Genomic DNA, 72089 nt, shown 5'->3' on the forward strand with positions numbered 1-72089 from the left:
ACTATATCCCTCCATTATCTGACTTGCAGATTTTAAAGAACTGCATTAATAAAGGGTCCCTCTGCCTTTCAGTGTGTGCGCACATTCCGAAGGCCCTGAGTTCTTTCTACCTGTGTATAACAATTATGGCGTTCGGCTGAGCATTGCTCATCATTCAGCTCTAAACGTCATACCAGTTGCAGTATCGGATAGGTTTTTCCCAGAAAGCTTCTTTCGACTTTATTCTAGTGCCTCGCTCTCCCAATTGATTGAATATACCTTGGCTTCCAAGCAATGGCCAGTTATTTATACTACCTGATACTGCGAGAGAGATTTGCTGGTCTCTCTCCACTTCCTACCTTAATTTCTTTTATACCGTGCTTGGACGTGACTGCCCACTATTTCACAGAACTTATTGAGGTTTCGCTACTTCACCCTCCCTGTGTAACGTCTCCATAACAAACGGATGAGTTGTCGATAACAAATCGATAACACCCCGATAACATATTGATAATACTCCGAGAAGAAATCGATAACTTTGCCATATCGAATCGAAATTTATTCTTATTTTCGATATTTGACATTTTGATAATAAATCGATAAAATATTGTTAAATTTTTGAAAACAAATCGATGAATGTATAAAAACAAAAAATTAACTATTAAATAACACATCGATGGCAAATCTATAAAACTTCGATAACAAATCGATAACTCGTTCATACAATACACCATGGCTGCTACTATTGATTACGAGGAAGAAAAACTCTTCGCTTCACCTACACTCCTTGGTGTGGTAAAGCCCGCACTACTTTCCAATGATTTCGCCCTAAGCGGATCGGCGGGAATGCAAGCTCCTTAACCGCCAAAGATTTGGTGTATAGTTCATCCTAGTGAGGGACTCCATAATCAACCTAATTTATTTTGAATTAGTTTCATACTGGTATGATTTTGCACGAAGTCTTAGATTACCATCTCCATGTTAAAAGTGCTTGTATGAAGAAGCGACAGTTGACTGAGTTGGCGCGAGATTTATACTAGTTGAGTTGTGCTATCCACAAGCGTTGGCTCCTTTTCAAATAAGCTGCCTCTAGCTCAGGAATAACAAGTAATGGTATTTCTTATTTAAATGGTTTTAAACACATCATCACACATTTGTGCGTATATTACTTGAAATGTTTTAATTAAATATTAAAATAATTTTAAGTGTAAACTGTTGAATGCATGTGGTTGTGATAATAAATTATATGAGCATGTGTTTGTGTGTATATACCGGAGGTGTTATTTGCTCATACTCACCTGTGTATTCCCATAATAAGTTTTTGAGCACAAGCCTTCAAATTTACTATGTACAAGTATGTACATTAGGCCGGGTCGATTTGTGGGGAGGCAAAAAATTCGCCCATTGCTCTGTGAAAATTATATTCTAGGGATCAAAATAAGAAACTTTGCCGAAGGAACCATACCTCTAAAACGAATTCTGATGTCCCCCCTTTGGGTCGTAGGGGAAAATTTTGAAAAATCCCACTTTGTAATGCCTATGTTTTTTTCTTTTTGGAGTTTATTTTTCTCTTTAGAAATTTATTTAGTCAGAACATATGTAAATGAAAAAAAATAAATTTAACTTAGTAATAGAAAAGAAATTAAAAAAAATTATTAGAAATTAGCGTTTTTACAACCGCCTTTTAAAACCAAGGCATCACTGTGATGCATTTGCATGTCGTAAACATAGCTGTGTGGGTTTTTTATTCAACCGTTTTAAAAAATGAAGGTATCACTGTGACACAATTGCAGATCGTGAAATTGCTTGTGTTGTTTTTTTTAAGCCACCACAAGACACAGCAGGTAGAATTGAAATTGCCCCTACCCAAAAGTTCGACCCAAAGGGGAGGACATCAGAATTCGTTTTAGAGGTTCCTTCGGCAAAGTTTCTTATTTTGATCTCTAGAATACGATTTTCACAGAGGAATGAGCGATTTTTAATTCGACCCGCCCTAATGTACATGTGGATGTATGTATATGCGAGTAACTGTATATGTAGACACATGAATATAAGTAGCTTAGGGGCGATACCAGTACGCGATGAGAATGAACACACGCACATACATACATATATGTATATAGAATCGTTTACGAGAAAGCGTGAGTATATTCAAAAAACGTTGTGCGTTAAGTGTTGCCACAAGGCTCCAATTTTCAATCAACTCAAACACTTTCAATGTTACTTCTACACAAATAGCGCAACAGTGGCAAGAAGGAATTGAGTTCGTAGGGCAGACGTGATGAAACGAGAAAATAGAGTGAATAAGTTAGCTAATTAGCTGCTCCTGCCGGAAAAAATTAAGTTCTAAAATGCATTCGATTAAAAGTTTTAATATAAACAGTGGTTTGGAGATTAAATGGGATAATTTATTAGAAATACAAAAATTTACATAACTTCATAGGACAAAAATTTTATAAATAAGTCAAACGGATCGATTTAACTTAACTGTCATATATTTCAAATAATTGATGCCCTTATTAAAGTATCACAAAAAAAGAAAAAAATTCATAGAATACTTATCCCACATTACAACTGCGTGACGTAATGCCCGCTAAGCTCAGAATTTCACGGAACTGTGAAGTATCCATAGTGGACAGGACCCTCTGGGAAACAGGGAATGCCTATAATGACCCTGACTCAGAGGTCTGATTCACGGATGAATCCAAATTCGATGACGAAAGAACGGGAGCTGGCATCTGTGGGTCGAACTTAAAAAAATTGATACCAATGAGATGCTACACCACCTTATTTCAGGCAGAAATCCATGCAATAGATGTCTGTGTTAGGGAATGTCTGCGGAGAGGCTCAACATCGAAGAGCATCTACACTATGTCGGACAGCCAGGTGGCCCTGCGTGCCTTGCAATCCTAACATCTTAGCTAGTGGATGACTGTACTGAAATCCTTAATAACCTGGGAGCAAAAAAAAAAGGTTTTCTTAGGATGGCTTCCCGCATATCAGGGACATGAAAGTAATGAATATGCAGATTACCTAGCAAAGCAGGGTGCTATAGCAGCATTCTATGGTCAAGAGCCCTATTGTTTATTTACAAAAGCACACATGAGGGAAACTATAAGTAAGTGGGAAACTAAATAATTCAGATGTTACTGGATTAACTGTCCAGGGCAAAGACAGGCCAATCGATTTATACTTTCGGCAACGTAATTATCAGCCATTCTCATTAATCTAGGCAGGGAGGACCTAAGATCTCTCACTGGGTACTATACGGGGCACTGTGGTCTACGAAATCACCTAAGTAAGTTAAATCTATCCGATACCTAAATTTGTCGTTTCTGTGAGCTGTAGGATAAAACACCGGTTCACATTCTCTGCGAATGCGTCGCTCTGGCAAGGGATATACTCTCTAGTCTAGGTGGCGTGACTCTTAATCCCCATGTGCTGTAGAGTAAAAAGCCCGAATAGGTATTTAGAACATCAAAAGCATCCACATACAAAATTAAGCTGGAAGGTTATGCACAATAGGTCTGCACAAAGGTCGCGGTGCTTCCAGGCCTAGCAATAACAATAATAAAGCATCACAAGCACACCCCACTATGCAACACACTAAATAGGCTGCCAGCGAATTAGCGAGTAATGCGACGTTGTGCTCATACTTACGAAAATGGGTCATCAACTGCATTTCACTTCAATATTTATATACACACACGTCTTGTTCATAAGCTTCTAAAAGCTGTTAGTGATTTAAATGTCAAATTTACGTTATTTGCTTATTTAAATTTGAGATGATTGCCACTTTCACTTGAAATCGCTCATGCGAGAATATTAAATCAAATTACACAAAATAAGATTTGTATGTATATATATATATATTTTCATATGAGTAAGTAGTGTTTCCCAGAAATAGATTTTATTTCAAAATAAGTACACCGTCATGTACTTACCCGACCGCCACAATGAATGATTCAATCGAGGTGGTGCAGAGAAGGTAACATGCATTTTGCTATGCAGATAATTACAACACTACGAAACTTTGGCACACCTGCTTATCTGCTCAGAATAATTGCTATTTTAGCGACAGAGTACTCCTCTTTGATACGGATAAGAGACCAAGAAAACACAACATCACCGGCCGAGTCCCTTAGGGATGTGTTCTAGGATTAACGTTATGGAATGTAATGTATGACGGTGTGCTACAAATCGATATTCCCGGAGGCACGAAAATTGTTGGTTATGCAGATAATATTGTCGTAGTAGCAGTGATCTTGGTGATCTTGATTCTGCTTCAACCATTATATTATGACGCCGTGGGAAGAATAAATGAATGGCTGACGCACATGAAGCTGGAGTTGGCTAGAAATAAGACAAATGTGGTTTTGATGAGCGCAAAAGGGACTGTAGATGATTTAGTCACAACTAAAAGAGATTGTCAAATAAATTCAAAGGCTTTCTTAAAATATTTAGGAGTAAACACTGACTCAAAACCAACTTTTCAGGAGCACTTGAGGGCGGTAGGAGAGAAAGTTTCTGGAGTAAGTGGAAACCTAACGCGATTAATGCCCAACATCAGCGGTTCAGGCGGAGCTACCCGTGAGCTATATAAGCGCTGCATAGAGGAGATTCCTTTCTGTCCGCACTATCCCACCAAATTTGAAAACGCAGAACCCGTCATATTTCATTGCCCTCGTTTTCACTGCACTACACAGAGTTTTTGTATAGGAGCCTTCCGTTAGAAATTTATATCCACGAATGTGCTGAGAAAGAGAATGTGGAACTGCTGTGAGCAATACGGTTTTCCTAGTTATGACGCAATTGATGCACACTAAAAGGGAGCGCAGAGAAATGCGCATGCGAAGTAGTGGCGACTAAATCGACTTCCCCCCGTGAAGTTATGCTTAGCGGCGGCCTCACGGGGTCGATAAGTGCCCACCCACGGTGTTAAACACAGATCAATGTCCGCTGATCTTCGGCCCAACAAGTTGGTACCAATCGGTGAGCTGGGGTGTTCAAGTTCACCAGCCTTGGTTTGGCCGAGGAGGACTATCCATCCTCCCCTTCCATTTTCGGTTAAAGGCACCCGGTTGCACGGCAACTCCACCGCGAGTTCCGTGCTTGTCTCAGTGTCCCTCTTTCATTGATTTGGATATCTCGATATTTGATTAACAAGTTAATCAGATTGAGATATTGTGTTTTGTCGCAATTTAGGAATGTGACCAACCTTTCCTGTCCTGCAGTGTTACAACAATGTAAAACATTGTTGACGACGGAGCTGGTTTTGCTTAGATATTGCTTAAAGGCCGCACTACGTTGACAAACAGAGCGAGCTTGGCACCAATTATGCTCCGTCTTAAACTCCATCACAATTGTAATCAAGGGATGTGACCAACCTTTTCCGCGCACAGACCTGTGAGTGCCGAGTGCCCGTCTCAGCAATGTCTTACGACATCGCTTAAGACCACACTACGTTGACTTGCCATTGCACGCCATATTGTGCTACATTTAGGCTTCCATTTTTGCTACTATTATTTCACTCCAATTGTCACTCTATTACGCAACAATTATGGTCCATTTTCACTCCAAATTACACTCCTACCACAATTAAAGGGATGTGTTCAACCTTTTCCGCTCACAGACCTGTAAGTACCGAGTACCTGCCCCAGCAACATCTTCGCATAGCAGTCGGCCACACTGCAGTGATTTGACAGCATCAAATCTTGCCACATTTTTGGATGTGGCCATCCATTCCGCGAACGCCTCCTATTCGCTACGCAGTCTAAAGCAGCCTCAAACATCTCAAAAGACGAGATGAGCACCGGCCTAATCGTACAATTATCGATTGTTTTTCGTCTGGCGATAGACATACGTTTCATCTTTCACCATCTTTCACCATATTTCTCCGGTATCTCCGGTTGCCACAATTATCGGTTGTGACCAACCTTTCATCTGTCCCTCAGGGTCAGCTTCTCAATGAAATTGGGTGTATTGTGACAAGCAAGAGACCGAATTCCCTTGGGGTTGCACGCCCCAAGAGAAAACAAGTCGACTCAGAGCGTGTCATAAAGTGAGCTCTTATTTGAAACAACAGCCACAGCGATGCTCCCACAAGGGGGCCATCCCAGGACAGGAGGTGAGACCTGAATACAAAGCATCGTTCGATGCAGTGCATCAGGTCACAGTTGCTTCTCCTGCTCCCGCGGTAGCAGTATTTATAAAGACCTTGCCTAGGGTCCCACAGGGTGATATCCGCGACCAACCTTCTACCTTTCGAGTAAAACACCTTACTCATGGATTGGGTACCTATGGTATTATGGTCGCCTTTTACGACCGGTATAACTGCCGTGGGCATATTCTAACCCCTAACCCACAGGGGGAGTCCCCACGGGGTGTGGACACATGAACAGAATTAGCCTGCTTTCATTGGGTCGGTTGAGGGCAGTGCGATATACCACCTTCCAATAAAAAAAAGTTACGCCTCTTCAGAAACTACAACTTACAGCAGTTATCGAATCTTCTTAGAAAGTTGTTTAACGAATAGAAGGTAATGTTCGCTATATCTTATGCCTCCCTCGCACAAATTTTAAAATCACTTAATAGCCAATGTATTATATTTAACTCCACTTAAACACCGAACGATGAATAATTTCTCATGTTTTTGACTTAAATATAATCTAGGTTTGATCTCATATTTGACCAATTAAACCTTTACTACCAACAATAAATTTGCAGTGATTTAAGCAAACAACTTATGTGTTCCATTAAAGCTCATTAAAGTGTCTATCATAATAGCAGCCAAGCACACACACACACACACAAATTCACATAAGTTCACCTGAGCTATCAAATATTTGCTGTGAAAATGTTGTGTATGTCATTAGCCAATATACAATATGTACACATTCTAAATAGGACAGATGTTGCAGGTGAAAAGGTAGATATGCACATTAGAGTGGGTCGATTTATATGGACGAAATTTAACTGATATGGCGCCATCGATTTTTGATATGATTTGGGCTCAGAAAAAAAGTTCCACTACGCATACCCAAAAAAAATAATTTTCGAGCCTGCGAAATTTAATTTTTTTGACTTTTTTCGACTCTGATTTTTAAGGTTTTTTTCATGACCTACTAAAAAAATTTTCATATGTATACCCTGTCCTAGCCAAAAATGTCCGCTAAAAACGTTGTCGAGTTTTGAAAAAAAAAAAAAAAATATTTATCGACAACGATTTTAGTGGACATTTTTGGGTCGGACAAGGTATACATGAAAATTTTACAATCAAAATTTTTTTAGTAGCTCATGCAAAAAGCCTTAAAAATCAAAGTCGAAAAAAAGTAAAAAAAATGAAATTTCGCAAGCTCGAAAATTATTTTTTTGGGTATGCCTAGTGGAATTTTTTTTTCCTGAGCCCAAATCCTATCGAAAAAATGATGGCGCTATATCGGTTAATAAATCGACCCAGTCTAATGCACATAAGTACCAATGTGTGTGTGAAGAGAAAAAGCCAATATCCTTAAAATCGTTCAAATTTTCCAAAATGACAACATCAGCAGATTTTCCACACCGTTACACTGAAATGCAACAAAAGTAGCAGAACATTGTCGAATCATAGCTGCAATAACAACAAGATAACTCGATTTAGTACAAGTAGTATGCGAACTAAGCAAGAAGAATGCTAAGTTAGAGAGAGTGAGTGAATGATATAGAATGAGCAAGCACATATTTGCAGGTAAGGAAGTGAGAAAGAAAAAAAGGAGAATAAAAAAAGCACCAAAAAATGCAACAACGATAACCCTTAAGTACACAACACATGACAACTTGTGTTAGGTATTTAGGTACTTCACATAAAATTTCACACACAATTTTAACCAAATGGCGTATTATCAGCTTGACTGGCGTTGTCCACCCCATGTTCTTAAGGTAAGCAGCCTAAGGAGAGTTTTGAATGACATTTTTGTGTTCGTTAGGGCAACTTAATATTGTGTGTGTATGTATGTATGTGCAAAAAAGCAAGGAGTCTCGTTAGAGAAGTAGAAATTTCAAGCAATATCATGTATGTTTTTATGTGTGAAAACTGTTGCTGACGAGAACTAACCAGCCATTCAAGTCTCAACTTAAAATCGGATTTGTATTTCGAATATGCTGAAGTCTACAAGAAACTGAAAGGCATTCACATAATATGTATGACATGTTCGTATTTTAAAAGTGAATAAAAATGAAAAACGTATGGTATTTAAGTTCCAGTATATACCCTAGTGTGAATTTAAAAAAATTATTTTCATTTAAAAAAGTCCCATTTGCAAATTAAATAAGCTTAATATCCGTTAAACGTTTACTACAATCTTAAATTTATTATTTTATTTCTTGTGCTAGCGTTTTTTAACTCATTAAGAACAAAGTTAATAGACATGATTTAGACCAATTTCTATGCGCTTCTCCACACACCAATGAGCTTTGTAATAAAATTACCAGCTATTTCCCTGATCTCTCCAGTTTTTCGCCTCGCGAAACCTGGCATTGCCGTCGACCAAATCATCGGCGACCTTATTTACAACATGGACGCGCCAAATGTCGACCATCTTGAACGTCCATGTCGATGGCATTACGCTATAGACTGTCTTACACCCAAAACTCGTGGATGTGACGTTCGATCAGGATCTATATTTTTGAGAGCATGCACACACAATTGTTTCTAAAATCCAGAGCCGTAATAAAATCCTTAAATCTCTTGCCAGCAGCACTAGGATTGAAGACAAAGAAACGCTCATTACCACCTACAAAGCAATTTGCCGGCCGGCTGGTCGCCAAGTCTAAAGGTTACTCACTGGAAGAAAATACAGGCCCGCGAAAATACTGCCCTCAGAACCGCTACGCGCTGTCTTCTTATATCCTCAGAACACCACCTATACAATGAGGCGGGGGGGGAGGAGAGAAATAAAATGCTTAACCAACAGTTTCTGTTGAATATCCAGAAATCTGGGCATCTCAACAGACATCTGGTTGATGAGGTTACACCTCCCATGGGCTTAAGGGGTCATTTCCGTAAGCATTATGTGGAAATACGGCAATTAAGAACACAACCGTATGAAGCAAAAAAGCACAAGCAAGCTCAGCTTCGATCTGGATACTGTAACAGGTTAGACTCTTACCTATCCATAATCAACCCCGACATAGAAAATGAATGTTCTGCTTGCCTCTTCAGTTGTAATGTGGAGCCAGCGCCTCTAAAACCCCTATCACTACGGTCCACCGCTGTTGAAACTGCAAGTTTCCTTGGACTCCTGTTAGAGGACATTGATGACAATTTGTGATCGGTCGCACTTATTGAATGGAGCGTAGCACCGCTACAACAAGAACCAATTTCAAAACTTCAATGGTTAGACCTGGCTTCTCTGTGATTAATTATATAAACGATTGCATTGGGGCGCGTCGTTCAGATACCTAATATATACTTTTGATTCGCTGCTGAGGGGACAGTCTTAGCCAGATAGCGTGCTCAAGGAGAAAATTATGTACAACACAACGAATTTTTGTGTCGTGTGAACCAAATTTCGTATAATATAGGAGATTTAACTCACTTCACTGAGTATAACTAAGCTTGAGTGCTTTTGTGAAATTTTTGGTATAAAGGAGCGGTGACGCTGAACGTGTGTAGCTGCCACGCATAGTGTCATGACGCCATTTATAATTTGGCCCTAAGTACGCTAACATGAAGCTGCAGGCTGTCAAATTAATAATCTCATACCGAAAACCGCAAAGGATGCAGAGCGTAAATCAAATAGTAATGCCGCAGTAGCCCCGTCCGTGACAAGGCTTTTCCAACTGTTGAAATAACGTTGTCAGAATGGAGATGTGATAATAAGCAATGATTGTACAGCCACGGATTAAAGACAAAGCTTCTTTGACTGATGTAACTGAAAAGGGTAACTCACTCGAAAATTATTGAAGGAAAAACAAAGTTTTGTTAGAGGGAGATGGTACCTCTTAGAGGGTAATAGTTTAAGTGCAGGTTAACGACACTGACTTTGCGGCTTTCGGTGCTTTCCCCTTTGAACTGAAAAAAAAAAAATACAGGAAGAATATGTCAACTGGTAAACAACAAAAGCAGAATATGTAAACAAGAAGCATTTACAAGCTGTGGTAGCACTCAGCCAATCCAGAGTCGAATGGGTGGTCCACTTTCTTTCCTGATAAACCTGAGATGTTTTGTGTGGCTTGAGTCAAATAAAAATCGATGATTGAAGTTGTAAAAAGTCGGGTGAGATACCAGGTGACGAGAGGTAGATAAGCCAGCAACAGCAGCTGGTAAGAGGGGAACGGTAGGATAAAGGTGGAAAATATTCGGGGTGCCAAAGCTACGGTTGACGAGTGATTAGTGAGCATTGAATGAGAGGCTTATGCCAAATCGACGAATAACCAAAATTACCAGTTGAGTTTGTGCCCAGTGAGTCTGTGGTTGGTTGGCTGGTGTCAAAATTACCGCAAACGTGTGATCGGATGCTAATAAGTCTAGAATTGCGGCATAGGTGGATAGTTACTGATGAACGATAAATGGTCAGGGTTTTTAACGGTAAAGATGTTTATGGTTGATGGGTGCCAAATTGGTCAATAGGTCAAGAGCGACATCAGTGGTGATAGCTAAACCAGAAACTGTTGTGTAGCGCAACCTACCTGTGGGCAAATCCTGTTTATATAGCACGCGAGGTTCTGTCAAACCAAAATTTCTCAGGAAGCAGTCGGTTGGATGACCCAGAGCGTTCAACGTAGTCATATAAAATCAATCCGGAGGGGTAGGGATGGTGCACTTATGGTGCCATATTACTGAATGTACCGGATAAATATCCCGAAACCAAAAATTTTGATAAAACTTCCCAAAATATTCGAGGAGTCTGCTCACCGCTAGAAAAAAAAAAAAAAAAAAAACAAGAAGAGGCAAATGGAATGCAGATGATTAGCCATTGAATGTGAAAAAACACATGAAGATTATTTTCACTGTGATGAGGCTTATCAACTTTAATCTTTAACTGACCTTGTCCCTGCTGATCACAAATCTAATTGGGAAAGCCGAAAAAACTATCATTATGCAGTGAACAGCTCATTAAGTACAAGGATTTGCGAAAATTAGTAATACTACAACGGCGGAAGAGGCGAGATCAAAAATAGGCTTACTCATGTTCTTTGCACCTAAAAATTATCCACTTTTCACTTGACTTGCTGTACGTATTTTGCTTCTTAAGACGATAGGATGTCAAAACTGCTAAGACGGTATTAACTACTTCTTTTTGCGAGTGGTTCTGGGCTCCACGCTTTTAAGACTGCCAAAATTGGTGGAGTACTGCCCTCAAATACTAACTAGTATGGAGAGTAGGGCTAGGAAAGCAGCAGTTGGCTTGTACTGTACTAAATATATTCTGCTCCCATGGAGGCTGATTTGATGAAGCGCACTATACATGCTGAGAATTAGCAAAATAGTTAATTCTAATACGATCGGCAGCGTAGTTTGTTATCAGCACTGCTCTTAGAAGAAAATTTGTATTATCACACTTATAACTAATATGATCTCTGTTAAGAGCCAAATTGTATGCAGTATGGTATAAAAAACTAGATTAATATAACCACAACAACAAAGATTACGAAAAAATCACGAAAATTTCATTTTAAGCAGTATTGACTCTTACCGTTTGGGTTCAACGGTACAAACGCCATCTCTTGCTTAACGAAGAAGGCAGAAACGCTAAAGAGGATGCTGACGAAAGTTTGAAAGGACTGTCAAGAAATGACGAAAAAAAACCAGTATTTTGAACACTACCGAAGAGGAAGTAGACTATAACACCGAAGTCGCCTTTACACTCACATTGACAACAACAGTGCGCATGTGTGTATATGTGTACCACTGTGGATGTTAACAGTACCAGAGTGGCTGTATAAGAAATCCAATACAATTTGCGCTATTACGACCAAAGTCGATTGACGTTGTTGCTGTTGTTGTTTTTTGTTGCTTTTGTTGCTATTGCCGTTGAGTTATGGCAGGTGCTAAAATATTTATGTTGTTGTTGCTGTTTGCTGCTTGCTCTTACTAACGTTAACATGAAGTGTTCATACAGACGAAGTCGAGCTACAATAATATCAACTAAAGAAAATCACATCATCTAAACTGCAACAGCAACATCAATGCCAATAACAATAGCAAACACGTAATAACATTACGGAGTAAGTGGTGAAAGTGTAAAAGAAAATTGATATGTCAATAGAGCAAAAGTTCTGGTCAATTTGATGGCAAACAAATTTGTTGCTCTAGAAGGGTCTCTTGGCCCCTGAATTATGTACAAATAACAAGCTCTAATACACGTTGCAGATTTCATTGTGTTGTGTATTGTGTGGTCTTTTATGTATGTAAGCTCTAGGATATATTGTCGATAATGTGATTGCGGCTGTTTTGTCGTTTGAAAAATGTTTGCACATTAAAGTAAAAATGTTATCTCGCCGAAAGTGTATGACTGTGCAAAGTTGGAAATTTTTTTTAAATTAGATGTGTGCAACTGCATGTGAATTGTATAACAGACCCAACCAAATGAAGTTGAGCAAGCAAAATGTGAGCATTGATTTTGATATTTTAGGGCGTAAGAGGTTTAAAATTTGAAGGTTTAGTTTTAAACCATTCAAGCACTTTCCCAAGTCAAACGAAAGCAAGGTAAGGAAGGGAAAGGTAAGGTATGGAAAGGAAAGGAAAGCAAAGGAAAGAAAAGGAAATTAGAGGAAAGGAAACGAAAGAAAAAGGAAAAGTAGGTAAAGCAAAGCAAAAAAAGGAAAGGAAAAGAAGGGAAATTAAAGGAAAGAAAAGAGAAGAAAAGAAAAGATAAGAAAAGAACAGAAAAGAAAAGAAAAGAAAAGAAAAGAAACGAAAAGAAAATAAAAGAAAAGAAAATAAAAGAAAAGAAAAGAAAATAAAAACGGAGAGGAATGGAAAGGAAAGTAGAGGAAAGGAAACGAAAGAAAAGGAAAGGAAGGTAAAGCAAAGCAAATAAAAGGAAAGGAAAAGAAGGGAACGGAAAGGAAAGAAAAGAGAAAAAAAGAAAGGAAAAGCAAAGAATAGAAAAGAAAAGAAAAGAACAGAAAGGAAAAGGAAAGAAAAGAAAGAAAAGGAAAGAAGAGAAAAGAAAAGAAAAGGAAAGTAAAGAAATGAAAAGAAGAGAAAGGCAAAGAAAAGAAAAGAAAAGAAAAGAAAAGAAAAGAAAAGAAAAGAAAAGAAAAGAAAAGAAAAGAAAAGAAAAGAAAAGAAAAGAAAAGAAAAGAAAAGAAAAGGAAAGAAAAGAAAAGAAAACAAACGAAAAGAAAAGAAAGGAAAAGAAAAACGGAGAGAAAAGGAAAGGAAAGGAAAAAAAGAATGATAAAGGGATAAAAGAAAATAAAGAAAAAGGAAACAAAAGAAAGAAAAAGAAAAAGAAAAGGAAACAAAAGAAAAGGAATGGATAGGAAACGAAAGGAAATGATAGTTAATAAAAGGAAAGGAAAGGAAAGGAAAAGGAAGGAAGGAAGGTGAATGGAAAGGAGGTGAAAAAGAACGAAGTCAAAATCGGAGCTAAAGCCGAAGCGTGAACCAAAAACGGACGATGTGTTACCAGTTCATTATCGAAGTGCTAACAGCTTGTTATCGACGGGTTGTGGGCGTGTTATCAATTCTATCTGCGTTATCCTTTTGTAGGTAGTGTTATCAAGGAGGTATAAAAAAGCTAATATAAATTTGATATCGATAAAAAGGGGTTTCGATTGCTAATCGGCCAGTTGTCGACAGTTTATCGATTTCTTATCGAAAAGTTAAAGTTATGCCTTTGTGAGTTATGTCTCGCATGATTCGACATAATAGAAAATTTTTGTCGAAAAGTAGGGAAGAGAAGATTTTGTTGGTGATAAATATATAATTCAGTGATTGTCTACTGGGAACAGACGCTATTGTAGTCCTCTCCCAAAGCTTATGAAAGCGGTTGCGCTTGGTAACATCCACTCGTTTATTGGAGACATCAATCAGTCTCTGTTCCATATAACTCAAGTCAACTCCTCGCAGAAAAATTGGAGCAATGAGTGGGAATCTATTTTGAGGTATGGCGTGGTGTGTATAAGTATTAAAATTTATAAATAACATCGAAATCTAAAAGTATGTGAAGATCAGATTTTAACTATGTACTGTTGTTTTTTTATAAAAAGATATTAATTGCAGTTGTATGCGTAATTGCAATAATTCCTTGATAAGTTATCGATATAAGTCAAAAAGAGCCGGGAAAAATGTTTTGTAGGTGACGAGCGGGAAAAACGGGAAAGAGTAGGACATAGGTGATTATTAATAGGTTTGGAAGCACTGCGACCTTTGCGCAGATCTATTGTGTAGGACATAGTTAGAAGGACTCGGACCTATTCTGCTTCATCCAACGAGAAAGTAGAAGCGTATCAAGAGATTGTTTATGGATAGTGTTTTATAGTCATATGTTCGATCATGTGAACGCTTACGGCTCCTTTCGCTCTAATTGTAATAAAAATGGAATGGTGTAGAATTGTCGGAAGAATAAACCACGAATTGCTAAAAAAAAATAGTATGTGATGCATCAAGGAATTGAAGATTTGAAGATAGGAGAGATGGACTGTGGGACGAATTGGTTTCGGTGGGGCATAAAAGAGCGCGAACAATGGATTGGAATGCATTTAGGGTATTGACAATTGTGGGTATAAAGGAACGCAATGCATGTTGTTATTGTTATTGTAGGGATAAAGACAATTCCCGAAGATTTTGGGGAGTTTTATCGATGTTGATGGTACTTTGCCGGATATAGATATGGGACGTTCCTGTAAGAAGCACCATTAAGGTATAAGCCCGACCACCTCGGGAACCACCACATTGAACCTTCTAGACCGTCCTCCACCTTCTTTACTCCGTATTTTACTTCATAGTACGAAATTTTTCTTTATTGTCATCGCTAAAAAATTGATGCCTAAGGTAACACAGCCACTCCGATTAGCGTAACGTATTTAATTAACGTATGCAAATCACACAAATCAAGCAGATAAATGATATTAAAACGTACAGAAAGAAAAAAGTGTCAAAATGAAGTGAAAAACAGACGCCAAAAGCATTTCCTTGGTTTGTAAACTCAATGAGGCCAAATTAGCAACCAAAATTTCGCGTGATTACGGATGTCGATACATATTTACCAGGTTCCCAGTTTTACTGCTCGCAGTCTGAAGAGGGCACTCCTGATTTGGAAAAAGCCCTACAAATAGAAAAATTCGCCAGAATGGTCCTGATTTGGCAATCCATTTGTGAATGCGGGCGTAAACAAACGCTGCTCTTGACGAAGGGAACCATCAACGCTGTAATTTTCGTGAAAAAGGGTCTTCAAAAATGTCTTCTGCCATTTCTACGTCGTCATAATTGTCTTACTCCATTTTGGCCGCTTTTGGCTCCAGCATATCACGCCCGTGTCAGCAAAAGTGCTTCGAAGATAACAATGTAAACTATGTTAGCAAAAACTTCAATAAACTCACTGGGTCCAATTGCGGTCAATTGATATCAATATTGGCTTTTGATCAAAGCAAAGCTTTTGAAAATAGGAAAGCCAACAAAAACCATTACAGAAATAAAAAGATAGCGCCAAACAGCATCGCCAAAGGTGTACACAACCGTTGTACAAAACTTGCTGTCGGGTATCTTCAAAAAAGCTCGGTTAAACGGACAGCAAGAAATAAATTGATGAAATTTCTTTATCCGTAGGCAACGGGGAGGGTTATCGATGTTGATGGTCCTTTGCCGGAAGCAGATTCAGTACGTTCCGGTAACAAACACCATAAAGGTACTAGCCCTACCATCTCGTGAACGATTTGGTGTAACCTTATGAAACCTTCTAGGCCATAAAGCCCTCCCACCCCTAGATGCATCAGGAGTTCAGATAACCAGAGCCTCGGCTGTTACTGAAACAAGATTCTCCTCAGGTAGGTGAGGTTGACAATTGGGTTGGATAAGCTATATATTGGGCTGACAACCCCTTGAGAGGGTTGCGCTACCCAACCCCTGAATCAATTTGGTATTTTAGTCGCCTCTTACGACAAGCATACATACCGCGGCTTAATTGTAAGCCCCTAATCCGCTGGGGTGACAAACAAACAAAGTAACTCTTAGCACTTTATGGACATTGTGTAATTTGCAGAACTTTTTGTACCAGCTCTTAGTTTATCCTAGGCTTATCACAACTTAACCTAAGCGGAGCCGGTTTAATCGAAAAAAGTTGCCTTCTCGAACGCTCCTTGCTCCGACAGTCTGTTTGATCCCTTACTTCTAGAGTTGTACTATATTGAAAACTATTGAAAGTTTAATACAACCCACAACGGAAATATAAAACTGAACAACATAGCTATGCTTAGCATTATACTTACAACAACAAAATACAGTTGTGCTTATTCCAAATGCATTGGAAAACACATTACATTTACATATTTTCGGTTGAACTTTGGCTATAATGCAACAATGTTTTGCAAAATATTTGCACTCATAATCGTAGTGACAAGGAAAATGTATAAAATAAACAAATAAATAACACAGAAAATACAAACAAAACACTGCTTGCTACAGCAACAATAAATAAATGCATAAATAAAATGGTGACAACAACAACAATCACAGAAAATAGAATTGCTTTTGCAGGTAAAATGCCAGCGCTGGTGACAGCAATAGAGAAGACAGAAATAACAAATAGCAAAATCGAAAGGATATACAGAACTATGTTAATGTACGAAGTGTTTTAGAAAGAATAATAACAACATTGTAACAGCAGCATTGTTGTTGTGTATTTATGATAGCACAAATGTATTGAGGACACTGGCGAGCTATGTGCAACTGGTTTACATTTATCTACAAGTTTTTAAGCTTTAATATGCGTGGTATTTGTATTTGTATGTATTGGTGTTTATAGGTATTATGCAGTCTGTGGCAAGTGATAAAACAAATAAAATAAATGTAAGGCGCGATAACCTCCGAAGAGATCTAAGGCCGAGCTTCTCTTCCAATTTGCGTCGTGCTCCTCTTGATTTTTCCCTACAAATTGGCCGGACGGGACCTACATGTTTTATGCCGACTCCGATCGGCATCTGCAAGGCAGATGAGTTTTCACTGAGAGCTTTTCATGGCAGAAATACAATCGGAGCGCTTGCCAGACACTGCCGAGGGGCGACCCCGCTTAGAAAAATTTTCTTCTAATTGAAAAATCTTATTTCTAAAATTTTGATGTTGCTTTGCCCGGGAGTTGAACCCAGGGCATACGGTGTGATAGGCGGAGCACGCTACCATCACACCACGGTGGCCGTGATAAAATACGTAGCAAAAATAACGGTGAAATGTGTAAAATTAGATGTCAATCTGTAAACACGCTGTGAATAGTGACAGCTTTAGTTCTGTAAAGAAGGAATGAATTAGAGTTTTGTCGTTTCGTTCTGAACTTGTCCAATTGACCGGGTATCTCAACTGAACAAGTGAACTAGATCTTCGATTTCGTTTCTATTTGTTCTTTTAGTTCTTTCTCTCTTCTCGTTCGCGAACATTGTAAATTCATACATACATATGTACGAAGAATTTCACAGGGAACACGAATGTCGATGATGCCACTTACACTTACTGTGTGACACTGCTACAAAAAGATATGTATAGACTATTTATGAAAAACGTCTTTTGTAAGAAACTAATTATTACATTTATTCAACTTGTAAAGTTCATATTTACAATTTGTGTCTATACTCTTTCAACCTCCAGTATCTTCCAAAATTTGTAACTTTTTTTGAAGTTAATTATACATCTTAATATATAAAAAACACTTGTCACAACATTTTCGGCCGCGGTGGACTCCTAAACTACTGAACCGATTTTGAATTTGTTTTGCGCCCCGTGTGTAGTTTGATCTAACTTGAGACATAGGATATGTTATATCTCAGTTTATAGTCGCAATATTATTTTATTGCAAATTTTTTTTATTTGTTTATACGTAATAATAAAATGTTACGTATACGCAGTGGCACTCATATTTTCAGGTGGTGCGGATATACTTCCGTGTAATTGCTTGGTGTTTAATTAAACAACCTGCTTATCAATAAAAAATATAAGTATAGCACATCACCAGGCCCGCCGAGAGGGTGGGAGGGGGGTGGGGTTTCTAAGGGGGGCCCGCGATTTAGAGTTGCTATGACTTTTTTTTTAATTCAGGAGAGTCTTTAGTTGTGTAGAGGGTAATTTTCATACCTGGGTGACTAGGGTCTCGAGATATAGGCCAAAACGTGGGCCAGTGAATGCCTAGACAGTGTTTATACAATATGAATATCAAATGAAAGATGTTGATGAGTGCTTTAGTACAGAGTAATATATTATCCAGAGACGGACTGGGACTGAGACTCGGAGTGGGACTGGGACTGGAATAAAATACATACCACCCTCTGGGACAGGCAATAAGGGATGCAGATGAATGAAAAGAAATTGAGAGAAGAGAAAAGAGAGAAGGAGATTGAGAAAGAGATAGAATGAGACGAAGATGGAGATAGATGAAGCGAAAAAGACGGAGGGAGGAGTGAATAAAAGGATTAGGAAAAAGTGAAGAGGGGGAGGGCAGAGTCAGACGGAAAAAGCTTATTAAAATGTATGCAGATAAGCCAAATTTAGCGTAGGACAACGTCTGCTGGGTCTTCTAGTATGCATACATATTAACTTATTTATTCATAAAACATTTAAATATACCTACACAAAGCATTACTGCACATACCCCCATCTATACTTGTTGACTTTTTTCGTGGGTGTGGGCAGCAGTGAAAAAATTTGCTTGAAAAAAAAAGGAACAAATGAACAAAAAGAACAACTTGTTCATTCATCAGAAAAAGAACGAAATCACCGAATCTCTGAAATGAACGAAAAAGCACAACTCTAGAATGAATTGCTCTCATGAGCATTTGTATTGTAGAAGTTTTAGGTGTGGCGAGTTTGCTGAGGTGAAAGAAAAGGGTTGTTACTCTGAGTTATTATTCCCGGCATTCAATTTTGGTTGTTGTGTTGTGTTGCATTTTACTAAAGAGCAAATCACTGATCTTTTAATTGGTTACGCTCTTTTTCAATGTCTATTAAACGAAACAATTTTCGGTAGATTGTTAATGAGAGTTTTTGTAAGTTTGAAGCCACTGCGCAGCTAAAACCAAGGATCAAAAAACACAATAAAAGCTCGACGTCGAAAAGCTGCAATCTCAACAGACCGCCAGTGATTCCGCAACTCGCCTTCTACTACTGCTCTATGAGAGCACATGTCAACAACACGGAATGCAGAAGCAGTGAGAGCATATCTCTGCATACGGAGAAATAACTGGTACGACGAAGAATGCGCCGTTGCAACCGAAAGAAAAGACGCTGCCTACAGGGCACGTAGATACATAGCACTAGTTGTTATTGTTGTAGCGATAAGGACACTACCCGAAAGTTACAGGGAGCGTTATCGATGTCGGTGGTCATTTGAAGGATATTGTTCGGGTACGTTCCGGTCATAAGCACCATTTAGGTACTAGCCTGACCATCTCGGGAACGACTTAGTATGACCACATAGAAACTTTTAGGCCAAACCGCTCTCACACCCCTTAGATTCCTGAAGAACTTGTAGTGGCCAGAGCTTCGGCTGTTAAAGAAACAAGATTTACCACAGTTAGGCGAGTTTGACAATTTTGTTGGAGGAGTTATATATTTCGCTGGCAACTACTTGAAAGGATTGTGCTACACAACTCCTTGAGCCAGTTTGGTATTATAGTCGCCTCTTATTACAGGCATACCTGCCCCGGGTATATTCTAAGTCCCCTTAACCGCTAAGGGTTACACAGCACTATCATATGCTTCGGTGTCCATTTATAATCGACTTACAATCGTGGAAAGTAATTCGCAGTTTTAAATTTGATCTGAGGACATTCTTTAGTTCAAGATCATTGGTAATAGATGAATCATCACCTAGCTGTTGGCCGTTTAATCTTCGTCGCTTAAAAGTGGGTGGTTTGTGCATCCGTATAAAGAGTAATGAATACGTGTTCTTTTAGCGTGGAAAAGAAGGGAACCAGTATCAGATTCCATACCTCTTCAGCATACCCCTTTATCTTCACACCACTTGTATCGGGTCTGCTACGAGAGGGCGAATACTGTTATGGAACCTTTGACGAGCATACTTACTCTGGGTTGGCAACTGTTTCGCAGTTGTACCAAGTTTACCTGGTGGCACGAAGAATATGATCGGCGTCTGCCCGTGTGCGTCTAGCTGTCCCGGAGCTTCAGCCACTTATGTGGGTTCGTTGACCAAACGACCGACCAAACCACCAGTTACGACAAACCCAAGGCCTAACAAGAAAAAATTTACGCACACGTAAGGGTTAAGGAATTTCTTACCTCATCACTCAATAGGACCGTTGATTAACCTTTTTAGAAAGCGACACAACACTTTGTCTTTTGCCTAGCGGTTCTCCTACCAATCACTTACCGCTCTTATCCCACCCAACCATGACTTCTCAGATGTTAAAGATGTCCCAATGTAAAGCAACAACAACAACGAATTTCAGACCATTATTACAAACTTAACAATTCATGTTTTGTTTAATAAAAGACTAATCAATTAAAAAGAAAAAAATCAGAATTTGATTTCATACTAAATTTAGTACTAAAGCAAAAAAAAGTACCAATATTTACTATTAGGCTTAAGTCCGAACACCTATAGGAACGGCATGGAATCGAAACTATATGCAAAAAGGAATCTTACGAACTTACTAAAGAGTGGGTGATATTTAAACATGTGAAATATTATTAACACAGAGAAACGAATCATATTAAATCAAATATAAGTTATTTGATTGAAATTTCCTCTGTTTTGAAGTATGTTACGAATTCAGTATTAGTAAATATTAAACTCAAATAATTTAAAAACATTTCTAATACCAACTCGTTTCGTTGATTCTCTCGTTCTCTCACGATTCACTGATCATACTTAATGATCATTAACACGGTAGTTAAATAAAAAATTATATGTACATATGCAAAAGAACCAAATGGTATGAAAATATAAAAATTTTATTATAAACTTACGTGCATTGATGTTGCAGGAACACGATGAAGGCCTTCTACGATGCTTCTGCTTTGCTGTAAAATGGTACTTTAGCAGATATGTAAATATTCTGATTAGAATTCGAGTTTGCGATTGCTTCGAATTGCAATCAGATTTTTGTTTTCTTGTTCTTATTGGAACGCCAATAAGACATTGGAAACTCTCTCTCTCCAATCACTTAAAAAAATATCACTCTCCCCTTTTCTAACTTGAACATTTAATTATAATAAACTATATTATTATACTAATTTTACTTAAATTTTCATGAACCATGAAATTCCAAAAATATTATAATTTTCTTTGTTAAATTCAAAGGAAAATCATTGAAAATTTTCGCACACATTTAATTTAATAAAATTATGTCACCTACACTATATTTTTCTCTCTCTTTCATATTAAGTATGTGTATACTTGTGTCTTTAAGTTATTTTACAGAAGTAAGTATACATATTCGTATATTTTTACTTTTATTCGAAAGATTTAATTTTAACATTTTTTTATGTTAAAAATGGTTTCCGGGTTTTTCCCTTTCTTTTTTGAACATCCCATATTCCGAAATTTGTTTAACTTAAATTTTTCTATTGTATATTTTTTTTTTTTTCTCCATTTTCACCTCGAAAATATTTTAGTCAGACTATTACGACTATACCGCGACAAAACTAGTTGTATACTGGAAGTCAAGAGGAACTTGGAATTTCTCTATTTCTCCTGACTCTTGACTGCATTTACTTATGTATATGCTTCATTTGTTCTTGAAAAGATTTTAAGTAAAATGCACTTATGAAACTATTTTATTACTCCACATTTCATCACTGCAACCAAGCCTGCGAGTTTTCCATGCTGAAGTTGATGATGATGTAGCCCCAATCCGTGCCATCGTGAGTCCCAATCCGAACATTGATGGATCTTTTAAATATTATGGTTTTAATTTGCGGGTTACGCGTTTAGCTTTTCGAAAACCCGAATTATTTTTCTCTAAGAAGGATTAGCGAATATTTAACTTTCCGCTTTACTTGTGGAACTTCGATCCGAACGATTTTTAACTTTTCGCCGATACTAGGATCATCGCGCGAGTCTACGTTTAAGGCAAACTTTATCCAGCAAAAGACACCGCTATGTCTCAATCCGAAGCTTTTATAGGCACGGAAAAACAAGTCAAAAAGGTGGCGTGATGCGAAACAGAGATAATTAAATAGGGATGGAGATCGATATTTATATACATTTGTCCTTTTTTAGTTGTTTTATAGGACGTTATCTGACGGTAAATTGTTTTTAGCCCTTGCATTCCTTAATATCTTTTCCGTGGTACCACCCTATCTTACCATGTATGTTTTGCAATTGATATATGGAGTTTGCTTTTTTGGCGAGAACTGTAGCTTTAACAAAAACGGGTGCTAGCTTGGCGTTAAACTTATTCGCTTTGTCGCTCAGAACGAAATTGCGCCGATATACATTTTCACCAACACTAAATGGTTTTACTCTGCTTCGGAGGTTGTAGCGTTGAGCTGATTTCTCAAAAGCGTTTTGTATATTGTTGGCCAACTCAGTACGCACGAGTCGGAGTTTGTCTATGCGGTCTATTACAATACTATCACGTTAGCTCTTATGAGTTACGTTTTATAGTCAAAACTTAGCGAAAACAAATTTTTATTAAAATTTTGTCAACTTTTGTCTTTATTGGTAGGTGCTATAAAAGCTTTACTTTACCAGCTTTCGGTGATCGACACTGGTATGTTGTCCACTAAATACAGCATTAAGTTGGGAGGCGACATTAACTGCAACCAGTTGAGAAAGTTTCATTAGTATTTTTGGACCGTCAGTGTTATTTGTCGCTTAGCTAACTAGATGTTTTCTGGCTTTTAAAGGCTGTGATTGGCGGAGATCTAGTTTCTCTACACCTTTCTTTTCCAACGTTGTCGCTACTACCTCTTCTTCCACGTCAAAAAACGAATGACGGTAATAGTCTGGCCGGTTCCAAATAATTTTCATACATTTGCGTATCGTGACTAAGTGGAGTTTCATTCTTTTCTTATATTCATAACTGCCCATACCTCATATAGTTTTTGCAAAAGCCCCTCCCGTCCATGCTTTTGGCATCACGGTTAAGACCCCAAATTTTTCGGGTCACTTATTTTTTGAATACTTCAAGGTACATCTATGTTGCCTGAACACCGTCAGTAATGATAAGCTTAAGCTGGAGGCAGCTGTATACCAGTCAAAACAGCGGACAGAACTTCTGTGTAATATCTCATTTTGTCGCAAAAACATTATCTATACAGTGAGATGGGAATATGGCTCGTAGAGCAGAGAAACGAAATACTGAACCAGTTGTTTCAGTTAAATACTCAGAACGCTGGACATCTTTACAAACATATGATTGAAGTAACCTCGATACCCGAAAAGTAAAGAATAGATTGGTTAAACTGAACTAGTTGGTCAACGAAGTCCTCACATAGACTGAATGTTTCCATAGTGCTACCAAATTTTGTTTGCCGACCAAACTTCCGTCAGGTGCCAGGACTTATGTTATAGAATGATCCCGTCTTTTTGGTAAATACTAAAAGTTTTCTAGCTTAATTGCTGCCTCGAGAGCAGGCAACTCCGCCGCCAACAATAGATGTAGATTTGGCCTGATGAGCGCACGATATGAACACAAAACGCGCTCGACTCTTTCTTCCTGCAACTCGTATTTCCTACATCTGGTGTTATTGATGAGGCATAACTTATAAGCATGTGACGCCAGAAGACAGTGTCCAGTGAGTATACCCATCATGAGCTTCAAGTCTTCTCTCTTCACAGATATGATCACCCCGTACATGTGGCCACGCCTTTCCTGCTGAATGGATCGTATGCAACCCAGTACTGTTCCGGTCTTTTTATATTTTTTCTAAACAAATTTTTATGACGACACAAGCAAAGGTTACCCAATTGTTAAGCAGCCATGAGAGAAAACAATATAAGCTTTCCTCAAGAAAACTAATTTAAGTTTCAAGAGCTTGTTATATATTACCAAAATACACTTATAAAGTTAGCTTATTGCCTTACTAAAAAGTATATAAATAGTTAAATATTACTTACTTAAATGTGTATTTGTGGGTAAGCTGAAGTGCATTAAATTTTTACTAAATTTATTCTTAACTATAAAAGTCACACACAAAAAATGGGCTATGGTAACAAAAAATTATACTTAATTGCAAATTGAGTTCATTTTAAAACTGAAAGTAGAAAACTTTAACTGTTAAAAGCAAAAGCACAACATCATCGAAAATGAGAAGCATTAGCGAGCGCCTTTAGAATTACAAAAGCAGTGTAAGAGGCAAAGTATGTTGAGTGTATAATAAAATACACATACTTATATACACTTGAAAGTTGCATACTCAAAAACGAACACACACACACGCCATAACTCGTATATAAAAATACACACACATACACATCGATATCTGCTTACAAAAACTCTCAGTCTTCCACTTTTACAATGAGCTTGTAGAAACAAAAAGTTCAAAAAGCAAAGTTGCCAAAGTATTTGTGACAAATCCCTTTTACGCCTATTTCATCAACAACAACAAAAATAGGTTGCGTTACAGCAATAATAACAAAAATAAATTAAATAACTGTTGTTGTTGTGTTATGCGAAGTACATACACATACATACATGGATGTATAACTTCTTCAACATCGTTTAGGCATAAAACATGACCCAACTCGTTGTAATATACTCAAACCTACAAACATTCTCACTTGCACACATATACACAAACACAAGCAAACACATCTTTTTATATCGCCATGAAGTGCTCTGCGCTAATAAGCTCAAAGTTTTCATGAACCTTTCCGCTAACGCTGCCGATTTAGCCGAGATAATCCACCTGCAAGCATTTAAGCTCTGCTCATGGCCAAAATGTCTAAATATTTGTTTGTGTGACGCAGAGACCTTGTGTATTTTACTATTATGCAATGTCATTTAGGCATTGGAGTAACTTTGTGCGTTTTTCCCACTTTCTACTATTTCGTATTTTTATACCTTTCATGAAAATGAAATGGTATATTAATTTCGTCACGAAACCGAAAATTGTAAGTCCTTAAAGGAAAATAGATAGACCCACCATTAAGTATACCGAAATAATCAGGATGAAGAGCTGAGTTGATTTAGCCATGTCCGTCTGTCCGTCTGTCTGTTTGTATGGAAACTAGTCCCTCAATTTTTGAGATATCTTGATAAAATTTGGTGAGCTGGTGTATTTGGATGTCCGATTAGACATTTGTCGGAACCGGCAGGATCGGACCACTATAGCATATATCCTCCATACAACCGATTTTTCAGAAAAAGAGGATTTTTGTCATATCTTACTCAATTTAACAGATTGAAGTTTCAAACTTCACCATATAATTTCGTATATTGCACATATTGTTGCCTGAAAAATTGATGAGATCGGTCGTATATATAGTATATATCCCCCACAACGGATTGTTCAGATAAGAAACTTTTCGTAATTACCGCCCTATTTTAAGAGATAGAGGCTTCAAATTTCAACGAATGCTTACGTATATAGAATATATTGTTGTCTGAAAAAATCATAAAGATCGGTGGTATATATAGTGTATATATGGTGGTATATATAGTATATATATATAGTATATATATATAATTTTAGCCCCATTTTAACAGCTGGAAGCTTCAAATTTCACCAAATGCTTACAGATATAGCATATATTGTTGTCTGAAAAAATCATAGAGATCGGTTGTATATATAGTATACATCTCATACAACCGATTGTTCAGATAAGAAACTTTTCGCAATTTCTACCCCATTTTAACAGCTAGAAGCTTCAAATGTCACCAAATGCTTACGTGTATAGCATATATTGTTGTCTGAAAAAATCATAGCGATCGGTTGTATATATAGTATACATCTCATACAACCGATTGTTCAGATAAGAAACTTTTCGCAATTTCTACCCCATTTTAACAGCTAGAAGCTTCAAATTTCACCAAATGCTTACGTGTATAGCATATATTGTTCTCTGAAAAAATCATAGCGATCGGTTGTATATATAGTATACATCTCATACAACCGATTGTTCAGATAAGAAACTTTTCGCAATTTCTACCCCATTTTAACAGCTAGAAGCTTCAAATTTCACCAAATGCTTACGTGTATAGCATATATTGTTGTCTGAAAAAATCATAGCGATCGGTTGTATATATAGTATACATCTCATACAACCGATTGTTCAGATAAGAAACTTTTCGCAATTTCTACCCCATTTTAACAGCTAGAAGCTTCAAATTTCACCAAATGCTTACGTGTATAGCATATATTGTTGTCTGGAAAAATCATAGAGATCGGTTGTATATATAGTATACATCTCATACAACCGATTGTTCAGATAAGAAACTTTTCGCAATTTCTACCCCATTTTAACAGCTAGAAGCTTCAAATTTCACCAAATGTTTACGTGTATAGCATATATTGTTGTATGAAAAAATCATAGCGATCGGTTGTATATATAGTATACATCTCATACAACCGATTGTTCAGATAAGAAACTTTTCGCAATTTCTACCCCATTTTAACAGCTAGAAGCTTCAAATGTCACCAAATGCTTACGTGTATAGCATATATTGTTGTCTGAAAAAATCATAGCGATCGGTTGTATATATAGTATACATCTCATACAACCGATTGTTCAGATAAGAAACTTTTCGCAATTTCTACCCCATTTTAACAGCTAGAAGCTTCAAATGTCACCAAATGCTTACGTGTATAGCATATATTGTTGTCTGAAAAAATCATAGCGATCGGTTGTATATATAGTATACATCTCATACAACCGATTGTTCAGATAAGAAACTTTTCGCAATTTCTACCCCATTTTAACAGCTAGAAGCTTCAAATTTCACCAAATGCTTACGTGTATAGCATATATTGTTGTCTGAAAAAATCATAGCGATCGGTTGTATATATAGTATACATCTCATACAACCGATTGTTCAGATAAGAAACTTTTCGCAATTTCTACCCCATTTTAACAGCTAGAAGCTTCAAATTTCACCAAATGCTTACGTGTATAGCATATATTGTTGTCTGGAAAAATCATAGAGATCGGTTGTATATATAGTATACATCTCATACAACCGATTGTTCAGATAAGAAACTTTTCGCAATTTCTACCCCATTTTAACAGCTAGAAGCTTCAAATTTCACCAAATGTTTACGTGTATAGCATATATTGTTGTATGAAAAAATCATAGCGATCGGTTGTATATATAGTATACATCTCATACAACCGATTGTTCAGATAAGAAACTTTTCGCAATTTCTACCCCATTTTAACAGCTAGAAGCTTCAAATTTCACCAAATGCTTACGTGTATAGCATATATTGTTGTCTGAAAAAATCATAGAGATCGGTTGTATATATAGTATACATCTCATACAACCGATTGTTCAGATAAGAAACTTTTCGCAATTTCTACCCCATTTTAACAGCTAGAAGCTTCAAATTTCACCAAATGCTTACGTGTATAGCATATATTGTTGTCTGAAAAAATCATAGCGATCGGTTGTATATATAGTATACATCTCATACAACCGATTGTTCAGATAAGAAACTTTTCGCAATTTCTACCCCATTTTAACAGCTAGAAGCTTCAAATTTCACCAAATGCTTACGTGTATAGCATATATTGTTGTCTGAAAAAATCATAGCGATCGGTTGTATATATAGTATACATCTCATACAACCGATTGTTCAGATAAGAAACTTTTCGCAATTTCTACCCCATTTTAACAGCTAGAAGCTTCAAATTTCACCAAATGCTTACGTGTATAGCATATATTGTTGTCTGAAAAAATCATAGCGATCGGTTGTATATATAGTATACATCTCATACAACCGATTGTTCAGATAAGAAACTTTTCGCAATTTCTACCCCATTTTAACAGCTAGAAGCTTCAAATTTCACCAAATGCTTACGTGTATAGCATATATTGTTGTCTGAAAAAATCATAGCGATCGGTTGTATATATAGTATACATCTCATACAACCGATTGTTCAGATAAGAAACTTTTCGCAATTTCTACCCCATTTTAACAGCTAGAAGCTTCAAATTTCACCAAATGCTTACGGGTATAGCATATATTGTTGTCTGAAAAAATCATAGCGATCGGTTGTATATATAGTATACATCTCATACAACCGATTGTTCAGATAAGAAACTTTTCGCAATTTCTACCCCATTTTAACAGCTAGAAGCTTTAAATTTCACCAAATGCTTACGTGTGTAGCATATATTGTTGTCTGAAAAAATCATAGAGATCGGTTGTATATATAGTATACATCTCATACAACCGATTGTTCAGATAAGAAACTTTTCGCAATTTCTACCCCATTTTAACAGCTAGAAGCTTCAAATTTCACCAAATGTTTACGTGTATAGCATATATTGTTGTATGAAAAAATTATAGCGATCGGTTGTATATATAGTATACATCTCATACAACCGATTGTTCAGATAAGAAACTTTTCGCAATTTCTACCCCATTTTAACAGCTAGAAGCTTCAAATTTCACCAAATGCTTACGTGTATAGCATATATTGTTGTCTGAAAAAATCATAGCGATCGGTTGTATATATAGTATACATCTCATACAACCGATTGTTCAGATAAGAAACTTTTCGCAATTTCTACCCCATTTTAACAGCTAGAAGCTTCAAATTTCACCAAATGCTTACGTGTATAGCATATATTGTTGTCTGAAAAAATCATAGCGATCGGTTGTATATATAGTATACATCTCATACAACCGATTGTTCAGATAAGAAACTTTTCGCAATTTCTACCCCATTTTAACAGCTAGAAGCTTCAAATTTCACCAAATGCTTACGTGTATAGCATATATTGTTGTCTGAAAAAATCATAGCGATCGGTTGTATATATAGTATACATCTCATACAACCGATTGTTCAGATAAGAAACTTTTCGCAATTTCTACCCCATTTTAACAGCTAGAAGCTTCAAATTTCACCAAATGCTTACGTGTATAGCATATATTGTTGTCTGAAAAAATCATAGCGATCGGTTGTATATATAGTATACATCTCATACAACCGATTGTTCAGATAAGAAACTTTTCGCAATTTCTACCCCATTTTAACAGCTAGAAGCTTCAAATTTCACCAAATGCTTACGGGTATAGCATATATTGTTGTCTGAAAAAATCATAGCGATCGGTTGTATATATAGTATACATCTCATACAACCGATTGTTCAGATAAGAAACTTTTCGCAATTTCTACCCCATTTTAACAGCTAGAAGCTTTAAATTTCACCAAATGCTTACGTGTGTAGCATATATTGTTGTCTGAAAAAATCATAGAGATCGGTTGTATATATAGTATACATCTCATACAACCGATTGTTCAGATAAGAAACTTTTCGCAATTTCTACCCCATTTTAACAGCTAGAAGCTTCAAATTTCACCAAATGTTTACGTGTATAGCATATATTGTTGTATGAAAAAATTATAGCGATCGGTTGTATATATAGTATACATCTCATACAACCGATTGTTCAGATAAGAAACTTTTCGCAATTTCTACCCCATTTTAACAGCTAGAAGCTTCAAATTTCACCAAATGCTTACGTGTATAGCATATATTGTTGTCTGAAAAAATCATAGCGATCGGTTGTATATATAGTATACATCTCATACAACCGATTGTTCAGATAAGAAACTTTTCGCAATTTCTACCCCATTTTAACAGCTAGAAGCTTCAAATTTCACCAAATGCTTACGTGTATAGCATATATTGTTGTCTGAAAAAATCATAGCGATCGGTTGTATATATAGTATACATCTCATACAACCGATTGTTCAGATAAGAAACTTTTCGCAATTTCTACCCCATTTTAACAGCTAGAAGCTTCAAATTTCACCAAATGCTTACGTGTATAGCATATATTGTTGTCTGAAAAAATCATAGCGATCGGTTGTATATATAGTATACATCTCATACAACCGATTGTTCAGATAAGAAACTTTTCGCAATTTCTACCCCATTTTAACAGCTAGAAGCTTCAAATTTCACCAAATGCTTACGGGTATAGCATATATTGTTGTCTGAAAAAATCATAGCGATCGGTTGTATATATAGTATACATCTCATACAACCGATTGTTCAGATAAGAAACTTTTCGCAATTTCTACCCCATTTTAACAGCTAGAAGCTTTAAATTTCACCAAATGCTTACGTGTGTAGCATATATTGTTGTCTGAAAAAATCATAGAGATCGGTTGTATATATAGTATACATCTCATACAACCGATTGTTCAGATAAGAAACTTTTCGCAATTTCTACCCCATTTTAACAGCTAGAAGCTTCAAATTTCACCAAATGTTTACGTGTATAGCATATATTGTTGTATGAAAAAATTATAGCGATCGGTTGTATATATAGTATACATCTCATACAACCGATTGTTCAGATAAGAAACTTTTCGCAATTTCTACCCCATTTTAACAGCTAGAAGCTTCAAATTTCACCAAATGCTTACGTGTATAGCATATATTGTTGTCTGAAAAAATCATAGCGATCGGTTGTATATATAGTATACATCTCATACAACCGATTGTTCAGATAAGAAACTTTTCGCAATTTCTACCCCATTTTAACAGCTAGAAGCTTCAAATTTCACCAAATGCTTACGTGTATAGCATATATTGTTGTCTGAAAAAATCATAGAGATCGGTTGTAGATATAGTATACATCTCATACAACCGATTGTTCAGATAAGAAACTTTTCGCAATTTCTACCCCATTTTAACAGCTAGAAGCTTCAAATTTCACCAAATGCTTACGTGTATAGCATATATTGTTGTCTGAAAAAATCATAGCGATCGGTTGTATATATAGTATACATCTCATACAACCGATTGTTCAGATAAGAAACTTTTCGCAATTTCTACCCCATTTTAACAGCTAGAAGCTTCAAATTTCACCAAATGCTTACGGGTATAGCATATATTGTTGTCTGAAAAAATCATAGCGATCGGTTGTATATATAGTATACATCTCATACAACCGATTGTTCAGATAAGAAACTTTTCGCAATTTCTACCCCATTTTAACAGCTAGAAGCTTCAAATTTCACCAAATGTTTACGTGTATAGCATATATTGTTGTATGAAAAAATTATAGCGATCGGTTGTATATATAGTATACATCTCATACAACCGATTGTTCAGATAAGAAACTTTTCGCAATTTCTACCCCATTTTAACAGCTAGAAGCTTCAAATTTCACCAAATGCTTACGTGTATAGCATATATTGTTGTCTGAAAAAATCATAGCGATCGGTTGTATATATAGTATACATCTCATACAACCGATTGTTCAGATCAGAAACTTTTCGCAATTTCTACCCCATTTTAACAGCTAGAAGCTTCAAATTTCACCAAATGCTTACGGGTATAGCATATATTGTTGTCTGAAAAAATCATAGCGATCGGTTGTATATATAGTATACATCTCATACAACCGATTGTTCAGATAAGAAACTTTTCGCAATTTCTACCCCATTTTAACAGCTAGAAGCTTTAAATTTCACCAAATGCTTACGTGTGTAGCATATATTGTTGTCTGAAAAAATCATAGAGATCGGTTGTATATATAGTATACATCTCATACAACCGATTGTTCAGATAAGAAACTTTTCGCAATTTCTACCCCATTTTAACAGCTAGAAGCTTCAAATTTCACCAAATGTTTACGTGTATAGCATATATTGTTGTATGAAAAAATTATAGCGATCGGTTGTATATATAGTATACATCTCATACAACCGATTGTTCAGATAAGAAACTTTTCGCAATTTCTACCCCATTTTAACAGCTAGAAGCTTCAAATTTCACCAAATGCTTACGTGTATAGCATATATTGTTGTCTGAAAAAATCATAGCGATCGGTTGTATATATAGTATACATCTCATACAACCGATTGTTCAGATAAGAAACTTTTCGCAATTTCTACCCCATTTTAACAGCTAGAAGCTTCAAATTTCACCAAATGCTTACGTGTATAGCATATATTGTTGTCTGAAAAAATCATAGCGATCGGTTGTATATATAGTATACATCTCATACAACCGATTGTTCAGATAAGAAACTTTTCGCAATTTCTACCCCATTTTAACAGCTAGAAGCTTCAAATTTCACCAAATGCTTACGTGTATAGCATATATTGTTGTCTGAAAAAATCATAGCGATCGGTTGTATATATAGTATACATCTCATACAACCGATTGTTCAGATAAGAAACTTTTCGCAATTTCTACCCCATTTTAACAGCTAGAAGCTTCAAATTTCACCAAATGCTTACGGGTATAGCATATATTGTTGTCTGAAAAAATCATAGCGATCGGTTGTATATATAGTATACATCTCATACAACCGATTGTTCAGATAAGAAACTTTTCGCAATTTCTACCCCATTTTAACAGCTAGAAGCTTTAAATTTCACCAAATGCTTACGTGTGTAGCATATATTGTTGTCTGAAAAAATCATAGAGATCGGTTGTATATATAGTATACATCTCATACAACCGATTGTTCAGATAAGAAACTTTTCGCAATTTCTACCCCATTTTAACAGCTAGAAGCTTCAAATTTCACCAAATGTTTACGTGTATAGCATATATTGTTGTATGAAAAAATTATAGCGATCGGTTGTATATATAGTATACATCTCATACAACCGATTGTTCAGATAAGAAACTTTTCGCAATTTCTACCCCATTTTAACAGCTAGAAGCTTCAAATTTCACCAAATGCTTACGTGTATAGCATATATTGTTGTCTGAAAAAATCATAGCGATCGGTTGTATATATAGTATACATCTCATACAACCGATTGTTCAGATAAGAAACTTTTCGCAATTTCTACCCCATTTTAACAGCTAGAAGCTTCAAATTTCACCAAATGCTTACGTGTATAGCATATATTGTTGTCTGAAAAAATCATAGAGATCGGTTGTAGATATAGTATACATCTCATACAACCGATTGTTCAGATAAGAAACTTTTCGCAATTTCTACCCCATTTTAACAGCTAGAAGCTTCAAATTTCACCAAATGCTTACGTGTATAGCATATATTGTTTTCTGAAAAAATCATAGCGATCGGTTGTATATATAATATACATCTCATACAACCGATTGTTCAGATAAGAAACTTTTCGCAATTTCTACCCCATTTTAACAGCTAGAAGCTTCAAATTTCACCAAATGCTTACGTGTATAGCATATATTGTTGTCTGAAAAAATCATAGCGATCGGTTGTATATATAGTATACATCTCATACAACCGATTGTTCAGATAAGAAACTTTTCGCAATTTCTACCCCATTTTAACAGCTAGAAGCTTCAAATTTCACCAAATGCTTACGTGTATAGCATATATTGTTGTCTGAAAGAATCATAGAGATCGATTATATACCCCATATAAACTGTAATTTTTGCCCCTTTTTTACGGCTAGAAGCTTCAAAATTCGTGAAATTATCAAATAGTTACGTTTACGTCATATATTGTTGAAATACGTGATTCGTAGTCATAGTTTTTACACGCAGACTACAAAAAACGTGAAGCTTTGCATCCTCACACAAAGTACCTACCTATTTTTTATTTTATATTTATCTTAAAAATCGTATAGGTATGTAGATCTGTTCACTATATATTTCTTATCTTATACATCCGATTATTCGGAGATTACGAGCGGGATAAGATTATTGTTCAGCCCCATTCATGAAAGGTATGAAGTCTTCGGCACAGCCGAAGACAGCCCCTTTTTTACTTGTTATATTTAATTTTTGTTTTATTTTTGTTTGTGACATTTTTTCTATGCCGTTTCATTTAGGGATTAATGCAAAAAGTTTTGTAATGAAAAGAAAATTTCGTTGCCTGTTTTTAGGCTTCAAAGAACGTGTTTCTACAACACACACAGGCATACACAACTAAAAACGTTTTTGAAATTTTCACTTTTTATTTAACTTTTCCATTGCCAGCGTATTGCCATTGAAAAATGCGTATAAAGTTGGTCTCAGCAGCGGCTTTCGCTCGACTATTTTTTTTACGTCATCTCTGTTTGGTATTGTTAATAAATGACAGCAATGACTTTGAAAAATTGCCAAGTCTAATTACTAGAATATGACGCCGATTATCTTCCGTTACTGTGATTTGCTCTAATTATGTGTGTTTTGAAATTTACTTGTCTACACTTTCCGACTATTTTTCTTGTTGTTTGCTTTGTTTGGATTGTGCGTTAAAAGTTAGCTTCATTGAAAGTAGACGGCTGCGTGTATATTGAAATGAATGCTTAGTGATGGGCATAATTGGTGGAAAAAGGACCAAAATGGTGATTGTATAATAAAGTGATGAGAAAAAATTTAGTTTTGCGAATTTCATCTGTGGTCAAGTTAAAATACTTAAAGATAATGATACTCAAAACTTTGCACTGAAATCTGTTTTTTTTTCTGTGGAGCTCCTTTTAGATTTTCGAAATAAAAAAACGTTCCTGGCAATTGGACTCGATATGCTGGGAAAGTTAGTTTTATCAGCGGAGTTGAAACACATCCATATAACCGTTTTCAGAGCACGCAGTTACATATATATGTATTATAATGATAGTGGCACCTTTAACCCTAACCTTTATAAGGCACCGTAAGTTGCCATTACCCCGTCAAAAAGGATCATCATCGAAGCACTCGGACCTCGGTGATCACGCATAAGGCGTTATGATGGGGTAGCGCGATTTAAAAAAAAAATTAAGAAAACTGTGCAATTTAGAGGTGTAAGACAACTTTCCCTTCCAGCTGAAATGAAAACCTGACAACACATTTAAGAATGGTCTTCATCGACTGTTATACAAGAAGTAACCTTAAGAAGTATGGTACCTCCATGAGCAAACTTTGTGAAGCTTATTTCCCAATCTACACAACACGAACACGATTAGCCCCAAAATAGGCTTTTGTCCCTGAAACAAGAAATTTTAAAGCCAGGCAGCAGCAAAAGCGGCTGACGCGTCTTATGTTGAACCAAAGCCATGGGTGTATCTTTGTAAGCTACTTTTAGCTGCAGTAAAGCACAATCTAGTTTTAGCCTTTCGTGTAGAATCGAACGGATAGTACCGAAGAAGATTTTTGATGAGCTGTATGAACTTTACGCAGGCATCAATATAGTACAGCGAATTAAAATGCTGCGGCTACGTTGGCTAGGTCATGTTATGCGAATGAAAGATGACGCTCTGGCTAAGAAAGTATTTTTATTGGAACCCACCTATGGAATCATAGGAAGAGTGCGGCCCGCACTCTTGTGAAAAATTGTTTTAATTCCCTTGGTATGATCAATCGGCGCTAGTTAGCAGAGCGAGGAAGGACTAGCGCGGCTTGGTGGACGCCTATAACGGTTTAAACGGTTATGCGCCAATTAAGTTAGTGAGTAAGTGTCGAGTCGAAAAATGTAGATGCCACTGTAGAAATTAATGAGAAAATAACCAGCACCGAAGCATATATATAGGGAACCCTTGAATTTTTTCTCCAAAAACTCCCTAGTTGCCAAATAAAATGGTGTCAGTTATTGTGCTTCTGCATCATATATCCGATCAGTTACCAAGAGGCACCGTGATGTGATGGTAGCGTGCTCCGCCTATCACACCGTATGCCCTGGGTTCGCACCCCGGGCAAAGCAACATCAAAATTTTAGAAATAAGGTCTTTCAATTAGAAGAAAATTTTTCTAAGCGGGGTCGCCCCTCGGCAGTGTTTGACAAGCGCTCCGGGTGTATTTCTGCCATGAAAAGCTTTCAGTGGAAAATCATCTGCCTTGCAGATGCCGTTCGGAGTCGACATAAAACATGTAGGTCCCGTCCAGCCAATTTGTAAGGAAAATCAAGATGAGCACAACGCAAATTGGAAGAGAAGCTCGGTCTTAGATCTCTTGGGATGTTAGCGCGCCTTACATTTATTTATTTATTTACCAAGAGGCAAGCATAATTCCATTGAAAGTGAAAATCTGGTCATTTGTAGATTTACCAGACGTATAAGTCGCTTGACAGAAGCGTATATGTGACACTAAATAGCTTCGAAGGCAATCCCTCAGCGCCTGCGGCCTTCTTTTAATCAGGTAATTGCAATTCTGAAATTGTCATGGTGAGGTAGGGGAACATTAATTCCATCATCATGGACTGCGGGCTATGGTTTATAATCTTCTCGGGGCGCTACATCGCCGTATCAATTTATGAGGGCAGAGGAGCATTCTCACCATAATCCTATAACGTTATGGACATCGCTTACGCAGTCTGTGGTGTTTTTCGTACAGTCGCTTTTCGCGAGATTTCCTCTGTGGCCGAGTTTTTTGGCGGGTGTTATTCCTGGTTAGAAGTTTGAACTCTTCGCATTCACGCTTCTTTTCCTTTAGATTTTTCTACCTGTAAAAGGGTTTCGCCTGCCTTTTCATGCTTTTTTTCTTCCTGCGTTGGCTTTCAACCTCGCTTTTTAGGTAGAGTTCTTGTTTCCGGTGGCAAAGCCGAATTCTTAATCGTACCAGTCGATATTCCGTTAAACGCCCTTAACCATTTTTTTTCTCGGTGGCGGTGCGAAGTGTTATAGAGATATGCTTCCACGGCTACTGCATTCCATTGCATGGAGTTCATAGTCGTTCTAATGTGATTGCAGTCTTTCTAGTCTAGCTTTCCTTGTGCTATTTGTTTCCTACTCCTGGATACCCAGAGACTCACCACTTACGTCTTCTAAGGCCGTCGATAAAATTAAATTTGTCTAGAAAAGATATATTTAAAGAAACGGTCAAACATTTCCTCAGTGGTTGTCCAGCCCTGGCTTATATAAGGTACTCAACTCTGGGCGGTTGTCTGCTCTCCGATTTTAGAAAGGTATGAAAGTGCCACATAAAATACATCCTCACACAGGTTTATTGAACTAACCAAATGGTTCAGATAAAAATAAGCTAGCTGATTGGTTCCACGAGAAAGTGCACCAAATTGGCACCTAGAGCACTAATTGGGCCCGGTCGCGGGGCCGGGCAGCATAGCTACCAACCAACCAAAGCCGTTCGTCTCTCACATCATGGTTGATGTGGGATATTCGCATGCATGTACCACGTGCTGGGTGTGACCATGTTTTGAGCACCGGCGAGGTCGATCAGCCTCAGCTCGCTATGAGAGGTCTAATTTCAAGCTGAGTAGCTTTCCGACGTTGGAGCCAAAACACTTTTTTGCCCAACCCGGCGTTGAACAGCACTCTTGCGCTCGTAGAATACTTATTTTACTTTGTAGTGATTTTCCTCCATCGGTACATCGTCACGGATGAATGAAATGTTGAAATATTTCGCCCTTATGCCAAAAACGGCAATACGTTCGTCCCCGTAGGTAAACGACAGTATTTGGTGACAAATCTGACATCGAAACTTCGCTTATTTTGCATTATAATTCTAGTAAATGTAAAATTTTTTGTAGTACTTTGTATATTGCATCTCTTGAATGACGGTTCTGGCGTCATTGGCCTTCACGAGAGCATCAACAAGCCAGGAAACTGCACCAATATCATAAAGGGAACGCACATTCTAGGTTCGTGCCCTAAATACATAGGAATTTAAAAGTTTCCAAGGGTCCTCAGCAGTAAATAGTTGTCTTGCCATCGGATACTTGTTTTTATTTGCAGTAGATTGTGGTTTTACATGACTGGTCCCAAGCCCAGCGTACAACGTGCTCAGTTGGTACAAAAGAACTACTTGCACGTTTGAATAGCGAGCTGCTTGATCCAAGACAGGCGCATGTTTGAAACGCTCCTTGTGATGATCAGACGCTGGTGAGCGTAGTCACAAATAAACGAATACGGTTACAGGTATGCTAATTGTAATTGTTATGTTATGTTATGGAAAAATACGAACTTAGTTTACCATAAGAAATGCTTTATATTGTGGCGAATATTAGCATTATTTTGATGATAGTAAATAACCACAACCACAAAAAAAAAAAGCAAGCAGCCACACTTCTGTATAGGTACATATTAAACCAAGAAGCCACACTTATGTGCTAGGCAATGAAGAATATTCCATACACATAACCAGCAGTTTGAAGCAGAGAGATTATTTCACATACACATATGTAGTCAGAAGATACGAGTGAAGAATAAAGAGAAGAAATCACACATCATGCTACCATTAGGTAAGAGCAGACAATGTTACTTACACTTACACACGCGCATAGCTAAAAAACCAAGTCCCAGAATATATGTTCGTGAAAAGTCTAGACCTTAGTAGAAATATGCGAACGAGACAACAGACAGTACAAAAGCAGCGTAAGCTGAGGAGTGCGGGATCAGTTTGATTTAAACACAGAATTAGTGAAATATAATTGTGATTGTGCAGTACTACTACCAAAGTAGTCTAAATAAACACCATTTTGCAATACTGAATATTGTAGTTATTTATTCGACAGTTCAGCGAAACAAACGTTAGCAGGAGGTGTATAATTAACGCGAATTTCCCAAAATTTGGTACAATATATTTTTGCATGCCTTTATTGGATTAAATACAGTTTAGTATAGTTATCGACGTACAAGAAGGATACAACAACAAATTCTTTTGTTGAAGTATTCTTATGTAAATAAGTACATTTGAGTTATAAGTTTGTATGGTCGATATCACTCATATGTGCTTGTGAGCATAAAATCAAAGAGATTTGTGTATACAAAGCAGTTTTAAGTTTTTAATTGAAATATTATTTATACATACATTGTAAATACGTATGTGCTTAAAGCAATAAGGTCAAATATACATCATTGCAGCCTTTCTCTTTGTAGGTTTAATATATGAAAATAAGTAAGAAGCATACACACACAGTGATAGGCTCTTGAAAAACTAACTAAAAGTATTTCTTATGAAAATATAATATTATTTGCACTGATACTATTCACATATTTACATATTCCATTGTGTTTAAAAGTATTTGGTTTTGCATGCAAGTCTGTCAATATGTATGGACGGCATTGCCAAAGGCTCTTTAATTACCGCACTTACCTTCATATAGATGTATTGATGTAATTATAGTCAGTTGAGCAGAGCTCACAGAGTATACTAACTTTAATTGGATAACGGTTGGTTTTACAGGTATAAAGGAATCGAGATAGATATAGACTTCCATATATCAAAATCATCAGTATCGAAAAAAAATTGATTGAGCCATGTCCGTCCGTCGGTCCGTCCGTCCGTCCGTTAACACGATAACTTGAGTAAATTTTGAGGTGTCTTGATGAAATTTGGCATGTAGATTCCAGGGCACTCATCTCAGATCGCTATTTAAAATGAACGATGTCGGACTACAATCACGCCCACTTTTTCGATATCGAAAATATCCAAAACCCGAAAAAGTGCGATAATTCATTACCAAAGACGGATAAATGGATGAAACTTGGTAGGTGAGTTGAACTTATGACGCTGAATAGAAAATTTGTAAAATTTTAGACAATGGGCGCGGCACCGCACACTTTTAAAAGAAGGTAATTTAAAAGTCTTGCAAGCTGTAATTTGGACGTCGTTGAAGATATCATGATGAAATTTGGCAGGAGTACGTTACTCCTATTACTATATGTATGCTTATTAAAAATTAGCAAAATCGGAGAACGACCACGCCCACTTTAAAAAAATTTTTTTTTAATGTCGAATTTTAACAAAAAATTTAATATCTTACTGTATATAAGTAAATTATGTCAACATTCAACTTCAGTAATGATATGGTGCAACAAAGTACAAAAATAAAAGAAAGTTTCAAAATGGGCGTGGCTCCGTCCTTTTTAATTTAATTTGTCTACGATACTTTTAATGCCAAAAATTTACCAATCCTTGTGAAATTTGGTAGGGCTTAGATTCTAGGACGATAACTGTTTTCTGTTTAAAAGGGCGGAATCGGTTAGAGCCAGGCCCAGTTTTTATACACAGTCGACCGTCTGTCCTTCCGCTCGGCCGTTAACACGATAACTTGAGCAAAACTCGATACATCTTTACTAAACTTAGTTCACGTCTTTATCTGTACTCACTTTGTATTGGTATAAAAAATTGCCGAAATCCGACTATGACCACGCCCATTTTTTCGATATCGAAAATTACGAAAACACGGTAATTGGATTGGTTTATTGACGCAAAATAAAACTTTAGAAAAAACTTTGTAAAATGGGTGTGGCACCTACCATATTAAGTAGAAGAAAATGAAAAAGTACTGCAGGGCGAAATCAAAAGCCCTTGGAATCTTGGCATATATATATATAAATTAGCGGTACCCAACAGATGATGTTCTGGGTCACCCTGGTCCACATTTTGTTCTATATCTTGAAAACGCCTTCGCATATACAACTACCACCACTCCGTTTAAAAACCCTCATTAATACCTTTAATTTGATACCCATATTGTACTAACACATTATTGAGTCACCCCTGGTCCACCTTTATGGCGATATCCCTGATAGGCGTCCACCTATAGAACTATGGCCGTCTCCCTTTTAAAATACTCGTTAATACCTGCCATTTGAAACCTATGTCATAAAAACACATTCCAGCGTTACCCTAGGTTCAATTTCCTACATGGTGATTTTCCCTTATTTTGTCTCCATAGCTCTCACTTGAGTATGTAATGTTCGGTTACAACCGAACTTAGCCTTCCTTACTTGTTTTTTATTTTGCATTAATTTTTTTTCAGCTTTTATAATTTGCTTTTTTAATTTACCAACATAAATCGTAAATGCAGAAAGCGTATAAAATTGTAGTTTACCTTTGAAGTACCTTTCAACAGCCTTTCAACATTTTCATTATTTACTTGCAAAAGAAAGTGAGTGAGTGAAAGAATGATTAAGTATGAGCGTGTATGTGTGTGTAAGTGTATTTGCGATGCAACATGAACTCATTCAGTGAGTGTGTGCAAATAAAGTACGGCCAAAGTTTAAAGTCGGCAAGTCGTCCTAGAGAAAAAGATGTCCCAGAGAAAGCTAAAAATTATAAGAAAAAAAACAAGAAATTAATAAAACACGCAGCTGGCCAACGCTGCGGGATTTAAAGGGATGGCCCTAAAAAATTAATAAAAGAAAAAAATAAATTATAAAAAAATGTTATAAATTTTCAATAACATTTTTATGATCCGCTCTTCAAAGTTCTTGTTATTTAAATATTTGTTATTTGTTTCATGTTTTTTTTTATGCACACTTACGCATTTCATTTTATTATTTTGTTAGACGTGAGGTAATCTGCGCCTTTTTTCAAGTTTTCTCGCTTATTTATTTTCGTATTTTTATATAAAAAATTTTCATCAATTTCGCAGGTCACTGCTTAACAAGGACACTAAGTGGCACCAACGTCGCTGCAGCGAGGTGCACATAAGTGCAAAGGTAAGCGAAATTTCAATGCAATACCGCCATTCTGGTACATAAATATATATGCATATGTGTATGTACTTATATATATACACAGTAGAGCGGGTCAGTTTGTATGGATGGATTTTTTTTCATCAGGAGTATAGCAAAAACGCAATCTACAGATGATTCTAAGAACATTGCTGAAGACACCATAGCTCTAAATCCGACTTCGAGTCCCCCAATATTGCAAAATAGATATTTTGAAATATGAATGTAAGGTTTGGCCGAAAAATCTTCATAGCTTCTGATAGAATTATAGCAAAAATATCACATTGGACTTACTTTAAAGGTATTTTACGTGCATTTTAGAATCTGTGCTAATATCTATAGTATTTGTGAACTTCGGTAGAAATATCAGGCTTAAATTATGAGGAATTAGCCTAAAATGAACTTGTAACTACAATATTATCATTTTTAACGAATTTCTTATGGAATATTTTTTTTCTTTACAGCTAAAATAAGTGCAGAACATTTCCTACAACTTTCATTCAGACAGTTTTTCTTTTTTCGAATTTTCGAATTTTAGTAGAAAAAAATTAAAAAAAAAAACTATATTTTCAAGTAATAAGCAAAAAAAACACAATTTTTATAACTTTAATGCAATTTATTTAAAAAATTATTTTTATACATTTCATGAACATGAAATGGTATATTAACTTTGACTGGATAACAGTTGGTTGTGCAGTAGGGTGGAATGATAGCCTATGGATTGTTTTTTTTTTTTGCATTGGCCTAGCAATGAAAAGTTGTCTTTATAAGAGTTAACCAAAACCATCAAATATTATTTTCGTAGAATGGCGTTTTGAGGTGCCCCCAGCACCAAGAATTTGAGCAAAATAATCGCGATTTTACTTAGCTCAATATTTACATATTTATTCTATTTCTTTTTTAATATACATAACTTTAGTAAAATTACATATTATAACTAAAAACTACAAATTTTAAATGGTGTGTTACAGTTTTTTTGTTGATAATAGTATGTTTCTAATCAAGTGTATAAGTAAAGTTTTACTGGCACATACTAGGTCATGAAAATCAGTAGGCTTTCAAATCAATGAGAACAATAACAACAGGCGAAAAGAAATCAATCACTCCACCCTATTGTATAGGTATAAAGGAATCGAGATAGATATAGACTTCCATATATGATTGAACCATGTCCGTCCGTCTGTTAACACGATAACTTGAGTAAATTTTGAGGTATCTTGATGAAATTTGGTATGTAGATTCCTGGGCACTCATCTCAGATTGCTACTTAAAATGAACGATATCGGACTATAACTACGCCCACTTTTTCGGTATCGAAAATTTCTAAAAACCAAAAAAATGCGATAATTCAATACCAAAGACGGATAAAGCGATGAAACTTGGTAGGTGAGTTGAACTTATGACGCAGAATAGAAAACTAGTAAATCTTTGGACAATGGGCGTGGCACCGCCCACTTTTAAAAGAAGGTAATTTAAGGGTTTTGAAAGCTGTAATTTGGGATTTATTGAAGGTATCATGATGAAATTTGGCAGGCTCGTTAATATTATTACTATATATGTGCTAAATAAAAATTAGCAAAATCGGATGTAGAACACGCCCACTTAAAAAAAAATTTTTAAGTAAAATTTTAACAAAAAGTGGAATATCTTTTCAGTATATAAGTAAATTATGTCAACATTCAACTCCAGTAATGATATGGTGCAACAAAATACAAAAATAAAAGAAAATTTCAAAATGGGCGTGGCTCCGCCCTTTTTCATTTAATTTGTCTAGCATACTTTTAATGCCATAAGTCGAACAAAAATTTACCAATCCTTGTGAAATTTAGTAGGCGCATAGACTCTATGACGATAACTGTTTTCTGTGAAAATGGGCGAAATCGGTTAAAGTCACGCCCAGTTTTTACACACAGTCGACAGTCTGTCCTTCCGCTCGCCCGTTAATACGATAACTTGAGCAAAAATCGATATATCTTTACTAAACTGAGTTCAGGTACTTATCTCAACTCACTTTATCTTGGTACCAAAAATGGCCGAAATCCAGCTATGACCACGCCCACTTTTTCGATATCGAAAATTACGAAAAATGAAAAAAGCCATAAATCTATACCAAATACGAAAAAGGAATGAAACATGGTAATTGGATTTTTCTCAATGTTTATAAACAATATGACCCATTGTTGCAAGAGTGTATCAATACATTTGTATGCAGACGACGCACAGGTATATTTGTCTCGTTCGTTTGGCCTGTCAGAGGACCTAGTTTTCAGAATGAATGAAGATCTTGGAAGTATCTCTTTATGGGCAAATAATAACAAACTTAATTTAAACGCAACAGAGACTAAGGCCATCTGCTTTACCTATTCATGGCAGCTAGTACGATTATTGCCATCTTTATCACTGCAAGGCATTACCATTAGTTATGAGTCTGTGGTTACTAGCCTTGGGTTTAATCTAAACTCATACCTGGGTTGTAAGGACCATATTAGCTATATTTTATGCAAAATCTATTTCGTATTGAGGAAGTTGTGGTACACAGCCGATTTCATTCCAATTAATGTGAAATTGAAACTGGTGTGAACTCTCATAGTTCCATTGATATCGTTTGGAGCAGCTGTTTTCGGTAATCTGGATTGCGAATCACAGAATAGGCTACAACTCGCTTTGAACAAGTGCGCAGGATATATATTTTCCATACGTAAATTTGATCACATATCGGAATTTTCTGGCAAAGTACTTAACTGCAGTCTTGAGAGCTTTCTAAGTTACCGAAACGTGGTGTTTTTAAACCAATTAATTCAGAACAGGCAGCCAGAATACCTCTATAAATATCTTACACCTTCCAGAACATTCTTTGTCAGTGCCATCAAACTATGGAACTCTTTACCTAATCGAATTAAAAATGAACGCAATACTAAGCGCTTTAAATGGGCTTTATTTTAATTTTTCCAATAAAATACAAACATACATTTTAATTGATTCTTACCTTCTTTTTATATTCTCTTGTTTCATCTATTGACATCTATTTTGGTTGTTTCCACTTACACTGGCAATTTATTTTGTGGTCAAAAGACCAATAAAACCAAACATACATATACATTTATTTATTTACTTATCACTAATATGTATTTATTTCTTAAATTTAAGGCGATAATTAATATTCATCTTAGATGTTAGATTTCCATAAGCTGATGTACTTTAAGAGACAGTAATCTCACATGTGCAAAATTAATGAAATAAATTTCCAACTTGAAACTTGATTGGTTTATTGACGCAAAATATGGCTTTAGAAAAATCTTTGTAAAATGGGTGTGACACCTTCCATATTAAGTAGAAGAAAAGGAAAAAGTTCTGCAGGGCGAAATCAAAAGCCCATGGAATCTTGGCAGGAATACTGTACGAAGTATTACATATATAAATAAATTAGCGGTACCCGAAAAATGAAGTTCTGGGTCGCGCTGGTCCACATTTTGGTCGATATCTCGAAAACGCCTTCACATATATAACTAAGGGCCACACCCTTTTAAAACCCCCATTAATACCTTTAATTTGAAAACCATATCGTACAAGCACATTCTAGAGCCACCCCTGGTCCACCTTTATGACGTTATCGTGTTCAAGTATATGTGATAAAGTAGATTCAGGTGATGTAGAAGATTCGGTTCATCCATTTTAAATTTAAGTACAAAAAGCTGTAAAGAAAAAAAATGTCCCATAAGAAATTTATTAAAAATGATAATATAGTAGCTAAAGGTTCATTTTAGGCAATTTTCTCATAATTTAAGCCTGATATCTCTACTAAAATTCAAAAACACTATAGATATTAATACTGATTCTGGTACGTAAAATACCTTTAAAGTCCAATGTGACATTTTTCCCATAATTCTATCATATGCTATGAAGATTTTTCATATGGTAAAATATCTATTTTGCAAAAGTGGGGGACTCGAAATCGGACTTAGAGCTATGATGTCCTCAGCAATTTTTCTTAGAATCATCTGTAGATTATATTTTTGCTATACTCCTGATGGAAAAAATCCGCTCTAATACACAGTAAATTGGGTTCACGGTTGAGCCAGTCCATGGCGGCGCGAATCTCTATATAATATGTCTTGTGCGCTGTAATACGTCAATTTGTGAATTTCACTTGCACTGAGTTGCACTGATGAGGGAAATATTTTTATATAATCTCTTATTTTGATTCCATCCACGGAGTTTTCATTTAAACAACGATTTAGTTAGCATAAACTTTCTGTTTTGAAATTGGTTTATGGTTTTGAATCGTAGAAGTGATACATACAAAAGTTGTGTTTTGTGATTTCAACAAATTACGTAGACAGCGTATTGGTTTTGTGGCATATACGCCAACAATCTCATTCAATGTTGATAATAAAATTATTATTTGACGCGATATATGTTTCTCTGAGATTTAGGTCGGGACCTCCATGTCGCCGACTCCTGACACATCTGCAAGGCAAATGAATTTCTGTCACTCACTTATACCACAAGCGTTTGCCAAGTCACTGCATAGGCACGACTCTGCTTGGATAAACTTTTTCTAACTTACTTAGTGCTGATTCTTGCAAGACTTGCAATCAGGGTTTTCGGTGTGCTGGACGAACACCATCACTCAACGGCGGACACTTAATATAGCACATTTATCAATTAAATGCTGCATCCGTAATGAAATGATAATTATGCTGGCAACTTCAACAGGGAGAAAGCAGAGAAACGATCTTTGTTCTAACTAAGCTTGCACAAACCCTAAAACGAAGGCAGTAGCTAGTGATGTAAATCTAGGTTTCGGAACAATATCTTAAGTGCCAAATAAGTACTAGATCGTTAGTAGCTAGATTTCCTCCAGTTATAAAATCAACAGTTTGGACTTTGTGTTTCATATTAAAAAAAATAAAATTCAGGCCACATATGAATAAAACTTATTTTTTTGTTTATATTCATTTATAATTTATTTGGTCGATATTTCGACTTCAATCTGAAGTCATCGTCAGGGACATATGGATATGTATGATCGACTGTTTATTAGTTAGTTTTATTCATCTGTGAACCCTCTAGCTCAACAAATCTAACAATTTACAATATTCGAGGCTATTAACTTTTTTATAAGCATGTTTTGTTTTCCCACACTTTCCTACCTGTTCGGAACTACCGAAAAACCGGATAGTATCGTGTTAGAAACAACATGTAGAATTTTGGTCTAGTCCGGAGTAAACGTACCAAGAAAAGACTAGATCCAAACTTAGAATTTTCTCACAAGTTCGAAACTGCCGAAAAAGTGTCAATAAACAACCAGTTCTATAGTGAAAGTTTTTAACAAGTTCGGAATTAGAGAAAATATAATGCAGCGGATACAATTTCTACAATATAAGACATCGCCATGCTTAATTCGACAGTTGAAAGCATATGAAAGAGATAGATGGGAACTAGTGATTATTCCGGATGCACTAGAAGCACACCTGATTTTATCTAGATCGAAGCCTAGTAATAATACGAATTAAATTGCCCCTGGTCAAAGAATACGTAAAATAATAGAGCACATCGTGGTCGAAGCCACTTGTGTTACCAGCATTCTGCAGGATTGAACTAAATGAGGTCAAAATATTGACTAGCACCGTTAAGCTGTAGTATTTATTGAACCCTCCTCGTGAGTTAGTAGAAAATCGTTCGAAGTCACCCAACTGTGGTAAAAGTTTATTTGTAGGACCTGCAATTTCATTGATTGTTTGTCACCCTGCAATACTTTTCTCGTTATGTCTACGTCTTACTCCCTTGATTACAAATTTTTCAGGCGCCTTTCTGACCTGTCTGCTTCTATCGTGTTAAGATTCTTTTTTAAAGCACTTTTCTTCCATATCCAATGATAAATGCTGTCCATGCTGCGGAATATTGCCTCTGTTGTTGTTGTTGTAGCGATAAGGTTGCTCCCGAAGGCTTTGGGGAGTGTTATCGATGTGATGGTCCTTTGCCGGATACAGATCCGGTACGCTCCGGTACCACAGCACCATTAAGGTGCTGGCCCGACCATCTCGGGAACGATTTATGTGGCCACATTAAACCTTCAGGCCATCCCCTCCCTCCCCAACCCCAAGTTCCATAAGGAGCTTAGGGTCGCCAGAGCCTCGTCTGTTAGTGAAACAGGATTCGCCGCGGATAGGTGAGGTTGACAATTTGGTTTGGAGAAGCTATATGTTGCGCTGGCAACCTGCAAGGTTGCGCTACACAGCCCCTTGAATCAGGTATTTTAGTCGCCTCTTACGACAGGCATACCTACCGCGGGTATATTCTGACCTCCCCTAACCCGCTGGGGGAGAATATTGCTTCTCTTCTCTCCTGATTGCTTGTTTATTTGGTGAATGGAGTGCTGTTTGTACTCTTTAGTCAAGATTCGTGCAATAATTTGCAATCATAAGCTTGGTATTTGTGTTCTGACACTGTAGGGCCGTATCCCCATAACACAATGAAGTTTTGGTTTTGGTTTTTGGTGTTGCGATGATCTAAGCGCTATCTTTTTATCCAGCCCTTTTAGCCATCCATGCAAGTTAAGTCGACTGCAGCTCCTAAGTGCTGAAAAAATATGTTTGCTGACAGGAAGGGGATTTCTAGTCTGCTACGTCCCCTTCCCTTCTTCGCTGTGCGGATTAGTCTGCAGTTCTTTCTCGAAGCTCACAACTCAGTGTTTAGTTAACCCTTTACACTAATTCAGTAGTAACTATTTTACACATTTTTCATGCTTTGCTGGGAAAGGTGGAGCATGTGTTGGTTATTTTAAAAATGATTGTTCTAATATCCTCGCATCCCTGACTTCCACACGCCTGAATACATTCAGAGGTATATCGCCACTTCAAGACAACATTTTTCAGTTGAATAGTGTTCGAAGTATGCATACATATACATAGTAGTAGCCCCTATCCATCTATGCAATTACTGGAAAAAATGCCAATATTTACATTATTGCTCTTTTTTTCAATGTTTACTATATGAAGTTCCACGAATCTAAGGGTTTTTTGCAAACTCTTTAAATTTCGTGTGAAATTAAAAGCACATAAAAATGTAGTTTAAAACAACCTAATAAAATTTACATTACCATACTTTTACATAAAATGTTTATTCGCTTTTCTGTTTTTTGCTTTTCTCGGCTGCCATGGCGTATACGTAATATTTAAATTGGTTAAACAATCCTGAAGGCATACATAATATTATTTGCATATTAATAAGTTGCTCACGCGCTTGAAGTACGTTTGAGAACACGTTGACATGAATATTTTAAAGATATATGTATATATTTGTATGCATGTATGTATTATACTCGACTTGTATGTATCAAGTAGTGTAGAAACGTGTAACATCGCGCGATTATTATGAGGTCATAATTAACACGTTTTACATCATATTCACACAAACACATATGCGTTAAAAGTCATATTCATATATGAACATAGATTTAAACATTTATTAAGCGCATGCAATGTTTGACTGACCCTCATTTACTTGCAATATGTTACTCTCTTCTACATAAAAAAATGCTTGCATTCAAATATCCCTTTCTAGCTTGTTATGTAGGAAGAAAAAAAAAAAAAAATTTTAAACATAATCTAAACAATATCTAAAAAAACGACATGCATACATACATAGATTGTTGTTATTTTAGAGTAAATTGCACTTTAGAAAGTGAATCTTGCAAATATTAGTACACGTATTTATACTGCAGCCACATATAAACTGACGAATTGAAAGTTGTTAATATTGCTTACACTGCCTAAGAAATGTACATATTTGTGGTAATAGAAAAAAATTAACAATCATTTAAAGCCGTTATAAATCGGAGGTTTAAGCAACTTTTCTAAACTTGAAACGTTTATCTAAAATAATCTTAATCTTACAAAATCCCGAAATACGTCATCGGGAAACCACCAAATCCCGACAGAAACAAATTCCGAGCCTTTGGCCGCGCCTCAAAAAATTAACCCTTAGCGTATCCAACACCAGCTACGCGATTCATAGTATTTCCGTGCGGGCGACCTTCGGTCTCGCTTTAAAGAAATGCTACGTGATCTTCAGTGTTGGGATTTCGTTATAAGTTTTGAAATTTGTCGGGACTAAGAATTGTCGGGATTATTAGGCGCACCCACTTGAATTAAAGTTTATAAGTACGTGAGGCAGTTTCGTTGAAAGAGAATGTGGAAGCATGGCCGTATGTGGGGGGGGGGGGGGGGGGGGGGTGGAGCGTGGAGTGGAACTCCCAGTGCGTTTTGACGTATGATCACGGGTTTGCTCTAAGTGAGATATTTCCCACCATTTTTGGTTTAAAAATGTGCTTCATCCCATTCCTCAGAGGAGTCTGCGCTCCCCTCTACGTAACGATTGACAGTCCTATGCCTATTTCAGCGCTTTATAGGACTTTTTACAAACTTGCCGTTTTGCTAGAAATTTTTATGTCTTCACAGGAGAACAAGTTTTGTGCTCTGCTAATATCTTGCTTGTGGATCTTCAATATATATTTTTATTCATTCCAACACTCCGCGCATTCTACGACCTTTAGCTACCTAGCTTTAAATTCGAAAAATACCCAGCACCTCATTATTGTCGAGGTCCCAATATAACACGCCCGCTTCTAGCGTTTTATGGTTTAATTATGTGGCTTTTATTACAGAAGCGCAGCGAAATACTGTCTGCTCCCTTAGGATATTTTCAGGTATACAATTCAAATAGAGCGAGATGTCAGAAAAAAAAAATTTTATTTCCTCGAAATCAGAGGCAGAAGAAAAGACCAAGTTCCAAGAGCATCAAATATTTACTACCAAACCTGCAAGATAGACATCAAAAGGACACTTAGATCACTTGCATTAATTTTTTATAAGTAACAAAATACGGTTAGGTGGGATTCAAGCTAAAAGCTGTTTGTAAGGACTATGTTTGGTGCTATAACAACATTCTGAAATGTCATGTATGATGTCAGTTTATGTAAATCTTCCGTTACAGAGGTCACACTTACGTACCCAATGTGTGCGCTTACATACATAAATATTGCACATAACTGAGGCTTTCTGTTGACCATAAAATGTAAACACTTCAATTAGTAGATATTTAAATGGAACAATAAAGATTGCTTGAATTTGTAAAAACGTGAACATTTAATTCATAGATAAGTGCTACGCTTTATTTAAGTAGACAATAAAACATTTTTAAGCCACTCGACATTTATTGCAAAGAAGAAAAAAAAAAACACAAACAAATTTAGGGTTAATAATTAAAGCGATTTTGAATGAGCTTTATTATGATGATGTAATTTATAAGAGGATTTTGCGTGTACAAACAACAATTAGCAAGGCAGAGCCGTAGCAAATACAAAAAAAAAAAAAGCAAGGACGGGACTCTCTTCGGCTGAGCCGAAGACTTCATACCTTTCATGAATGGGGCTGAACAATAATCTTATCCCATTCGTAATCTCCAAATAATGCGCTGTATAAGATAAGAAATATATAGTGAACAGATGTACATACCTAAACGATTTTAAGATAAATATAAAAAAATGGCAAAAAACGCCCTCATTTGAACGATCGGTTGTATGGGATATATATTATATAGAGCTCCGATCGAAATGATTTTTACAGGAAATCTTCTATGATATATTAGAATATACATCACCAAGTTTACCGATTTTATATTGGAAATTAAGGGAGAAATGGCTAAAAATCTTTCTATCTGAACGATCGGTTGTATGGGATATATATTATATATAGCTCCGATCGAAATGATTTTTCATGAAATCTTCTATGACATATTAGAATGAATATCACCAAGTTTACCGTTTTTATATTGGAAATTAAGGGAGAAATGGCTAAAGAACTTTCTATCTGAACGATCGGTTGTATGGGATATATATTATATATAGCTCCGATCGAAATGATTTTTTCATGAAATCTTCTATAATATATTAGAATAAATATCACCAAGTTTGACGTTTTTATATTGGAAATTAAGGGAGAATTTGCCAAAAATCTTTCTATCTGAACGATCGGTTGTATGGGATATATATTATATATAGCTCCGATCGAAACCATTTTTACAGGAAATCTTCTACGATATATTTGAATATACATCACCAAGTTTACCGATTTTATATTGGAAATTAAGGGAGAAATGGCTAAAAATCTTTCTATCTGAACGATCGGTTGTATGGGATATATATTATATATAGCTCCGATCGAAATGATTTTTCATGAAATCTTCTATGACATATTAGAATGAATATCACCAAGTTTACCGTTTTTATATTGGAAATTAAGGGAGAAATGGCTAAAGAACTTTCTATCTGAACGATCGGTTGTATGGGATATATATTATATATAGCTCCGATCGAAATGATTTTTTCATGAAATCTTCTATAATATATTAGAATAAATATCACCAAGTTTGACGTTTTATATTGGAAATTAAGGGAGAATTTGCCAAAAATCTTTCTATCTGAACGATCGGTTGTATGGGATATATATTATATATAGCTCCGATCGAAATCATTTTTACAGGAAATCTTCTATGATATATTAGAATATATATCACCAAGTTTAACGTTTTTATATTGGAAATTAAGGGAGAAATGGCTAAAAATCTGTCTATCTGAACGATCGGTTGTATGGGATATATACTATATATAGCTCCGATCAAAGTGATTTTTTCAGAAAATCTTTTATGATATATTAAAATATATATCACTGAGTTTCACGTTTATACTTTCTTAATTAAGGGAGAAATGACCAAAAATATTTCTATCTGAACGATCGGTTATATGGGAGATATATGTTATAGTGGTCCAATCCTTCCGGATCCGACAAATGTCTAATATAATACAAAAATACATCCTTGTGCTAAATTTCATTGAGATATCTCAAAATTTGAGGGACTAGTTTGCGTTCGAACAGACAGAGAGAGACAGTTCGTCGCCCTGACCCTTTCGGTATACTTAATGGTGAGTCTATCTTCTATATTTCTCAACGTTACAAACATCGGACCAAAGTTAATATACCATTTCATGTTCATAAAAGGTATAAAAATAAAATAAAATTGTGTGTTGAAAAGTGCACAACATTTTCTCACTCAAAATGTAAATCCGTGACTTCATTGACCGCTAATTGTTTTATTTTGCTAATTAATTATGATATTTCAACAATAGACAATATACAATTTTCACATTTCACAAAACAACGTTTTATAACCCAAGTGGTTTTATTTATGCAAAGAAATGCGTGCTTTAGGGTGGGTCGATTTTTGTGCCATGGTTGGTTTATACAAAAAAAAAAATAAATGTAAGGCGCGATAACCTCCGAAGAGATCTAAGGCCGAGCTTCTCTTCCAATTTGCGTCGTGCTCCTCTTGATTTCCCTGCAAATTGGCCGGACGGGACATAGATGTTTTATGCCGACTCCGAACGGCATCTGCAAGGCAGATGAGTTTTCACTGAGAGCTTTTCATGGCAGAAATACACCCGGAGCGCTTGCCAAACACTGCCGAGGGGCGACCCCGCTTAGAAAAATTTTCTTCTAATTGAAAAATCTTATTTCTAAAATTTTGATGTTGCTTTGCCCGGGGTGCGAACCGAGGGCATACGGTGTGATAGGCGGAGCACGCTACCATCACACCACGTTGGCCGCCAATTGGTTTAAACATCGTTTTTTGGAGAGTATAGAATGAATTTAAGGGTCTCATTTTGTATTACGAAACGCACTACGTTAAACGATGCCTACATATCATTTGGCAATTGCTTTCGCCTCCTTCTTTGACATTAAGTAAGAAACGTAAGTGCCGAACGAAAATGATAGAGAATACCATTGTTACGCGAAGTCGTTTGGAGGTGAATCGTTCGCCTGAGATATCGTTCGCAATACGGAATTAAGACCAACAAGTTTTTCTTTGTTTACGAACATACACCGGTTTCACACAATAGGTTGCACCTATTTTGAAAAAATTACCGGTTTCTTGATTTCGAACGGCAGAAACTGCTTCATAATTTCTGAAAAATCTATCGGCTTTAAACGGTTTCAAAGATCCATTTTCAGCGCCTCTCAAAAAAAAAAATTAAACGGTTCCAGTGGTTTTAAAAAAGTTTCAGGTTTGATAAAACAGCCAGATTCACAGGCTCTGAGCAAATATTCACTTTCACCGATTGTGAGAAAATAAGAAAATAACAAGTTTTGCCGGTTTCTTGGTTCCGAAAAGAACAAACTCTTTAATAAGTTCTGAAAAATCTATCGAACTTAAACGGTTTCAGCTTTTCAAAGAACCATTTTCTGCGGCTATAAAAAACAAAAACGGTTCCAATGGTACTAAGAAAATATCCATTCCAGAAAAACATCGGTTTTGAAAAATTAACTGATTTTATCGGTTCTGAAAAATAACTCATTTCAGCGCTTCTGCAAAATTATCCAGTTTTATTTCATTTATTTCGACTAAATGGGTAAAAAAAAACTTACTGTTTCATTAGTTTTGAAAAATCTTTTGGCTTAACCGGATTTTAAGAATATAGAACACACCACACCACACATTTACTTTATCAATTACCGTTTGCGGTACCAGGATATCGGTCGCGAAGTAGTTCCAAAAAACAGTTATAAAAGTATCTCGTTTCAGAAAAGCTACCGGTTTAGACAAAGTAACGGTTCTTCAAAAAGTAAAGGTTTTTGAAAAAGTAACGGTTTTCCAACAGTTATCGGTTTCGAAAAAGGATCGGTCTTAAAAAAAGTAACCAATTTTGAAACATTTACCCGGTTTGATAGTAAAACGGTTTCAAAGAAGCAACCAGTTTTTACTGAAAAAACAAGCTGGTTCATCAAGTCTCAAAAACCTATCGTTTTAAGCGGTCTTGAGAAAAGCAACGACGCTAGTTACCAGATACCATCTTCGGACCGAAATATTCACCCTGAAGTAATTCGAAGCTAGGGCGTTTCAAAAAAATAACCGGTTTCGAGAAAGGTGCCACTTTAGTTAAAAGATTCGGTTTCGAAAAAGTATTTGGATTCGAAGAAGTAACTAGTTTCGAAAAAGTAACCGGCTCGGAAATTGTACCTTTTTCCGGCTCCTTTTTTTTTTTTAAGTTAACAATTTCGAAAAAGTAACCGGCTCGAAAGAGAGGGTTTTTGAAAAGTTGTCGCTATCGAAAAAGTATACGATTTCGAAAATGTAACCAGTTTCAAAAAGGTTATCGTTTTCCAAAAAGTAAACGGTTTTCAAAATGAAAGCGATTTGGAAAAAGGGTGCTCTTCGAAAAAGAACCAGCTTCAAAAAGAGAGCCGGTTTCGGTAAGGTTGCAAATTAAGAAAAATGTTAGGTTTCGAAAAAGTAAACAGTCTAAAAAAATACTATGTTCCTAAAAATTAATCGAAGAAGTCAGCAATGCCCAAAGAAACGAAGTTGTTTACGGGCCGGTGATGTGATGAGAGAGTGTTCCGACTAGCACACCGAAGGTCTTGGTTTCAACTCCCGAAAAAGTTGTTTTTTTAATGAAAAGATAGTTTTTCTTAGCGGTTTCGCCCTTGACAGTGATCCGGCAAACACTTCCGAGTGTATTTCTGTAATGAAAACCTTTTCAATGAAAATTCATCTGCCTTGCAGATGCCATTCGAAGTCGGTATAAAATATGTATGTCCCGTCCTGCCAATTTGTGGAGAAGCTCAGCGTAAATATCTTCCGAGGAGATTCGCGTCAGGTATTTAATCTTTTTTTTTCAGTTTTGGAATCTGAAAGTAGTTCAAAATTAATTACACATAGCCTCGATTAAATCGAAGAATAAAGCGGGTTTTACCGCAAAAGTATAGTTTTGATCTATGTTGCTTTAAATAAGTTCTGAACCTTAATCATTGCGTTGAGGTTTCGAACTTATCGCAAAAAGTTATACGGTTATCGAAGAAATACTCTGAAAAAATCTCAAGCGTATCAAAGCTGAAAAGAAATTCCCCAAAAGGTCATTGTAATATTGATGAAATAATTTTAAGAAAGTTCCATAGCAATTAAGAAAGTTCAAATCGAAGTAAGAATGGTTTTTTGTCCGGACTAAGCTCGACTTATGTTTTTGGCAACGTTAATTTCCAAGATCAGGTTTCTAAAAGACTTTGGTCTTTAAAAAAGTGTTCACGGAATTTAGGCTCAGCTTCGATTCTTCCATATTTTGAAAGGACCTGGATTTTTGCCCGATATCGCAATCCTGTTGAGGCATCGAAATTTGTGAATGCTGTGTACACAAAAATTCATTGTAATTCGCACCCGTGACTTTGCTACTAAAATTGCAATTAACACCATATTTATCTGAAGGACCATATCTAGAACTGTATTCTACGTATTGAGATTTTATGTAACCAATATCGTTGTTTGGAGTTACCCACACTATGTTTGCACAAAATTAAAATGGATTGATCAGATAGTGAGCTCGAAAGTCATACAAAGATGCTCATAAATCATGCAAAGCTCATTTCAAAATTACATAAACTCAAAATGGCCCCGGTGTCACTCACTACTGGTTTGTCTAAGCCAAGTCTGCCAGGAACAATGCTCTAAAAAAATTTACGCACCTTAATATGCATGCAGCAACTCAAAAGTGAACTACATGGCGTATACGCAACATTTATATTCAACACTGCTTCATGAAGAAAAAATAGCTGCAACAATGCAAGTAATGACAGCTACAAAAACAAAAAATAATCACATTTGAAGCAACAATCAAATTAACTAACTTTTCCATCAACAAAAATGTTGTAAATAGTAGTTGACAACCAACCAAAATTAATTACATACAACTTACTAAAATGTGCTTTAGTTACACGCTAGTAAAAAGAGCCAAAAAAACCTTGGAGACAAGTTATAGCTTACTATAAACAACAACAACCACATAAACAAACACGTCAACATACTAAGCTACATGACAGTTTGACATTTAGTTTGACAAGCCACGTGATGTAGCCAGCAAGCATGGTTTTTGAGACGAAAACACGGGTGAGTGGGCAACAAAAAAGGTTGGCATTCAGTCAGTAAGTATTCATTAATAAACATAAAAACATACACACATACGTATACTTATGCAAATGCATATACAATTTGTGAATTATGCGTTCGTTTTTTTATGGCAGTTTGAGTGTTTGGCCAATGTAAGCTAGTGTTAGATAATTTGGTGTGAGCAAGCACTTGCTTTGAAATATTTAGTTGCAATGCATTTTAAGGCTTGAGGCGTTAACTTTTAGTGGTTTTTTACAATAGTTATGGTTTCAGCACGTTTGCTATACTCGTTTTGCTTTTAAGAGGATTTTGTACTTCAAACTTACCTGGTTTCAGTAAATAGTTATGCACAGTGGCAAAAAATAAATAAACAAATTAATGGTAATGATATCTTAAGGATTGTTCAAAACCAGAAATAAAGTATACGTTTGGAACATTATATACCCAGCTGTTGCGTACATATGAAGATTATATGTAATGAGAAATGTCAAGAACTTCGAATAGCATATAAGCTGAAATATAACACTTAATAATATTGTGGCGAATATTAGCAGTTCTACACATAACTATGCTGTTACTAAATAAAGGCACAACAACAATAAAGCAAGCAGCCACACATGTGTACATGAACACATGAAAGTAAGCCATTTGCACGCTTATGTACATGCAGACATTAAAGCAAACAGCCACACTTATGTACAAGGCAACGAAGAATATTCCATATATATAAACATGAACCGGCAGCTAAAAGCAGAAGTGTTTACTCACACACACACGCATATGGCTAGAAGAAAAGGATAAACTACAGATATATATGTAGCTAAATAGCCAAGCATGAGACACAACTGTTCTAGAAGGCATGTGCGTGAAACGTGTAGACCTAAGGAGAACTATGCGAACTGGATTTCAAGTGGGTTGTGCAAATTTGTTTGTGATCGGTCTATCCGTTTAAGACATAACCCGATCTATACCTACATACATAATTTGAATTTTATATATATAGATAGATAAAGGAACCCTCTCCGGTAAAATTTCACCGCGATTTCTTTTACGATTTTTATACTCAGCGCGCTTTGCACACAGAGTATATTAACTTTGATTGGATAACGGTTGGTTGTACAGGTATAAAGGAATCGAAATAGATATAGACTTCCATATATCAAAATCATCAGTACCGGAAAAAATTTATTTGAGCCATGTCCGTACGTCCGTCCATCCTTTAACACGATAACTTAAGTAAATATTGAGATATCTTCACCAAATCTGAACCCAGATTAGATTGGTGTTGAAAATTATCGAAATCGGATGATAACCACGCCCACTTTTTATATATAAATGGGTTTGGAAACACAAAGAACCTGATTATTTAGTAAATAATATACCTAGAATGTTGAAATTTGACGTGTGGACTCATATTGGGAATCTGGATAAAAATTTGAAAAAAATTTTTTAAAATGGGCATGACACCGCCGACTTGTGATAAAATCAATTTTACAAATATTATTTATCATAAATCAAAAATCGTTAAACCTATCGTAACAAAGTTCGTCGACGAGGTTGCCTTTACTATAAGAAATGCTTTGAAGAAAAAGTAACGAAATCGGTTAAGGACCACGCCCACTTTTATATAAAAGATTTTTAAAAGGGTCGTGGACGAATAAAATAAGTTATATCTTTGCAAAAAAGAGCTTTATATCAATGGTGTTTCATTTCCCAAGTGAATTTATAAAAGTAAATAGGAAAAATTCAAATTTAAAAAAATGGCCGTGGCACCGCCCCTTTTATGACTAAGCCATTTTCTATGTTTCGCGAGACATAACTCGAAGAAAAATTAAGGGATCGTAATAAAATTGGGTATACAAATTTTCCTTATAGCAGATATTTCTAGTAAAAATGGACGGGATCGGTTAAAGACCACGACAACTTAGATATGAAACAATTTTAAAAGTGTCGTACACTAGAATAATAAGCTAGAATAAATACCTTAGCAAAAAATAGTTTTGAATCAATGATGTTTCAGTTTTCAAGTTTTATTGTAAGAGGGCGTGCCACGTTTTATGTAGAAAATTAATTTATCTGAAAGGAAATGTACAATTGAAGCTCACGCTGAGTACATAATGTTCGGTTACATCCGAACTTAGACACCTTTACTTGTTGATTTACGGCTTGCAAAACTTAAATATTTTAACAAATATGTATTTTCGTAATCCTTATGAAATTTGGGGTAATAGCTTATCCAGACTCAGATTAGAAAATCGATATTGGAAATTTCGAAAAACGAAAACAACTCAAAAGGACATTAAGAGCTAGCTTGCACTCTCTGAACATAATTTTCAAATTTAGGACCACGCAGTGTTATTCTTATGCGTTTGTAGCACTGTTTTAGGCTCAGCATTATATTTCATTTAAAATAAATGATGAAAACGAATTACTGAATTACTTTAACTTATGTTTTTAAATGGTTTTATTTAGCTTGAGTTGACAGGCTGGCTGGTTGGCACGAATTTTTTAATTGAAATTTAAGTAACTTCCCGATAAGCTTGAAACTTGGAATATAGTTCAGAACCCGATGACAATGCAATAATAAGAAAGAAAAAATCGCCACTAGGTGGCGCAAAGATCGAGATATTCACAAAAATCGTACTTGTGGTCCGATTTGGCTCGTATTTGGAACACATAATACATACAAGAATAGAAAGCGACCTATGAAAAAAATCACTGCTAGGTGGCGCAAGGATCGAGATATTCACAAAAATCGTATTTGTGGTCCGATTTGGCTCATATTTGGAACACATAATACATACTAGAATAGAAAGCGACATATGAAAAAAAATCGCCGCTAGGTGGCGCAAGGATTGAGATATTCACCAAAATCGTATTTGTGGTCCGATTTGGCTCATATTTGGAACACATAATACATACTAGAATAGAAAGCGACATATGAAAAAAAATCGCCGCTAGGTGGCGCAAGGATTGAGATATTCACAAAAATCGTATTTGTGGTCCGATTTGGCTCATATTTGGAACACATAATACATACAAAAATAGAAAGCGACATATGAAAAAAAATCGCCGCTAGGTGGTGCCAGGATCGATATATTAACAAAAATCGTATTTATGGTCCGATTTGTCTCATATTTGGAAAAAATATTACACACAGTCCGGTAGAAGTTACATCAAAATATTTTGGAGTTGGAGGAGTGACAAGCATACGTGGCGCAGAGTCGAGTAAAGTATTTCGAAGGATTATGTATTGAGGACTTAGATTGTAACGAATTGTCAGGAAAGGGTCCTTGTAATAATGAGCCATTAAATGAACTAAATACAAAGAAATTATAGGCAATTAAATAAATACTAAAAACTTGAAAATAAAATAATTAAAAAAAAAATTGTAAGTTAAACGGTTTTATTGAAAACAATACATGAAGTAATAATAATACTAAAAGCTAGAAAATAATTAGGTAGGTCCTTGGTACAAGTCATCACACTCCTGAGCAATATAGGGCGTTGATCAGACAACTAAATAAAAGCGTTGGACGCATCGAATTTCTATTGATATTCATATATAAGACTAACTGAAACTTAATGAGGTTATGCTATGCCTCACATTTTTAGAAATTTCACGCGCCCAATGCTTTTATGTAATTGTCTGATCAACGCTTTAGATTGATGAGGAGTGTGATGACTAGCATATAGGACCTACGTAATTATTTTCTAGCTTTTAGTATTATTATTACTTCATGTAAGTATTGTTTTCAATAAAACCGTTTAACTTAAACAATTTTTTTTAATTATTTTATTATATATTTTACTTACGTATAAATTTCGGTATATTCCCCCAATTGAATTTTCAGATCCCTAAAATCCCGGAAGGAAAAAAATCCCGAAAATCGTGATCTCTAAAATACACCGTCTCTGCAGCTCATAATAAATAGCTAGAATAGTAGGCACAGAAGACAAACAAACAAGTAAAAATATTTATATATTCCCCAAAATCGGTTTATGAAAAGCCGTTCAAATGTGTTTTGGCAAAATACCAATATATTTTTTGTTCTACTTACAACGAATGAAATCACAATATTTTCTTTGCACATATTTAGGCATAAATACATCACTAACACGTTTTGGCAGTAAATCCAATCAATTGGCAAAGGAATTTTAGAATATGTACATCATCGGTCCCATGAAAGACTAGCACGTTTCGATTGTTCGCGTGGAAAGCTAACACTTTTCGTTTTACACGCGATATGTTGTTCGCGTGGGAGACTAGCACATTTCAAGTGTTCGCGTAGAGGACTAACGAATTTACTGAGGAAAGCTTAGTTTAGATATGTAGGGTCGTACGAATTTTTATTGCAAAATCGCGAAAAATTGTCCCCGACAATGAAAGCTTTCCTTTTGCACCATCACATTTCTTTAGAATTTTATTGCATAAAAGAATGACGCGGCTTAAAAATGTAGAAAATTTCATCACAAATAAAATGAATATTAAATTTTTCATGTACCTCCTATGCCTTCCGAGATATTGGATAAAATAGATAACCACAAATTTGTTTGCAAAATTTTTCGCACGACCCTGACACTAAGCTTTCTTTAATAAATTGTGTTAGTATTCCACGCGAACGGAATAAGTGTGTTAGCCTTCAAATACGTCAATTGACATTTTAGTATGAGGTGGAAGAATTGACTCTCATACTAAAAACCATTTTTTTTGCTGCGGGTTTCTCTCCCATACTGAAATGAAATCAATAAATAATTTCGGTTAAATCCATTGAGCGTACTTCTATGAAAAATTGCGCTAATTCCATTTCCAAGAATTACACAAAATGCTCGTACACATTTCAATGAGCACACTCATACAGATGTACTAAAAAAGTACACAAATATATATATAAAAACAAGTGCGTTGAATATACAACCTTGATGTTTTGCTGATGCGAATTGTTAAATGACAAAAGTTGTTCGTACTTGATGTAGCGCAAAGCAGTTTGGCAGCGCTAAAGTTGGGAAAATGCCATAATTTACATATTTTAAATATAACAGTAAACTCAGTGAATTGTGTCGTAATCAAGTCAAATCGAATAATATGACGCGCTTTAAATTTATATGATTTTTTAAGAATGGTTTCCCAGGAAACATTTGGAGTCGTAAAAGAGCCAGAAAGATGTCCGAAATTGGAGTGCTAATGCTCTTTATGAGCTTATTTTTGAATCCGAAGTGAACGTATTTCCCTTTTTGTGATGGTTGCCCGATATGGGTGTAATTTCATTTACCATATGTGGGTGAACAAAAGTAATATATGACACCTATTAGAGCAGGGAAGGTTACAGCCATGAAACTTATTCAACGTTGTTGAAAAATAAATTACATTAAAATATAAAATAAAAGTAATATCTATTCAATTCAATTCAATTTTATTTCTAAAATATTAGTACAGTAAGATTTACATCTCTTTTTGCACAACAGAAAAATAGCACTAAGATCGAGAAAATAGTTAAAAATAGTTGACGATAAATTAACGATAAATTAAATTAAAAAAAAAAATAAAAAAAATGTAAGGCACGATAACCTCCGAAGAGATCTAAGGCCGAGCTTCTCTTCCAATTTGCGTCGTGCTCCTCTTGATTTTTCCCTACAAATTGGCCGGACGGGACCTACATGTTTAAGCCAACTCCGAACGGCATCTGCAAGACAGATGAGTTTTCACTGAGAGCTTTTCATGGCAGAAATACAATCGGAGCGCTTGCCAGACACTGCCGAGGGGCGACCCCGCTTAGAAAAATTTTCTTCTAATTGAAAAATCTTATTTCTAAAATTTTGATGTTGCTTTGCCCGGGAGTTGAACCCAGGGCATACGGTGTGATAGGCGGAGCACGCTACCATCACACCACGGTGGCCGCAAATTAAATCAATCAATTAATATACTTATTCCGAACACGAAACAAAGAATAAGTACAAAGTACATTATGTAAAAGGTTCAATTTGTGAAAAAGTATTTATATGGGAAATCCTTGAAGTTACTTCCGTTCAATTTGCTTTTTATGCCAGCAGATATTGAATTCCAAATTCTAACAGCATTGATGAAAAATATTCTAGTAGAGTTTTTAAAGTTAAAATAATACATCATGAGTTTAAGACAGCGCTCCGATTGTGGAAATATAAGTTTTTCATAAAGATAATTTGTAGTCTTCCTATACATTAAACGAAATAGAAATATACAGTTTCTGGCTTTTAAATAGGCAGCGATGTCACATCCCAGTAGCGATGTTCTCCATACAGATATCTGGTCAAACCTACGTACTCCATATACATGACGCGTAATTTCATTAAATGCAATATCAACTTTATGCGCCGACTGAGAGTCAAGCTTGCTATATACTAGTTCAGAGTAGGTTAGGGTAGGCAAAATAATTTGACGGGCAAGCCTCTTTCGAATATGAATTGGAGTAAATGGTGCTGACTGCCTCAGGTTACGTAGGGTAATAAACACTTTGCCTACAGCTGAACTTATGTGGTTTACACAACTTAAATTTGTGTTAATAACGAAGCCCAAGTTGGCGATTTTTTCAACTATTTCAAGAGAGTTGTTGTTTAAATTAATATTCGGAATACTAGTAAGATTTATTTTATTTTTGAAAACTGGTAAGATATACGACTTATTTGCGTTAAGTTGAAGGCCATTTCGTGTAGACCATTGTAATATAGCTGGTATATCCACATTCAGCTTTACCGTTATTGCATTAGTATTATCAAAATTACCAGATAGGTACAGCTGAACGTCATCAGCATATGCATGCATACTTACATGCCGGCAGGCTAAAAATATATCGTTTATAAATGCACTAAAAAGCAGTGGACTTAGAATGGACCCTTGAGGAACGCCACAAGTTATGGTTTTGATCGTTGATGACACTTCACCAATCTTGACTCTTTGACAGCTATCCGTTAAGTAACTCCTCGTATAGACAAATATCAGCCTTACTAAATCCATAATAATACGTAAGCTTAGAGCCCGATAATAAATGATCAACAGAGTTAAACGCTTTAGAGAAGTCAAGTAAACATAGGAGGGATATTTCACCTTTGTCATAAGCCATACGCAAGTCGTCCATAATTTTAACCATAACTGTTGAACAACCATGATCCGCCCGAAACCCAGATTGATAAGGGCAAAGTAGACTTTTTGCTGTAATGTGACCCGTAATTTGTTCAGCCATTATTGACTCAAAAACTTTCAACAAGGCGGGAAGAACACTAATTGGACGAAAGTCACCCGGAGAACAGGCGTGTTTATTTTTAACAATGGGACGTACGTAGGCAATTTTCTACGAATTAGGGAAGCAAGATGCATAATACAATGATTAATAATGTGTGTCAGCATGCTGACGATATAGGGAATAATCAGCTTCAAAAATCTAATAGGTAAGCCATCTTCGCAAACAGTGTTAGATTTTATATTATTGAGGCATTTAGCGACATGGAGCTCCGATACAGTTGAGAATTCGAAAGGTAGGTCAGAGTATTTGTTAGAAGTATATGGAAAATACTGCGGTGTAGAACTATTATTCGAAGCACTAGATAGAAACACCTCATTCAAACTATCAGCATTTAACGTACATTCTTTTGTATCCTTACATCTTATTCGAAGACTTTTAATATTGCGCTACAGCAAGCTTGAAGGAAGGGAGGGATCAAGTTTACTCTCAAAATAATGTTGTTTTTCTTTCCTAACAATTAGAGTGGATCGGTTTCTCGCTGCACGAAATAAGTCCCAATTAGGTTGAGTACGATACCTCTTCCAAGTTTTATACGCTTTGTACGAGCCTTCATGGCTTCCTTGACTCTGGAGTTAAACCATGGACATGAGTTTAACTTCTTGCAGTGGGTTGGAACGTGCTTGTCATAAGCTGATAAAAGTGTGCCATTCAGAAATGCTAGCCTATCATTAACATCTTGTTTGTACCAACAATTATGCCAGTCTGTATTTTCCATTTCGAGGTACAATGCATTTAAAACAAGCGAGCGATAGTCTCTGTACATAAAGTAACTTCCCACGTTAGGGTCATTAAAGTGAATATCTAGCGTGCAGAAAATTAGATCGCAATCGGAAATGAAAGATATTTGGTCGAACAGCAAAGCGAGGGAGGGAATAGAAACAATAAAATAATCAAGAAGGCTAGAAACACAATTGCTATCGTGCCGAGTTGGTTCTACGGTGTTAGCTATAGAAAGACCAGAGGTAGCCACTTCATCAAGAAACATACCGCATACTGAATCAAGCACAAGAAGGTTAATATTAAAGTCGCCGCAAATAATTATGTTATCATAGTCAACAAGCAATGAAGACAACTTTTCAAAAAATGGGCTTACTGAAACCGACTTATTAGGGTTATATACACACGCTAAAAGAACTTTGCTCAAACGATCAGACAGTTCCGCACAGAGAAATTCCACACCTTTATTGTAGCTTTATAGTTTAGAAATGTTTTTAAAAATATCATTCGCTCATGATTTTATCCAATTAGAGTCATAAAAGAATTCTGAGAGATAATTTTTCTGACGCACATATTTTTCACATGGGACTCATTTCGAAATCTAAAGCTATGAGCGCTTCGAGAATGTTTGAGGGGTTGCGTGTCTTCTTTTGGATGGGAATATATGTTCAGATTGCATAAGAAAGCAAACTGCTAGGCAAGTAAGCACAATAATCAGGGAGTAAAAGCAAAGTAAAAGCTTAGAAGGCACACGTGCAAACATATTTATAACAGTGATTTAGAAAAGAAAGGAACTTAATGAAAGGAAGTAAACGGAGACCTCCTGCGGGTTAGGGGGCTTAAAATAAAACCGTGCTTAAAATAAAGCCGTGGTGTGGTGGTAGCGTGATCTGCTGGCAAGTTGTTTGAATTAGAAGACGGCATCTGCAAGGCAGATGAATTTTCAATGAGAAGCTTTTCATTGCAGAAATACACTCGAAGTGTTTGCCAAATCACTGCCGAGGGGCGGTCCCGATTAGAAAAATGTTTTCTAATTTAAAAGGTGTTTTTCTAATATTTTGATCCGTGAGTTGTGCTCGGAACTTTTAGTGTGGTAGACCCCACCACTATGGCGAACATGTCGATAGTGATGCTAATGAAAAGAACTGGGGATTAAGGGGTTGATAAGCGTAATGCAAAGCTTTATAGCTTCAGAGATTCTGCAACCCAACCTCACCAACGTGAGGAAAATCGTGTTACAAATATATGTCTCATACACATATTAAGCAGGCGAAACCCCGGGCGATGCCAAAGTCCTCATAGAGCACGGGAGATAGCCTAGAGGCTTTAATGTGGGTAGTAGTTTAATGGTGCCTTGTTAACGGAACGTACCGGATCTATATCCGGCAAAGGATCATCAACATCGACTACATTCCCCGAAATTTCGGGGTGTCGTTATTGTTAATACAATAAAAACATGAAAATAACAATGCCTATGGTTATCGCAATGCAAGCCAAGGCCACACTAGAGAAGGTAAGGGGATCAAGTAACTATAAATACTTATAGTCTCTGAGTTCCATACAAGATACCGTCAAAAGAGATCTCTGAAATTGCGTATATATGCTTTGGTCACCAACCCCTTAAATTGCACAATTGGCTACAGCCTGAATTATTTTTAGCCAGGCATTTGCATACTTGACTGTAGACTACATGGTACTGATGTTGTTCGGAAGTTCGGAAGTTAGACAAAGAGTGATCTACCTGCCTAAAAACCCGAGTCATACATTTGGAAATCTCGCACCGTGCTGTTCTGCATGAACTTTAGAATGACATTAGCACCAATTTCAAGGTCAGACGACGTGCGCTTGCTGTTGCTTTTGCTACAGTGGTTGAAGATTGGCCAAATGTCGATCATACACGCCGATCGCATTACGCTACTGACTATTTTATGTCCAAAATACTTGGTGTGATGTTCGATGAGGATCTACAATTTGGCTAGCATGCATCCGAAATTCTAAAAATCCAGAGACGTAACCAAATCACCAAATAGTTTGCAAGCAGTACTTGGGATAGAGATTAAAAAAACAAAAAAATAATAAATGTAAGGCGCGATAACCTCCGGAGAGATCTAAGGCGAGCTTCTCTTCCAATTTGCGTCGTGCTCCTCTTGAGTTTCCCTACAAATTGGCCGGACGGGATCTACATGTTTTATGCCGACTCCGAACGGAATCTGCAAAGCAGATGAGTTTTCACTGAGAGCTTTTCATGGCAGAAATACACCCGGAGCGCTTGCAAACACTGCCGAGGGGCGACCCCGCTTAGAAAAATTTTCTTCTAATTGAAAAGCCTTATTTATAAAATTTTGATGTTGCTTTGCCCGAGGTGTGAACCCAGGGCATACGGTGTGGTAGGCGAAGCACGCTACAATCACACCACGGTGGGATAAAGATTAGGAGATGTTAATTACAATTTACCGACCGCTTGCATGCTACGCTTCCCCAATATGGTCGCTGAGCCTAAGGGTTCCTCACTGTAATAAACTACATACTCATTGAAACACCTCTCTGAGAACTGCTATGGGTTGTCTTCTTATGTCCCGCGAATAACGTTTACACATTGAGACAAGAGTCCTCCTAGGAAAGGAGAGAAATGAAATGCTGAACAAACAGTTTCTGCTGAATACCCAGAAACATGGGCATCCCAACTAGCATCTGATTTAATAGGCCCGCCTCCCGGGGACTTTTGAAGTCATATCTAAAAAATTATGAGGAAATACGGTACCTGAGAACCTAGCTCCATGTAAAAAATAAGCACAAACAGGTCCTCAGAGATATCCTTTGAAAGGCGTAGACACCTTTCTTAAACTCGGAGTAGAGTAAAGCAATCCCGGGAGACACGCGTTACTCCAACTCAGCTTTGATATGGATATTTTAAGTGCTTAAATTCTTACCTATCCAGAATCAACCCCGACATACATAATGTATGTCCTGTTTGTAAGTGCCCCAATATGACAGAAACCATCTTTTCAATTGCAACGCACCCCTGTTGAAACTGCAAGTCCCCTCAGACTCCCGTTAAAGAATATTCATGTCGGTTTGCGAGTAGTTGCACAAATTGAATACGGCGAAGCAGTACTACAACAACAATAACAACAATGACAACAACAACAGGCCAATCAATGAAGTGAATATTTATACCACAAGCTTTGACACATAAGATTGCAGATAGAAGGGAACTTGTTCACTTAGTTAAAGAAGTTTAAGTGTATTAATGAAAGAAGAGTCCATAGCTAGCTCCGCACCACTCACCCACACATGACTTGTTCGCTGTATATCAAACACCGGCGATCACCGAAAAATTAAAAATTTTCAAAAGGCCTGCACCATTGGAAGTTAGAGCAAGTAAATTTGTTAATAAAGTGCGATTGCAATTTGCAGACACTGTATACTGTGCAAATACAACAACTCTCATACAAATATATAAACCTTTTGCACTAAAATGATGTGAAAAATTTCTGCTGAATAACAGCAAAGGGGATGCATTGCATGAAATTGAAAATTATCAGCTGAAATGAGTAGGCGTTCGCAGGGTCGGTAATCAAAATATGGTTCTGTGATATGAACAATCCAAACAAGAGTAAATTGGTTTTAGATCGACCTATCGTTAGGATGGGGAAAAATATGAAATGGCAAACAAAAGTAATGCGCATTTACTGCTTTGCTTTCACTCATAAATTTCTACGCCAAATTCATTTCTTCGTTGAGTGACTTCATTCGTCATAGCCAAACATTGCTGTCATCAGTTAGTGAGGGTGTGGTGAATGATTGTGTTTGCGAACGGTGTATATATACTCCTTGGTGCTGCCAAAACTTGAAGGGGAGAGTTTTTGTTTCGGCAAATATAAAAAAGTTAGCATTGAAGGAATATTGATGCCAGGATTGAGAATTTTTACTTAGTTAATATCTTAATTAAGGTGGCAGGAACTGTGGTGTAGTGGTAGCGTGCTCCGCCTACCACACCTAAGAGCCTGGGTTCCCACCCTGGGAAAAGCAACATCAAAATCACATAAGAAACAAGTTTTTGTAGTTAGAAGAAAGTTTTTCTAAGCGGAGTCGCCCCTCGGCAGTGATTTGGCATGTACTCCGAGTATATTTCTGCCATGAAAATTTTCTCAGTGAAAACTCAACTGCCTTGAAAATGCCGTTCGGAGTCGGCATAAAACATGTAAGTTCCATCGCGCCAATTTGTATCAAAAAATTAAAAGAAGCACGACGCATACTTGAAGAGAAACTCGGCCCAAAATCTGTTAGGAGGTTATCGTGCCTAACATTTATTTATTTTGTAATTACTTTGAACCTGATTTGCTCTCCTCCGCCCAATGTACCAATGACTCAACGTTCTCACCATTTATACCTTCTGGGTGATTCCACGCACTTCTTCCATAGAAAATTTGTAGGCGTTAAAGCCGCTCCTTAAAAATATATTTATGGCGGTATTTCATCTTCAGTGAAATATACACTCGCGTGTGAACTGAAGGAACCTATTTCAAGTTTATGTTGTTGGCAAAGCGGACTCAACAATGGAAACCGGCGTGTATGTTGCGGTATGGTTACAGTTCGCCAAAAGAGATGTAAAGCTAACAATGGTTAAGTGAAATCAACATTTGCCATTGAATAAATTTTGGAAAATGTCTGTATATGTTAGACTACAAACACAAAGACTTAAAGAGGTGCCTACAAGCTCTTTACTCAACGGAGAGGTAAAACCAAATAAACAAAGAAGCAAAAAGGAGTAGTAGCAAAAGCTTTACATTGAATGTCTGGGGGCATCCTTTCAATGCAAAGCGGTACGAAGAAATGTATTACTTAATACCTAAAAGTGCGGGTGTGTCAAAAGTAGATTTTTTGTTAGCTTTCGACATTTGGAGCTGGATCGTAAGTTTGAAAACGGTTCCTACTGAAAGCAGAACTCAATGTTTGCAGCTATTGAGGAAGACAAACAAACAAACAAACATGTACACTTCGCTCAAATATAAATGATAGGATGCTTCATTTCTAGGTGGTATATTTTTTCTGTTCTAAATAAAATCAGGAAAATTAGGTAATTTATATTGAATCGTCCAAAAGAAAAAGAGAGAGGAAGAGGGGAGAGAAAGAACAAGAGAGAAGAAAGAAAGGTGTAAGAAAAACAAAATAGAAAAATGGAGATGGAATCTTAAGAGAAAAGGAAGAACAGGAAGGTATAAATAAAGTTAGAGGTAGAGGAAAGGGAAAACGAAAGGGAAAGAGGAAGGGAGAGCTAAAAGTAAAGTTAGAGGTAGAAGTACAAGTACAAGGAGAGGGAAAACGAAAGGTAATGAGGAAGGGATAGGAAAACGAAAAGTAAGATGGATAGGAATTGTGGTCATAATTGTTGGCGCCTAATCATCCAGTTTATTTAAGCCCATTAGTAAAAAGTCAGGCGAGACATTCCTCAAGCCAATACAAAACGCCAAAGGAGAGCAAGCATTCCACCCTGTTCTAGATAAAATCAGGAAAATTAGTTCATTGAAATGAAACCGTCCAAAAGAAAAAGAGAGAGGGAGGGGGGAGTATAAGAACAAGACAGAAGAAAGAAAGGTTTAAGAAAAACAGAAAAGAGAAATGGTGATAGAATCTTAAAAGAAAAGGAAGAGCAGAGAAGGGAAAGTTTTAGATTAAGTTTGAGTTAAAAGTACAAGGACAAGGAATTCGAAAACGAAAGGGAAAGGAAAGCTACAAGTAAAGACAAAGGTAAAAGTAAAAGTACAAGGAGAGGAAAAACGAAAGGGAATGGGGAAGGGATAGGAAGGGGATAAGTAAGAGGGGCAGAAATGGTCATCATAATTATTGGCGCCTAATCATCCAGCTGATTTAAGCCCATTAGTAAAAAGTCTGGTGAGACATTCCCCAAGCCAATACGAAACACCAAAGGAGATCAAGTATTCTACCCTCTTCTGCTGCTTTCAACTTCTGGTGTCGACATAAATACTTCGATTCGAATAACAAACTAACCCTTGCCAACAAAGTCTTTGGACCTTAACTCGTTTCAATATCTCTATATCTGCGTATAGTAGTTATCCGAAACTATGTAGGGTAAATGCAGGAGATGGCACATCGAAAGCGAAGACACCAGAATTGCCTAAATGCGGTAGCGACATGGATAGGTATGGTTTAAAGATAAATCTAGAGGCCGTTGTAGAAAATTTAAGCGTGTGGGCATTAGAAGTTCGTTTTTTGTTTTAATATAAATCAATTAACTACATTGTGTGCGGTCTAGCTCTTATAAACAGTATCTCCAAAGTCCAAGCTCCAGCAGCCTTAGTGCACTCAGAAATGTCGGCTGCTTGATATAAAGCACCGGTGGGTGTTTCATGTGTAAATATATCATGAGAAATAACACAAGCAGATAGTACCATGAATCCCGCTCGGTTGCGCGCATTTATTTATTATTACGTTGATATTTTGGTATTAAATGTGATCACAAATTGAAGGCAACCATGCTTAGTCGATGGTTTGCTTAAGAGTAATAACAATAATAAACCCAACGGATAAATACCCTCCAAAGCCCGCCCAACCGGCATCCTACTGATCCTTTTTGTTATTTATTTCGCTTACCAACTTATGTTAGTTAGAGCTAGCCATAATTCCAAAAGGGATACCAGGGTATCCTATTTGCTATCAAGGAACCTTTTCCTTTGTGGTCCATTATGCGTAGTGTGACCTCGTGTGAGATCTATCTCTTTAGTATATATTGCTTACTCACATAAAAAGTATACCGCCATAAAGTGAGCACCCTCTTTTACAAATATACATTTATGAAATAAGCATGTATATGTATAAGTTACAACATTAAAGCAGCCTAAAAATATTGAAAAATATAAATTACTCCTAAAAGTATGCTGTGATTCATGGGAAAAAGTTACTGCTTTGGGTGTTGCAGCTTGAATGCTTTCTCTTTTTATCGCTTGCTATTGTTGTTACATTTTTCGATTTAGTTTCATATATGTTTATTGTTTTATGTTTCCTATTTTTTACACATTTTGCTTGCTCGGAGTGAGGTGCGACGGGTTAATGCTTTTACTGACGGCGCGCACTTGACTTTTCGTGTTTTTCTTTTCGATTTTTTGCTTTTTTTAACGCGACTAAGACCGACATACTTACTTTACTCTATGTGAGTAAGTTGTTTGCCTACTATTATTGTCGCCTTTTTATATAAAATTGTTTGCAACGTATAAATTTAATTTTTTGTGTTTAACTCTTGAAGTGCTTTCGTTTTGGTTCAACAATCAGGCCAACCGAATATTGATAGAGTCTTGCGGCTAGGATTTCAAGACTTCTACTACAAATACAGAGAAAAAAATGTTTTAAAATATCAGTATTGGTTTGTGTTGATTTAAACATTCGATAAGTAGATGTGTGTGTGAAAATATTTTTGGTAATGTTTAAGCAAAAAACGCCAGAATGGTTTTTTATACCCAATAGCGTAATCGCCCCGGCTATGAAATGAAGCATTGAG

This window comes from Eurosta solidaginis, chromosome 2 (assembly GCF_040869045.1).
Source record: "Eurosta solidaginis isolate ZX-2024a chromosome 2, ASM4086904v1, whole genome shotgun sequence".
In the NCBI taxonomy this organism is placed as follows: Eukaryota; Metazoa; Arthropoda; class Insecta; order Diptera; family Tephritidae; genus Eurosta; species Eurosta solidaginis.